At 31.6% G+C, this 60,948-nt stretch overlaps 1 protein-coding gene across 2 annotated transcripts; it reads left to right on the top strand.

The window, feature by feature from the left end:
* Nucleotides 1-4,557: 4,557 nt before the first annotated feature.
* On the top strand, nucleotides 4,558-56,973 carry LOC117927220 (disease resistance protein At4g27190-like). Of its 2 annotated transcripts, XM_034846669.1 has the most exons (4): nucleotides 4,558-4,726; nucleotides 14,685-14,795; nucleotides 32,991-33,166; nucleotides 53,726-56,973. In XM_034846669.1, exon 4 carries the CDS (start codon nucleotides 53,730-53,732, stop codon nucleotides 56,664-56,666), a length of 2,937 nt encoding a protein of 978 aa, XP_034702560.1. In that variant the 5' UTR covers nucleotides 4,558-4,726; nucleotides 14,685-14,795; nucleotides 32,991-33,166; nucleotides 53,726-53,729; the 3' UTR covers nucleotides 56,667-56,973. The 2 variants fall into 2 exon arrangements, with proteins under 2 accessions (XP_034702560.1, XP_034702561.1); XM_034846670.1 differs by lacking the exon at nucleotides 32,991-33,166.
* The last annotated feature ends 3,975 nt before the right edge of the window (nucleotides 56,974-60,948 follow it).

Here is a 60,948-nt window from a genome sequence, read left to right as displayed (position 1 = left end):
AAAAAATCTCAGTCATCAAAGTTAAATTCTAATCTCTGAAAAATCCCATATCCTAATCTAATCTTTCCACAATCTATTTAAATCTCATTTTCATCAAACAAGAATTATTACCATATATTATCTAGCTATTTAAAGTTTAAAGCTTTCAAAGAAATCATGTGTCTTAATTAAATTTTTCAATAATTAGTTCAAATCTCATTATCATCCATTAGAGTTAGTATCCCATATTTATTTACTAATTTAATATCCAACCCTTCAGAAATCCGATGTCCTAACTTAATTTTCAAACCCCTAAAAATTCCACTATTCTTTTTATTCTGTTCTAAATGATTATTTTCGTTAATTAGTATTATCATCCTATATTAGTTTATTTATCCAAAATCCAATCCTTTAAAAAGTTCCAATGTCATAATTTAATTTTCAATCCTAAAATTCCACTATTTGGCTAAATGTTATTTTATTTATTTTGAATTAGCATCCTATGTTCATTTGTCTATTTAAAGACTAATCCCTCGAAAATCTAATTCCCTAACTTAACTTTTCAATTCTAAAAATTCTGAAATTCGCTCAAATCTTATTTTCATTAGAATTATCCTATATTCGTCCATTTATCAAAGTCTAATCCTTCAAAAATCCCATGCTTTAATTTAATTCTTCAAATATTCGTTTAAATCTTATTTTCATCAATCAGGATTATTATCCCATATTCATCTATTTATTTAAAACCTAGTTCTTAAAAAATCTCACGCCTTAATTTAATTTTTCAATCCTAAAAATTCTACAATTCGTCTAAATTTTATCCTCACCCATTAGAATCATTATTCCATATCCATTCAAGGTCCAATCTTTCGAAACCCCCTGTCTTGATTCAACTTTCGATCCCAAAAATTCCATTATTCATCTAAATTTTATTTTTGTTAATTAGGATTCTTGTTCCACATCTATTTATTTATATAAGATCCAATTCTTCAAAAAGACAATTTCTGAATTAAAATTTCAATCCCAAAAATTCTACTATCCATCTTTATTCGCCTAAATATTATTCTCGTTAATTAGTATTATAATCTCATACCTACCTATTTATTCAAAGCCTAATCCTTTATAAATCCAACGCCCTAATTCAAATTTTCAATTAGAAAAATTCCACTATTTTTTATTTTATTTGTTTAAACATTATTTTTGTTAATAAGTATCATTATTCCATATTTGTTTATTTATTTATTTCAATCATTAAAATTCAACTATTCAAAACCGGATTTCCAAATTTAACCCTTAGACTAAAAAAATTCCACGATTCACTTTTATTCATTTAAATATCATCTTTGTTATCATTATTATAAATTCCACGTTTACTTGTTTCTTTCTTCTAAAAATTCCAATAATTAGAGTTCAATTATTCAAAAGCCCGACTTTCAAAATTAACTTTCAAAATCCCACTATTCACTTTCATCCGTTCAAATATCACTTTCATCAAAATCCGATTTTCCAATTTAATCTTTAATCTCACAAATCTCATCATTCACTATTCATCCGTCCAAATATCGTTTTGATTAATTAGTAACATTATTCCATACTTACCCATTTATTTCTCTTAAGAATTTCAATCATTAAAGTCTAATTCTTCAAAATTCCGATTCCTAAATTTAGTTATTTGAAATTCCAATTGTCCTATCTCTGAACTTAATTTTCAGTTTCCTATGCTCCAATTCCTGTATTTATCCTGCTACTTATTATTATCATTATCATTATCATCTTATTCATTATTTCTATAAAGTCTGCCTTCGAATGGTTTCTAAGATCTCCAATTTTTATACATCGACTTTCATAATCTCCACGTCTCAAATAACTTACGATTCTGATCCCTTTCAAAATTTAACTCCCATAATCCCAATTTTCGTAACTTAATTTTCTTAAAAATCCCGAACTTTCAAATAACTCTTCAAAATCCCAATTTTCTTTCAAATTTAATTTCAAAAAATTCCCATTCTTACATTTAATTCCTAAGAATCCAATTTTCGAATAATTTATAAGATTCTGATTCTCAAATGAATTTCAAAAATCCAGTTTTCCTTCGAACAATTTTAATCCCTGTTTAGTGATGTATGTGATATGTTTTGTGCTCTATATGGTGTACTAACCCTCTCTATGGATAGCGCATGGTGGCTCGTTGCCCAGGTATGTACCCATTTTCCCTCTAATCGTTGTCTATGCATGTCTCGATTCTTATGTGTGCATGATCATTCAGGATATTCATTGACTTACTCATCAATTACCACGTCAGCTCCATTTTATTAGTAGAGACCCGACTTTAGGGACTTAAAGGGGTGCTATGGTCTTCACCGTACCTTCCCGATAAGTAACCTAACCTCCAAACCCGATCTAGTTTTTCGTAGATCACCTTTTCCAAAATAAGGAGTCGCACTTAAGGTTTTCTTTCTTATTTTGTTTACCCTTTCAAAAACAAAACAAAAATAAGTGGCGACTCCAAGTTATTATTTTAATAAATAAAATCATTTTCAAATTAAAATTGAGCTTGCCATTAAGTGGGAAACACATGAGCCGAAATGCGGGGTTCACACCACCTTCCCCTATTTTACCTAACCTTCAATAATTAATATTTTTATTTTTGATTGATTATTTTAAAAGACCTCTTTACCTAACCCACCTTCCCTGTTTTGGCCCAACGTGGGTCTTACATATATATATATATATATATATATATATATATATATATATATATATATATATAATAACAATAAAAAATGCACATAGGACTTCAAGGCGTAGTGGCTCTATTTTTCATATACGATTAGTATTTTTTTATTTTTGATTCATTATTTTAAAAGGCCTCTTTACCTAACCCACCTTCCCCTGTTTTGGCCCAACGTAGGTCTTAAAAAAATAAAAAATTACCGATTTGATTTGGATGTTAAAAATATTCTCTGCCCATGCTGCCTTGCCCATGTGCATATCACGTTAACCAAGGTATTTTTAAAATAAAAAATTCAAAAGTGAAAACACAGTTATGAGTTTGGTTATTCTAAATAACTAATCACGCAACTCTACTCGTGATTTCTCCCAATTTGTTTTTAAAAAATACATATTTTTTTAAATTCTTCCCTCTTTGTTAAAATCATTTTTAAAGTCATTTCATCTTCCTATCTCTTTCCATTAAAACTTTTCATTCATTAAAGCATAATAAAACCTCTAATAATTTACATTAACAATAAAATGTTAAATTTAAAAAATTTTAAAATGCAATTTAATATATATATTAGAAATCTGACTACTAATAAATACCTATTGATAATAAGAACAAGAGAAGACAACTTTGTAATCAAGGACCGACATCAGTTGACCACATTGAAAATGCAAGTTAAAGGCTTCATCGAGAAAAACGAATAGAAATCCAAATTCCAAAGTTGGTGGCATGAAATTGTCACACAACTGTTTATTGTGAATTATATGTTAAACAAATGGGGTGGTGGTGTTTGGCTGTAATTGAATAAATATGCCGAAGTTAGTGGCATGGAATTGTCATATGACTGTTCTTTGTGAATTATATGTTAAACAAATGGAGTGGTGTTAGGTTTTATATATATATATATATTTCTAAAGTTGGGTAAGCCTCCCAAGTGTCATATGATAGGTCCCAAGATGGCTCCATAAACTCCCAATCCTCCTATGTATCCCTTTGAGATCAATCATGTGTTTCCTTCCAAAAATATCATAGTGGACCGTGTATCATCTTGAGAAATGGTAAAAATGTAGTTGATCAAGGCAGAATAGTATGAAACGGTGTGATCAAGGTATACTAACTAATCACTCTAGTTAAATTTAATTGTTGAATTTGAATGAACCAAAGTTAACGAAAATTAAAATGAATCACTATGGATAAAAAACCGCTCATGGATTTAAAATTTAGAAAATATCAATCTCCATGTTGTTATGTCTCTCAAAATGATTTATTATTCATCGAGTTAGATCTGACAGATCTTAAAATCTCTTCCAAACCAATTCTAGATTTATCATTAAGTTTAGGTCAAATAAAATTTTCCAATTTGACATCCAATTACTATGATCAATTGATCAAACTCAATTAATCTCTAATCACCTTCCAAGAAGTCTTGTAATCAGTCTCAATCATCTCTTGTGGAACATCAGCTTCCATATATCTCTTCCAAGAAGGATGAAACAGTTAAAGCAAAATTCTGTTTTAAAACTTAAACATAAAAAATAAATTTTCAAATTTATTTTTATGAAGTTAGTGTGTACAATGGAAAAGTTTTCAAAATATTTTTATATTTTTAATCATTCTCAAAGAACAATATATGAAAGACAAATAAAAATAGTACAAATCCATTCTGAAGAATAATCTAGTGTTAGAATAAATTTTACAGGAAGCGGTTTTTACTAAACAAATTAATCTGAACTTGTTTTTTAATTCCAAAAGGAGTTTTGAAAGGAAAAGTTGACTGTGGAAAAGGGCGTGAATGAAAAAAGGGAGGGTATATATAAAACCCACTTTGCCAAAATTTCATTGGGTCCCCCGGTGTACTGTCTAGAGAGTGACAAACAAAGAGAGGGAGAGAGGGGTGTGGGTAAACTTTGCACTTTGGATTTACTTTTGACATTTCTCTCCCACCAAGAGATCAAAACCAGCAGCAGGATATATTTGGATTTCTCAACACCATCTCTCTGCTCCATGCTCCATTCCTTCAATCAGGTTCACTTTGTTCTTTCACTATGAATATTCCTTTTTTTTTTTTCAAAAGCAATATAAAGTATGAATATTTTGCTTTGATTTTAGTGAAGCTTGTTTGATTTCATGGACTCTAGTTTGAGTAGCTGCTTTGGAAATAGCTGTTCCAAGAACCACTGATCTCTCATCAACCGAAAATTGAACCCATTATTGGAGAACACTGAGTGTTGACTTTGGGTTCTTGCCCATTTTTTTGTCTTTAATCTGAAATGCTTATTACAGCTCCATATCTAAGCAAAATTTTGTTGTAGGAACTAAATTTGTTGCAATCATTGTTGATAAAATAGAGTTATTTATCTATTTGGGTCGTTAATTTCTCCATTCAAGTAGTATTTGGTTTGTATACTACTGTTCCTTTTTCATTTATTTTTTGCTGTTTTATAATTAGCATGAGAAGAATTGAGTTTCAAAATGGGCTTACATATAATTAATCAAAATAGGCTTACATATAATTAATCAAAATGCATTATTATTATTGTTGTTGTTTTCTTTCTACCCTGAAATGATTCTATTTCTTCACACATAAGTCTTATTTCATCATCTTAGATTCCATTTCTTATTACCCTGGTCTTATTTGTTCATCCATAGATTTCATTTGTCTACATCTTTCATAATGATCTAGATTTACCCATCATTAGAGGCTCGAATTTCAAGTTCAATATGATACCCTATCGATACTCTAGAAATTTCAAAACGTAGTATATGATTAAGAAAAAATGAGTCTCTTTATGTATATGAGAAAGTGTGTTAAAATTTTAATCTAGGTCAAGTTCCATGAGATCCCTCTTTTGTACGTGTTGTTGTGTAGATTTTGATGTTGATGTTTTTTTGGTTGTTTTGTTCAATAGAAAATTATTTAATGTCATTGAATATTTTTATGTTGAGAGCTTTAAATTTTATAAGGTGTATAATATTTTTATGTAACTGAAATAGAGGTGGGAAACATTTAGTAGATCAAGGAAATATGAGACTATTTCAAAACTCATATTTTCCAAGTAAATTTTTCTTTTTTGTGCTCTCTCTCTCTATTTTTTTTGTTACCCCTTATAATAGTGGATTGATTTATCTCATCTAAAGATATAGACATATTTATTTTTTTGATAAGCAGGCAACAAATATGTTAGTAGCACCCATAAAAAAAGAGCACATTGAAATACATAGGTAATATCATATACACAAGGAAGCAAAAGATGAAAGTGTATATTCAATGTTCTTCCCCTAAATTAACGAGTTCTATTTCTCCATTTAACTCCATTTTTTTTTAAATATTTAATGTTCTTCCCCTTTATATATTCAATTTTTCCTCCTATATATGTTCAATGTTCTCCATTTTTTTTTTCTTAATTCAATTTTATCCCCATTTTTTGTCACAAAATGGCAAAGTAATAAGGATATAAATGAGAGAAAGCACATAAGAGATAAGGAGAGAAATGAACAACATATATATATATATATCACAAAAATGGAAAAGTAACAAGGATGTAATGGCAAGAAAACACTTCAACTGACCCTTGATTTCATAGAGTTGAGTGTCCTGTGAGTCCAACCTCTGAAACACTATAGACATGGGATCCATTTCTTGAGAAGTTGGGTGTGCGGAAGATGATGCTCCATGAGAAGCTCTAGATGATTTGGCATGACCTCGACTGGAGCGAGTCCTCAAAGGAACCTCCGGTATGGGTGCATCTTGCTTCATGGCTCGAATCTCATCTTCCTTGGCAAGTACCTCTTAAGCAGCCTACTGAGCTAGTGCAGTATCTTGGGGGCCATTGGGCCGGAGGGGCTATAAGACCATACACATGGCTATAGTGTTTGGCTTAAGAGCTCTCATCCAACAAGGCATGAGTAGCTTGGACCTTCTATGCAGTAGTAATCTCAAAGCCAATATGCTCCAACAGTTTAGAGATGAGGAACCCAAAAGGGAGTGCGCCACAATGAAAGGAGAAGTCTTGGTAGGGAGTGATGGTGTCAATGATGACTTATCCAATATTGAATTGTTGTCCAAATAGGATGGCATGGATGAAACAAGCAGTCGATTGACGAATCTTAGTACGATGGGACAAGGGATAGAAAGAATATGTAAGGAAAGTAGCAAGAATCCAGAGGAATATACATGGGAAGCTCATGAGGAGCATTATATAACGAAATTAGAAGTGAAAAAAACTCTCCATGTGTGAGAAACTATTCCTCTGGAAGGAAGGAAGGAAGACACGCATGAAGTATAGGTAGGTCGAGTACACACCTAACTGACAAAGAGATGACATGAAAGGACTGACCAAACATGGCCATCCAAAAAGAGCGATCGGGAGAAACAATATGCATGTTCACATAAAACATGTGAACCAAAAGGGGATAGTAAGATCCTTGCAAGGTAAACAAGGACTTCCACCCTCTCTCTTTGAGAATGGCAGTAAGAGGAGTGTATTGGAAGTCATGAGGATTGATAGAACGCTTGACCTTGATACGATGGCTTTGAAAAGAAGCATAAAAATGATCACGAGACTCTTGAGAGTAGAAACACTCCATAAGAAGATTAGAAGGGTCAAAAGGACCTTAAAGAGCGATACCCTGAATGGCCTCAAGTGACCTAAGAGGAGTCATCTCTCATTGATGCCTATGACTAGACATAGCTAAGGGAATGCTAAAGGACATGAAAATTGAGAAAAATATGGAGAAAAACTAAACCATTAGAAATGTTCTAAACAAAGCGTAGAATAATACTATGAAGTCAAAAACACGAAAAATGATGAAGATTGACCTTAAAAGACAAAGAAACAAAGTTCAGAGCATTTGAGAGAATAGGAAAATGTTTGAAATACAAAAGGCGCGCTAGATGGGTTTTTATACTCGAACATACCATTGGATGTAGATTAGCACTTGAGCAAAATGCTCGATGGATGTGCCGCCGGATGCAACTAAGAGTGCTTGAGCGGTAGAGCCGTTGGATGAGGCTTAAGCACTTGAGTGTTAAGGACACTGGATGTTGTGCTCAAGTGGCCATAACCTAATTTCAATTCTAACAAAAGATAGAATACTCAACTAAATTAGAGATAAGGATTGACACCAATTGAAACAAATTTTAATGATAAACTAAAATGAGTAGATAATTAAGTCCATAAACTTTCAACATTAGCTCAATCAGTAATAAATTAAGTTACTTCAGATAGTATACATCAATCCATCAGGAATGAAGTTTCAAGATCAAAGGTCAGAGTTGATTGTAATCTTAGTTTCGAAAACCCAATGCATAACCATCAATGTATAAAAGAGATAACATAGAAACATAAATATTGATTTTCAAGGGAATACAACTTACTATCTAGTTCTATATTTTGAAATTGATCGTTTAGAATAGATCCAGTCATGCCTTTGGTCAAATTAAAGAACACATCCAGTCAATTTGAACTAAAATCATTAGATTTTTGTTTAACATGGCCTTGTTGATCTACATACAACACAACTTGAATCCCCCTTAATTTGATATCATTTTTTTTCTTTTTCTTTTGAAAGTGAAGGCATTGCACACCATGATCAATTGATTTTTTATTTTTATATTGATTCATGGTTGCCTTTGTATCCACTTGGGGGTGTTTCCAAAATGTTGCAAGTGAGCAACATACATTTATGAATATGAATCTTGGAAAGAGTATGAGAGTTATGCTTAACTAAAGATTCAATATTTTGTATTGACTCACCTCAGGAAACAAATAATGATCATAGTCAAACAAAGTATGTGGATAATAAGAATTAAGCATGATAATAGATCATTCTAAAGTAATCAAAGTCTATTTTATTGAGTTCCACTTAAGAAGTCTCACTCTTGATCAAGTACAAGATGTAACTAAAATTTGAATTTCTCATGTACAAAGACATTTAATTATCAGGAATCAAATAATAGTGATTAACAAAAATTTATGATTTCATTCACATAAGATCTTGTAGATATAGTATATTTCTATAAATCACAAACTCAAGGTGTTATGAATCATGCTAATATATCAAGTAAATAAACAAAAATCATATGCCCAAAACAAAATAACGTCAAAGGAAACAAAAAGATATAAACACTAAACTCAACACCTTTGAAACCTAAACCTATGATGATCAATCAATTAGGCAATGCAAAGAGATTTCCCAAGGTATTTAAACCTAAGAGAATCCAGGGTTTGGTAAGAATATCTACTAATTGAAGTTCAGTGGGGACAGACTCTAAAGAAACAACCTTTTCTTCAACAAGATCCCTAATGAAATGATGACGAATTTCAATGTGTTTAGTACACAAATGAAGAACAAGATTCTTTGAGATATTTATAGCACTAGAGTTGTCACAGTGTATGTTCATGGTTCCTTATTCAATTTCACAGTCTTTAAGCATTTGCTTCATCAATGAGAGTTACGTACAATAGCTCTTAACAACAATATACTAAGCTTTAATAGTAGATAAAGATATAGAGTTTTGTTTCTTACTAAGCCAAGCCATAAGACAATCACCAATAAAAAAAAAAACAAGCACTAGATGCATTTTTTCTATCCTCAACATTTCTAGCCCAATCAGTATTAGAATATCCAATAATCACAAGAGTAGAATCATAGGGATACCATAAACCATAGTCAAGAGTCCCATTTATATAACAAATAATTCCTTTAACATACATTAAGTGTGACTCTTTGGGGTTTGCTTGATATCTAGCACAAGCTCCAACATTAAAAGATATGTTAGGATGACTCGTAGTGAGGTAAAGTAAGCTTCCTACCATATGTCTATAAAGCTTTTGCTCAACATCTTTTCCAGATGCATTCTTATTAAGCTTAGTGGTAGTGCTCATAGGTGTCCTAGAGTGTTTAGAGGATTCCAAACGTTATCGAACTCTATCCACCTATCACTCTTAATACCTATAATTTGATTCCCTTTCTCAACTTGAATTCTAGTGCAAAGAACCTTTAAGTGCTCAATAGTTTTAGATTTTTTCTCTTAAGAAGGATACAAAGGAAAACCTAGAGAAATCATCTACTACCACTAGGACATATCTTTTCTTACATTTATTCTCAATGCGCATAGGACCCATGAAATCCATGTGAAAGAGGTCTAAGGGCCTAGTAGTATTAATCCCTTGAATTTTCTTGTTTGAGTTTTTCACTTGCTTACCTTTCATGCACTTACCACAAATAGATTTAGGTGGACCACTCTACTTAGGGATTCCTCCAACTCTATCTTTATTCACAATGTGAACAAAATCCTTATTGTTAATATGACCTAACCTTCTATACCATAGTTTAGTGACATCAAGCTTAACCCTGCTACACGTTAAAGAGGTTTTGGAATTAGAGTTAATTGCATAGCAATTATCCACAGTTTTATGCGGAGTGGAAGTGACTTTTCCTTCTTTGTTGATCACTTCACATAAGTCCTAAGAGAAATTAACCCTAAAGTCATTGGCACAAATTTGGTTAATACTAAGAAGATTAGCCTTGAGTCCATCAACATACAAGATTCCCTCTAATTTTGGGCAACTAGGAATAGAAATACTACTCCTACCTCTCACACAAGATACGTTATCATCCCCAAAGGTGAAATTTTCTCCATTAAAATCCTCAAGAGAGTTGAATAAAGACTTATCACCTGTCATATGCTTAGAGCACCCACTATCAAAGTACCATTCACTAGGGGCTCTAATTCTAAGGGTTGTGAAAACAACATGACACTTAGATTTATTTTTTCTCATTCAAACTTGTTTTACTTTAGGCGGTGACTTAGATGAGTTTTGTGGAGTCTTCGACTTTGGTTAGTTTTATTCTCTTTCCTAGCATTCAGAATATTGTTCATTAGAGAATTAAAATAATTTACAAGCTTATTTAGTTGAGACTCATACCTCTTAAGAAATCTAGTGTTGCATCTATTTTAAGTATGTCTAGACTTTTTATAGTGTGTGCAAAATAAGGGAGTGCTAGAAGTTGCTACTTGGCTAAGGGTTCCTTCATACCCTTAACAAAAACCATGTCTCCACTAGTGGGAGTTTCGGTTCAGTTAATATACCCCAACCCTCTCTTATCTCTATGGGACTTGCATTTCTTAAGAATTTCATCTAACACTTGAGTCTTAGGATGAAAAACCTCATTGATGGAAGAAGAAAAAGATTTTATATTCTCAATTTAATGGGTTATCTAATCAATTTAAAGTAACTATGAGGTTTTCTTTGTATCTTGTAATAGTCATATTTCTTTACATGGAGGTTTTGTTTCTATTTCTTAGATCTCATTTGTTCATAATTAAGTCTTATTTCTTTATATTTTTATCATTTTATTTAACCATCATCAAGGATTCAAATTTCAATTTCAAGATGATGTCAAATTGGTAACTTTAGAAATTTCAAAACTTAGCATATATTCAGGAAGAGATGCATGTCTTATTACGTATATTAGGAAATATCTTAAAATTTTAATTCAATTTGTGTTCCATGAGATCCCCTTTTGCTAGGCCATATTGTGTGCATTATCTTGTTGATGTTTCCTTGTTCCCTTGTTGAATAAAAAATGATCTAGGAATGTATTCTAATATTTTTATGTTGAGATCTTTAAATTTTATAAGGATATGTCTAGTTCCCATAAAATGTTAGGGACAGAAAAAAAATGTTAAGAAAAATAATTTTCTTCTATTTGATTTTATTACGAAAAATACAAAAGATAATCCAATATAATTAAAATTAATGAGAAACTTATGTATTTTCAAATTATTTAACCAGAAGGTGCCCGAGGTATATGGTCCTAACTTACCAATGTGAATGATGGGTGACCCATAAAATAGACTTAATGAACATAGACTTAATGTAACGCCCTAAATGAAAGTATAGGGATAAAATCATAAATTAGAAATAAAAAATAAAATAAATAAATTAATTAGTTAATGGTAAAAAGGTCCTTTTCTTTTAAAAGCCCTAGGTATAAATTAGATGTTTTTGACTTCTTTATAAAAAATGTTTTTTTTTTTTTTTTTGCATAGAGATGAAAGAGATCAGAGAATGTAGGACTGAAGATTTAGAAGCTTAGAGTTTGAAGATTAGTTTTTTCAAGTAAGACTTTAACCCTTAGATTAGTATTTCATGTTCATTAAATAGTTTTGAATGGTTTAAATATGTTTTTGAAGATCTCAATCTAAATTAATGATTTTATTTAATTTTAGATAAAAAAAAAAATTGGAGATATATAAACATAGATTGATTTATTGATGGAAATATGGAAAATCTGAATATTCAAATGAATATATCTAAACAAAAAATTAAAAATTAAAATAAATAGAAGAATCATAGATCTTGGACAAAAAAAACATTAAAAAAAATGGTTATAGGAAAAAGTGTATAGTTATGAATCTAGATATAAAAATATTTGACTTATAAAAAAAAGCCTATGGTACAGGAGATGACATGGTATTGGAGTAGAAAGTATAAAGGATGGCTTGCACATAGTGATTGTCCTTGTGAAAAAAAAAAAAAAGATTATTTGAATGAGTAGATGTATAAAATGAAAAAAAATAGATATAGGAAAATAATAACACATGAAAGAATGTAAGAATTAAATAAATTAGGAGGAAACAAACATATCAAGTTTGTTTATGTAACTTAGTTGTGGAAAAAAAGAATATGTTTATTTGTATAACTTGGTCGTGGGAAAAGAGAGTAAGATTAAGGGAAGAAAGAGTAAAAGAAGTTGCACTATATGTATGTGATGGATGACTGTATATATTAAAAAATAAAAATAAAAATAAAATAAAGAGTGTTATGAAGATGAAATATTATGCTATGGTGGTATTGTGGGAAACAATAAAGTAGATATAATAGTTGTTGTGTGAAGAGATGATATAAATAAATAAATAAAAGTTACAACATAGGTGTTGGAGTGGGATTACTACAATGCCTAGTGTTGGAGCGAGATTCCTACTTGCATAGGATGATTGTTGGTTTAAATTTAATTGAGGAGAAAAATAAAATTTGAATAAAAACTAGTTTAGTTCAAATATTAAGAGGCTTTTAGAAAGTTTATAATTTTAAAAAAAGATAGATTCTTGGGATTGGATCAAGACTAAGAGTTTTAAATTAATGTTGGAAATTAGGAATATTAATATTCACATAGAATATTATTTAGCAATGTCAAATTATAATTTTAGACTAATGGCCAATAATAATAGTTGTTTATTATTATTATTTTAATGTTAGGTGAGGATTAGATTCTTTAACAGTAATCTTTTTAAGGATTTTGAGTGTCTTTTAAAGTAAGAGAAATTAATATAAATTTTTTAAAAGAAAATATTTCCTTTTTATATGTTATTTTGAATTATATAAAATGTTATTTTTGTTTCTTTGCATGGTTCAAAAATATTTTGCATAAAAAATATGTTAAAACATTTTCTTTTGCTTATAATAGAAAATATGGAGATATTTTGTTTTTTTTTTTTGTAAGTTTGAATGAATAAAACAAAGTGTTTGAATCTAGTTTGTTTAACCTTAGTCAATGTAATATAATTGTTCATCTTTTGTCCTAGTCAATGGATCATAATTATTGACCTTTTTAACCTTAGTTAATGGGATATAATTGCTGACCATTTTGACCTTAGTCAATGAGATATAATTGTTATCATTCACATTTCTTCGTGGGGAATGTAATTGCTTTGAACCTTGACCTCTAGGGGTTTGGTTAGAGGTAACTAGTATTAGTAGTGTTTGGTTTGGTCCGCATGAAAAGGAATAAATTTCTAGCTAGCCACCCATTTGTAAAGTCTTACCTAATTGGGAACCATTTGTGATTTGATAATCAGAGTAAAAACGTTTTGAATGCTTTTGATTTGGATTTGATATAAAATTGTTATTGACATAAATGTAAAAATATTTGGTTAAAAAGTTTTGGATGCTTTAAAATGTTTAAACTCAAAAGTTTTTAGAAAAAATATTATACATTGTATCTTCTATTGTAATCATAATTGAAAATGTTTGATTCATGAAACTGTATTAATATTCCTTATTGGGCTTTAAACTCATCCCCTTTTGTTAACATATTTTAGGTATTCTTCATTTGGGCAAGGAGTGATTGGTTAGGTTGGGAATTTCTTCTTATTAGGATTTTTTTTTAAATTCTTATTTTGGACATCGTTCAAATGTTAGAAGTTAATTACTATTTGAATTGTTTAAGTTCAAAGTTTTTGGAAAATAATAATGTGGTTAATATGTAAGTTTTTGAAGTTGAGTTTTGAGGATTACGGTATGTTTTATTACTTTGAACAAGAATTTGCTAATTGGTAGCCTTCCAATTACATGATGATTATTTGAGTCTTTAGGCTTTAGGTGTGAAATGATCGTTACACTCTTGGAGTTTGTCTAAGGGTGTGACATTTGAGGCATGTGAGAATGTGAAAGAGAGGTGGGAAATAATATGTGGATCAAGCAAATATGAGATTGTTCAAGCAAATATGAGATTGTTTCAAACTAATGTTTTCCAAGCAAATGGTTTTTTTTTTTTTTTTTTTGTGTGAAATCTTTCCTAGTCCAAATAGTACCTCTATAAGTACTATACATGAAGATCCTCAATTATTAGATAGATTAATCTTAATAGTTGAATCCCAAAAATTAACCTTAATTAATGTGTGTTAGAGTTTGAATCTTTTTATAAAATCCATTGTTTACATGTGGGTTAAAGAAAAGGGAATGAATAAGTAAATAAGATTATGTGAAATTCAAATTTTGTTTTTGAATTCAATAGGTTAAAAATAGAATGGAGCTAATTTTCCATGTAGTTTGAAATCCTTATCCTTCACCAATTAGCTTTCTAAATAATACAATTATTGGTGAGTCAAATGATCTTTTTTAGAGTGTTTGAGCTTTTATATTTTTGCTATTTTCTATCAATTAAGTTCTTCTTGATGTCTATTTGCATTTAGATACTCGAGGTAGAATTTGGAAGGTGAATTAATAAGAAACTCAAATAGTTTCTTTGAAGGAAACTAGCAGCAATTAGAGATTATAATTCAAGGGGCGCATATTTTTCACAGGTATTTAATTTGAACTATAATTTTATTTTTATCTTACATTGGTATTAGAGTAAGACAAGGCTTGACTTCATATCTTAATTATATTTATTTCTTTGAAATAAATAGAGATTTATTTCCATAAAAATGTTTTTTATTATTTATAGTAAAAATGAAAGATCTGCCTTTTATTTATTTGAAATAAATAGAAAAGTGTTTGATATGTTTTTTAAATTTGAAATAAATATTTTTTTTAAATGTAATGTTCCTTGAAGTTTGTGGGGATTAGACACCACATTAATTAATTTTATTTGTTATAGATTTTTAGTAATTCTTATCATTTAATAATCACATCAATATGGTTGACTTAGGGGAAAAGCTTTGAATACTCTTACTTGAAGGCAAAGGTTCAAGTCTAAACAATTGGATTTTTTTTAATAATATAAAATGCAATCCAAAAGTTCAAGCCGCAAGCAAAAAAATGCAAGCAAGCCTAGGGCAGGTTCATTAAAAAAAATGATAATAGGGTTATTAAATTAATTGATTACATCTCTCTCTCTCTCTCTCTCTCTCTCTCTCTATATATATATATATATATATATATATGATTTTTATTTGCATATAAATTGTTTATGTGGGTTGTTTTGTCCAATATTATTTGAATTGGACTTATGGACACATGGAGCATTTTTTATTATCTCATTGCTATTATGGTTGTTTTTATTTTATTTTTATTTTTTATTAGCTATATAATGTTCTAGTTCATTTAATGAGTTATGATTATAAGCATTGTGAAAATTTCAAATATCATTATGTTAACACAAATATCATAAGCTAATTTGAAATTGAGAAATGTATGCTAATGTCATACTCTATCCAATAAATGTAATGAAATGACCACAAAAAATGTCATTGTTGATTTGACTAAATAAGAAAAATTAGATGATAATAATTATGATATATAGCATATAAAAATCCAATACTTGTTAAATGAACAAGTGGTCTTAGAGACCTTAGCTAATACCTATTCTAGTTCACATTCAATGAGCGACGATTATAAGCATTGCAAAAATTTTAATATCATTATGTTAACAAAAATATCATAGGCTAATTTGAAATTGAGAGTTGTATGCTAATGTCATACTCTATATAATAAATGTAGTGAAATGACTATCAGGAACGTTGTTATTGATTTGACTAAAGGAGAAAAATTAGATGACAATAATTAGGCTATGTGGCATACAAAAACTCCAATACTTGTTAAATGAACAAGAGGTCTTAGAGACATTAATTAGTGCCATGATCCAACCCAAAAAAGGGAATTCAACTAAACACCACTATGATATTGAAGATTATTATTCATAGGTTAAAAAAGATCGATATGCACATTTCACTATGTTAAGTAGCATGCACAATGACTTAATAGGGAAGTTTGAGAATTGCCCCACTGCCTAAGGCATGTAGAATAAGCTCATGATTTCTTATAGCTTGACATTTGCAACTAGGTTGGGAATGCTCACTTTGATGTTCATGCAATATGTCATGAACTCCAAATAAACCATGGCTGAACATTTGAGGATAATGTTAGCCCTAATTTATTACTTAAAGGTGTTTAGAAATAACCTGACTAATGAGTAGCAAGTCATAGTTGTTATTCACTCTTTTCTTAAATCACAGGGGTAAATGAAATTTATGCTCACATATAATGAGAATACAAAAAAGTTTATTGATATTTCTCGCCAGATTGAGTTAGAAGTTAAGTGCTTATGGGTGTAACACACCACATTTATCGCCCATGCAGGGCAATAACAGACTAATAAACCTAAGCATAAGAAATAAGGAATGCGATGGTATAACTAGAAATTTGGGGCAAAAGAAAGGAAATTAAGAAAAAGCCTCAAAGAGGCAAGTAAATTAGAAATAAAGATAAAATGAAATGCTACAATTATAGAATGTTAGGTCACTTTACTTGTAAGTGCATTGAGCCAAAGAAGGTATACCCAAATCCCAACTTTCTCTTTTCATATGTTTGTCAACATGTATTGGTTGATCGTTCTTTTCCTGAATGGATTGCAAACTGATAAGCAACAAAAACTATAGTAAGCAATTGAGTGGGATTTGTAGATTAGAGAAGGATACCAACTAGAAGACAATATATCACTCTAGGTAATGTAACAATAGAGAATGTTTTAGGTATTGAGACATACTTGCTAAAATTACACTTAGGGCATACATTACTATTTCATGATGTGTTATTTGAACTAGGTATCCAATATAATCTATTTCAGTAATAACACTACTTGAATTGGTTTTCAGTTTCATTTTATTGGGTTAATGATTGAATTCTATTTAAATAAGGCCTTATATAGACAAAGTTTTTTATTTTTTATTTTTATTTTTATTTTTATTTTTATCTAATGGGTTATTTATTTTGGATTTATATTCTTCATTTTCTTATGTAGCTTGTGATAATACTACCGATTCTATGAATTTAAATGCTAGATCATGACACATAAGTGGAAAAAGAATTATTAGACTAGCTAATGAAGGCTTTTTAGGGTCTCTTGCTAATGTTAGCATACCTATGTGTGACTCTTGTCAGGTAGGCAATGCCTGTAGGAAACCTTTTAGAAAGGCACCAAGGCCATCTTACTCTTTATAGTTGGTTTATTCAGACATCTGCAAGCCTATGAGTTTGAAGGCATGCCATGATCCCTCTTATTTTCTCACATTCATCGATGATTATTTGTGTTTCAATTATGTAAATTTGATTTCTCATTACTTTGAAGCATTGGATTGTTTCAAGTACTTTTGGGCAGAGATTGAGAATAAGAAAAAGAGAAGAATTTAAAGATTCTTTGAACTAAAAGATGTTGCAAATACTAATTGCATTAATTTTGAAATTATGTGAGGAAAAATGGATACATAGGCAATTAAAATTTCCTACCACTCCACAACAATATGGTGTAGTAGAAAGAAGGAATTGTGTTTTGTTAGACATGGTTAGGTCAATAATGGCTAAGGTTGACCTCATAATTTTTTTTTTTGGGATGTTATTTTAACTATTGCCTACATCCTTAACCGAGTGTCTTCTAAGTTAGTCATTACTGTTAAACTACTAATTTTCTTAAAAGTTGAAGGTTGTAAGATTTGGGTTCACAATGTATATCATGCTCTTTAACACCCCTCTCATGTGCGATCCCATACTTGTATTTGGAGAGATAGACAACCCCATAGGCAAACAACTATAAATTAGGAAACAAATATGCAAATAGGGGAAACAAACATGTGAGAATCAAACATATGACCTCTCTCTAAACAAAGCTCTAATACCATGAGGGAAAATATTATTTTCTGCTATATTAAATTATCCTTATAAAGGGAATACATATACAAATTAGCTATACCCTATTTAAGGAGAGTTTAGCACTCTTATCAATCCCCAAAACTCAAACAGAGCGAGCTTTGATACCATGTTAAACTATAAATTTTCCTAATAGTTTAAGCTTGTAGGATTTAGATTCACAATGTATCTCATGCTCTTGGACATGATACACATTGTGAACCTAAATCTTACAAGCTTAAGCTTTTAGGAAAATGGGTAATTTAACATGGTATCAGAGCTCTCACTCTCTAGGATTCTGTATTGCTGAAAAAAATTTCTAAGAAATTTGACTCTCTGAAAAATCCTTTCTAATTGTCTATCATTCAATCTTATCCATTATTTGACCATGTCCAAAACATGTTAAGTCAACCCCTTTTCTGTGATTACTAAACAATAATTTGGAGAGATGCAACAAAACTTGCCAAAACAAAAGTTGTAGAATATCCAATCGTCATATTGATTAAATTCCATAAACTACTTGTGGTGGTCACAAGTGGTAAAGACTTTTCTGAAAGAAAAAGGGAAATTGAGCCATTTGATGGGAACCAAACCTACTCAAAATGATTTTGCATTTGTTAAATGGAACAAGGAAGATTCCATGATCATGTATTAGTTATGGAATTCGATGTTGCCTGAAGTAAGCATAACTTATATGTTTCTAACAATAACAAGGGAGATTTGGGAAATAGTTCACCAAACCTATTCCAAGATGCAAGATGCAGCCTTAATTTATGAAATTAAGACAAAACAACAACAACCAAACAAGGCTTGAATTGCACTATTATTAAAATTTTAAAATTAAGTGTAGTGAAGACGCTGTCATGTTACTAAAGCTTGTAGAAAGGGAAAAGATTTTTAGTTTTTTTACTGGACTTAATGTTGAGTTTGACCAAGCACGAGTGTAAGTTTTAGGGAAGGAAACTCTACCCTCATTGTAAGGTTTCTTATTAATAATCCAAGTTGAAGAAAATCAAAGAAGTGTCATGCTTGATTCACAACCCATAGAAAAGTCTATTATGCTTTACATAAAAAACAAGTGATAAAGGAATCAAAAAATATATTGAAGGATAAGGAAAAACAATTGAAACCGTAAAGAATGAATCAACAAAGTCATTGAATTGTGATGAAGTATGGTACACCTATTGTAAGAAGCCTTATCACACTAAAGAGACCCTAATGGAAACTCCATGGGAAACTCAAAGGAGTAGATCAAAAGGATGGTCTTAAGGGTGGACAACAGAGAAGATAGTCTCACTTGACTAATGCAAAAGACCATTCTTATAAGCATTCCAATTCGAGTAGGTTAGAGACTAGAGGATTCAATAAGGATCATATAGAGAAATGTTGAGAAATCTTGTTAGTTCTCTTGAAAAAACCAAAGGGATCGTGTTCTTTGCACAAACAGGTTAGTTTCCTACTTTTTATGCCTTTAGTGCCTCAAACACATTCCACAATGATTCTTGGTCATAGACTCAGGAGTAACTAATCATATGACATATTCTTCTTAGTTATTTATCACTTATAATATTTGCCCTAGTAATATGAAAATAAAAATTTTAGATAACTCTTTCACTACTGTTGCGGATTAGGGAACTATTACTTTGTTCCCCTCTCTTTTGTCTATTCATCAAGTCACTAAAGATTTGGATTGTAAAGTAACTTTCTATCCAACCTATTGTGTTTTTTAGGATTAGGTTATGAGGAAGACAATTAGACATGCTAAGGAAAATGATGGACTTTATTTCCTTGAGACAAAGGGTAGCAATTGCGACCAGCCTTAACATTCCTATTTATCCAATAATTTCACCTTCAGTAAAGATGGCATTTGGCTTTAACACTTCCTTCTTAGACATCCACTATTTAGTTTACTCTCCCTTTACTATTAAAAAGATTGATGTTAATAACTTACATTGTGATATTTATGAGTTTGCTAAACAACATCATGTTTCATTTTCTTTGAGTAATATAAGTCCATCTTCTCCATTTCCTTTGATTCACTCTAATATTAAGGAGCTATCTAAAATTCCTAATATTTTGGGTACAAAGTGGTTTATCTTATTTACTGATGATTACACAAGGGCAACATGGGTTTTTCTCTTAAAATAAAAATCTAAAGTAAGTGAAGTTCTTCCGAATTTTTTCAAAATGATCACTTCGTAGAATTTAAGGAGTGATAATGTAAAAGACTATTTCAATCAAACCCTATCACATTTTTTTTTGCTTTAAAAAAGAAGGTATTCTTCATTATTCATCCTGTGTAGATATTCCATAATAAAAAGGGTTGTTGAATGGAAAATCAAACACTTACTTAAGGTTACACTAGCCCTTTTGTTTCAAACACATTTTCCTAAATCTTATTGGGAAGAAGTCGTGTTGATGTCAGCATCTTGATAAACCAAATACCCTCAATGATTCTAGGGTTTAAAAGTCTTATTAGTGTTTTTTCTAACCATTTTCCAGATTTTCATATCACTTGCGAGCTTACTCTTAAAGTTTTTAGGTGTGTTAGCTTTATCCATATTCATTCTCATAATCAGGGGAAAGTTTTACCTATGTGCTTTGAAGTACGTCTTTGTATGTTATTCTACCAAAAAAAAAATAAAAAAATAAAAATGTTATCACCCACCTTTAAGAAATTTCTTTATCTCTATGGATTTTACCTTCATTAAAAAACAATCATTTTTCTCCACTCCTTATCTTCAAGGGGAGAGAACCACTATAGAAGATAAGGATCAGTTTCTTCTTGATCTTTCTCTTCCATTAGGTTCACTAGGTTTTACTTGCCTCAACAACCACTATTTTCCATTGTGTTACCCAAGCCATTTCCTAAAACTCTAAGCAACACTCAACCTGAAACAAAACCTAAAATAAAGCTTAAAATAGAAATTCTAACCTTAGATCCTGTAAATGTTCATCCATTCCAAGTATACTCTAGGAGAAAGGCATCCATTCTTCTACTTATGGAAGTTCAAGAATCTAATTCACAACCACATATGGAAGCACCTCCTACTATAAATAATCTAGATGTTTCCATAACACTTAGGAAGGGAATTAGTGCTATCAACATCCAATATCTCATTTTGTTTCTTTATACAAACTATCTCCTTAGTACAAGAGTTTTTTTTTTTTCACTAAGTGAATTCTATTCAAATTCCTCAAATTTATCGTGAGACACTTAGGGATAAGAATTGGAAAAATGTCATGAATGAGGAAATGAAAGAATTAAATAAAGATTAAACTTGGTAAATAATGTATTTTCCAAAATGGAAAAAAACTTGTATGGTATAAATGGGTGTTTACTATAAAGTATAAAGTTGACGGGTCTTTAGAAAGATATAAGGCAAGATTGATATCCAAGGGCTACATTCAAACTTATGGGGTTGATTATGAAGAAACTTTGGCACCTGTGGCCAAAATGAATATTGTTTGTGTGCTTTTATCTTTAACAGCTAACATTGCCTAGTGTTTATAACAATTTGATGGGAAAATTGAATTTTTAAATGATGATTTGGAAGAACAAGTGTATATGGAGGCTCCATCGGGTTTTGACAAGGTTTTTACATGAATAAACTTTGTAGGTTGAAGAAAGGTTCATATGGGTTGAAGTAATCTCTGAGAGTGTAGTTTGGAAGATTTAATAAGACAATGTCAAAGATGAAATACAAACAAAGTCAAGGAGATCACACATTGTTCATTAAACACTCGACTTTAGGGGGAGTTACTGCTAGGAATTTGGATTACTCTACTTCCTGCCCGTAGATCACATAAGGTGCATGTATCTATCCTTAGGGTTCTCTAGATTTATCACATAAAAAACATATGACATCAAAAACCATTATAGAATAAAGATTTAGAGATAGAAAAACTCAAACTTGCAATCTAAATGTTCTCAGATCGATTTCCATTTTATGAAGACTATAAAACCATGGTTGTCACTATAAAACTCATCTACTCAATGATCTTCTACTTGATATCTCCTTTCATGGGTCTTGGCATGAGAGAAAAGTGAACTTCTTTTTCTTTCTCCTTAGAGGGTGGCTAGGTTTCATTTCTTTGGAATTTTAGAAAACCGAACTACAAGATTGAAGCCCCAACTCCTAAAGGGGTTTATATAGGTCTCCTTATGGGTGTAAGTGACTTGAGCCCAACTTGGGCTTGGGTTACCTATTCCAACCCACTTAGGTCCTAATTAACTAGTTAACCCTAATGGACTTCAATTAATTAAGTATCCCATTCTAGAAAGTTAGTTCATAAGATCTAATGCAACCTTACGTTTTTAACAAAAGGCCCTTATGCACACTTATGAATTACATACCAAAATACCCTCAAAGCTTATGCCACCATGAACTAGAAGCTTGAGTGGAAACCATTGGGACCTATAGGAAAATACTAGTTCTCTCATAATTCAATTTTGAAGTTGAGTCAACACTCTACTAAAGAGATTTACTACATTCTAGTATCTTATGAAATTACAATGAGCAAAATTTCGGGTCCATGTCCTACTATCCATTGCATACAAACTTTCCATGAACTGGTGTCCATAATCTAACAGGGTAGTGCTATCAACTTATCAAGATTACCTCTCCAATCCTTGAGTTATGAATCCTTATATTATATGATCAACTAACATACTCTAGCTCCAAGAAATATATGTCAAATTTCACACAAGGAGTTACTACGACCATAGATTTCATGATCACATGTCCTTGGGATCACCCAAGGGAACACACTATCTAAATCCCATGAGATATCATGGTCTCTTTGTTGAGAATATCTATTGCCACCAACCTATATCCATAATGGCCCAATATGTAGAAATATATGACCACATTATATTCTCACCTATAGATTAAAACCTTCTATTGATTCGACATAGATTCAATATCCTTTTAATATAGTAGCTTGGTATATCATGATAACTCGATAGCCTTATGTCATGATTTACCATAGGTCTTGTCCTATGTGTAACCATACACATTGTTGCACTCACCATGAGAACCCTATTTTTATGGCTAAGACAAGTCATCCCTCTAATTATGAGGTAGTGCACTATAGTCGTTACTAGCTTATCCAAATCTATGAACTGATTGTGAACAACTTATTATCTTGCAAAGAACCTATGACTTGTATCCTTTGTGTAACTCCTAATGCATCCAAGTCATGTACAATACAAGTGATATAGGTTGAATACTTGAATCAATGTTAATACATAAAAAAAAAGGATAGCAAATGGATAGTAAAGTCTAACTTTGTTATATTATGTCTTGGTTTTAGGGGCTTAATCCTAACATTTACAACATTAATTATGTATATTGATGATATAATTATAACGTACAAAGATCCAATGAAAATGTAACTATTTAAAGACTAGTTGGCCAAGGAATTTGAAGTAAAAGAACTTGGAAAGCTCAAGTATTTACTAGGAATTGAACTAGCTCAATCAAAAGAAGTAATATTTCTGTCACAACAAAAGTACATACTTGATCTCCTTAAAGAATCTAGAATATTAGGATACAAGCTTATTGACACACCTATTGAACCAAATCACAAGATAAATGAAGCTAGTGATGATACACCAATGGATCAAGGAAGATATTAGAGGTGGGTTGGCAAGTTAATTTACCTTCGATACACAACTGAATATAGCATATGTGAGGAGTGTGATAAACCAATTCATGCATAATTCAAAGGATGTTTATTTTCAAGCAACTTATAGAGTTCTCTGATATTTTAAGAGTATCCTAAGGAAAGGAATTTTCTTTTAAGAAAGGTGTAGAGCTAAACCTTGAGGCATACAAAATGTTAATTGGGTTAGGTCAGTTGTGGATAGAATGTCAACCTCAGGTTCATGCTACTTGGAGGAAGTTTAGTAACTTGTAGAAGTAAGAATCAGATTGTGGTTGCAAGGTTAAGTGTCAAGGCAAAGTTTAGAGCCATGGCTCATGGTATTTGTGAACTTTTGTGGTTAAAAATCATTCTTAATGATCTTAAAATTAAGTGGAAATGACCAATGAAGTTGTACTATGGCAATAAGTCAATCATCAACATTGCTCATAATCTGGTTCAACATAACTTAACCAAACATGTATAGATAGACACTTCATCAAAGAGAAACTTGAGAGTGGGTTGATATGTACACCATATGTCCCAACACATGGATAATTGATAGATATTTTAACCTAGGGACTAGCCATCTCTTGATTCTAAAAGATTACAAGCAAGTTGGGAATGAATAGTATTTTTTCACCAACTTGAGGGGGAGTGTTTGATAATTTATTTCATTCTCTAACTTTCAAAACTCAATGTGCAATTGTGGAGATTTTTGTAAACTAGAGTAGTTTCCTAGTTGTAAAAATTTCCTAATTTTGTTATGTAATTAACTAGGTTATCCCCTAATTTTTGGGGATTGATAGAAGTGTCAAACTCTCCTTAAATAGGTTATAGTGACTTTGTATATATATTCCCTTTGTAAGGATTAATCAATATAACATAAAATAATGTTTCTTTCACCTATAACTCCACATGAGTTGAGGAATGACGCAAAACCAAATCTGGAGAGTTTGTAGCCTTTGGGTTGTATGAGTTATTTTCATAACACTTCCCATAGATGAGGTGTGGAATGATGCAAAACCAAATTTGGAGAGTCTACGACCTTAGGGTTGTTAAAGTTATTTTCATAACACTTCCCATAGATATGGGAAGTTAGACCCTAGAGCAAATAAGAATGTCTTTATAAGGTATTCTAACTACTCAAAAGGTTATGTAATGTATAGTGAACTTCCCAACAGAGAGTTGACCGAAATAAAGTCACATAATGTTAATTTTATGGAAAATGATTTTCATAATATTGGTGAAGTAAAGAAAAGTCTTAAACACTATGAGCTGCAAATATTTGAGCAAGGGTAGGAGATTACAGACCCATCCTAAAATGGTTAAAGATAGTAGGAGTGATTTACCTCTTAGAGGGAGTATGCCACTAAATAGATTTTCACAAGGTCTTGAGTTATAGAAGCAAACATGGCTAAATTCCTTATCATCGTTTTGAGATTGAAGGGGACTCCTACAAGTGTGTGACTCTTACATGTGTGCTTTACTAGACCTTGATGAACCCGTTTCTTGTGAAGAAGCTTTGAATTCACCTAAATTAGTATATTAGATGGCTACTATAAGGAAATAAATGAGTTCCATGGCAAGGAATCGTGTTTGGGAGTTGGGTGATCTTCCACCTAGGCATAAGACCACTGGGAATAAATGGGTTTTGAAAATTAAACACAAGGAAGATGGTTCAATCAATAGATATAAGGCCTGTCTAGTGGCAAACGAATATACATAAGGAGAAGTTATAGATTATGAATAGACATTCTCCTTAGTGGTGAGATTTGCATTTATTCGCCTTATTCTGACTATTGTCACATATTTAGACTTGAAGCTCTTCTAAATGGATGTAAAGACTGTATTTCTCAATGGAAAACTAGATGAGAAGATTTATATGATCTACCTATTTTTTTTTAGGCTCAAAGACAAGAGTGTTGTCTCAGGCATTCCATTTATGGCCCAAAACAACCATCTAGGCAATGATACTTTAGATTTCATCAAACCATTATTTCTATTGGTTTTGAAATGTTGGAAGAGCACCAATATGTGCATGTTACACAATCAAGGGAAGACTTTCTCATTCTTTGTGTGTTGATTATATTCTATTAGTTATAAATGACATAGACGTGATTGTTGCCACCAAAGGGTGGTTGTCTTCCACTTTTATTATGAAGAACATGAAAGAAAAAAAATTTTGTGCTTAAAGTTATGATCTTGAAGGATTGCTCGAGAAGGTTCTTGGTTTGTCTCAAGAGACTTACATTAAGATGATTCTAAATCAATTTCATATATAAAATTGCAAACCTATTGACATCCCTATCGAGAAGGGTTACACCTTGAGCCTTAATTAACACCTTAGGAATGATGATAAAAGAAAACAAATGGCAAGATTGGAAGTTTGACATATGTTATTTTATGTACTCGACTTGACATATCCTTCATAGTTGGATTGGTTAGCTATTACTAGATTGACCTAAACCTTGTTCATGGGCAAGCAAGTAAGAGGATTTTTCATTGCCTCTAAGGGACTAGATATTTCATCCTTTGCTATCAAGGTGCGGATTTGACGATACTGTGATGAAGATTAGGTTAGTGACAAAGATTAGTGTCAATCCACTATAGGATATGCTTTGTTACTTAATGGTGTTGCTATTACTTGGTGTAATAAGAAACAATCCTATATTGCTCTATCTACTATGGAGTCGAAGGATGACACTTGTTCAATGGCAATATGAGAGGTTTCCTAGTTGAGAAGATTCCTCTAATACCTAATAGTCACAGCTCTAGTTGAAAAACCCATCACTATTTTTAGTGATAGCATAGCTGCTTTAGCATATAGTAAGGATCCTAAATACCATGACAAAACCAATCACATAGATATTCATTTTCGCTACATTCAAGAATTGTTACATAGAAGGAGATAATTCTAATGAAACATATCTCGATCAATAGAATAATAGTTAATATGATTACTAAAGCCAGTGTTAGAGATGTCTTTTAAAGTCGTACGAGGAGTTTAGGAATCTGTAGACTTTGACATGTATTTCATTTTTGGACACCTCTAGTATTGACATTTTATTTATGGGTATCTTATGCATTATTACTCATAAATGTAGGTTCCTTTTTTGTTGGATTGATACCACCATCATACATTATTTGAATGTCTTCTTACTTAGATTGGTCCACTCACATGGGAAATCATCTTAGCACTTAGATAGCAAGAAAGATGAGATGATGATGATTATTTTGGAGCTAAGAAAGTGAGAAAAATAAACTATATTTTGGGAAAAGCCTAAGCTAGGCTAAGATGACACTTATAAGAGTCAAACATGAAATTATTCCATAAAATCGTATAGCTTAAACAAGTCCAATGTGAGATCTTAGGTAGGTGCTTGATTAGTGACTATGCTAAGACACTCAAGTTAGGTGCTTAGGGAGATGACTAAACTAAGATTCTTATGACATTAGAGAGTGACACACCCATTGTAGTGGAAGCTCTCCTATAGCATACATATCATACTATTTGTGATATCTTTGACTATTGGAGGGAGTGGTTGGTTGGATCCTTACCCTAACACTATGTAAGTCCTTATAGACTACTATAAAGCCTATTCTATACCCTTTAACCTTGAACTATGTCATAAAGTAAGGGCTAGATATTATTACTTTAACAGGTAACCTAAGGATCATGGTTGATATAGTCCAATGAAATATGTTAGGGAAGTTGTCAATCCTAAATGAATTGGCATGAGTGGTTAGGAAAGATTGTTGCTAACACACTATTTATAGCTCATGATGTGGACAATTATATCAACTTTGTATTGGATATAATTATGAATAAGAATAGGAATGTAAGTTGGGGTTAAGCATTTTTAATTGAGATGACTCATTATTTAAAAGTGCTTGAATTGGTGTGATTGACAAGTTTAGGGTATAGGTGAAATATTTTTTTCTAGTGATGTGTTATGCAAGGGAGATTGACACTTAGCATAAGCACTCCTATTTTATAACTTCTCATTATGTTACACACTCCATTTTGTATGAAGAAAAGGACTTGATGCAGGACTAAGAGAAAAAGAAGACAAAGATTTTATGATATCCAATGTAGATGAGTGAGTGATGTTAGAATTTAAATGTTTTTATAAAATTCACTATTGACATGTAGAGAAAAGAAAAGGAAATAAATAAGATTCCATGAAATTCAAAATTTGTTTTTGAATTCAACTAGTTTAAAACAAAATGGAATAATTCTCCATTTAGTTTGAAATCCTTATTATTCACCAATAAGCTTGCCTATAAATAGTACAATTACTTACGAGTCGAATGATATTTTTCTAGAGTATTTGAGCTTCTATGTTTGTGCTATTTTCTCCCAATCATGTTCTTCTTGGTGTTCACCTACATCTAGAATTTAGATGATGAAGTAATAAGAAACTATAACAGTTTCTTTGAAGAAGTTATTAGCAATTACAAATTGTACTTCAAGCTACAATTTTATTTGAACTAAATTTTATTTTTATCCTACAATGTCAAATATCCTAACAAAGAAAAAATAAATGTAGATTGAAAAAGGGTACAACAAAAAATAAAACAAAAAGAGATATAACCATTTTTTGTTACCAATCATATTTTGTAAGAAAACTTAGGTATTGTTTGTTTTTTCACTTAAGTCTTATTACAACTTCTTTTCGGATTTATGATATTAAGGCTATGTTTAGGAATTGTTATTAAGAACAATTTTTTGTTTAACACACATCTAATCATCAATTATTCCCAAAATAGGTTTTTGAGAATTGTTTTCAAAATAAGATGAAAACACGTCTTAGAACACATTGCAATTATTTTTAATTGTTTTCACTTATTTTCTAAGGGTAATAATTAAAAATAAAATATTGTAAATAATTTTTCATAAAAAAATACTTTAAAACACAAAACCTGGTTGACAATATTCTAAATTTTCAAACAAATTTTTGTTCTAAAAAATATTAGAAAATTATTATTTTTTTCGAAAATGCTTCTAAACAGGCACTAGGCATTTATTACTTTTTCTTGTTTAAAAAAATTACCTTTTCTTGACTTGAACTTCAACAAATACCAAAACATAAATTCTATTCTCTCTCCACTTTTGTTGCCATTAACCATATCCACTAGCCCCACCCTTCTTGGTGTTGAAATCCAAAAAAAATTCAAAGAGAAAAAGAGAAAAGAAAATCTAGGATTTCTTATTATTAATTCTCTTGAAAAAAGGTACAACATCATTGGAATTTAAATAGACCTAATAAAAGGAAATAAAGGCTAATTTATTCTTACTTATAAGAAAGAAATAAAATAATTCTAATGTAGTAACTAAATATATAATAACTACATAAATATATAGTAACTAAATAAATAATTCTAATATAGTAACTAAATATATTAATAACTTCTAACATCCCCCACAAACCCACGATGCAGTTGTAAGGAACATCAAGAGTTTGTTAACCAAAAACTGAAAATACGGAAGTGGGTGTGACTTGGTAAACAATTTCGCAATCATACTATTGAGAAAATCCCTTAACAACCAATCAAGCTCTATTCCACTTAATCAAAGTACCAAATGCCAACTATCACTCTTATGCAAAGTAGAAAGTTTTTCAATCATAACTTAGAAGATGCTAATAAGAATGTGAGAAAGGAGGTTCCACAATCTTAGAAGGTGTTGGAGTAGCCATGGGAGGAGAGGAAAGAGCATGACAATAAAAAACCTAAGTACCAATATCTGCATGAAAACTATTTGTATCATCTAAGAAATGATTAATGCGTACAAGTCTAGACTGAGACATTATGAGATTCAGTATGAATAGAAAAGAAAGGTATATGTTTAAGGAAGAAAACATGACGAGAAAAGAAGGTATATACTTAAAGAAAAAAAAGTAGTAGAAGACATAAAACTAAAACTATCAAGGAAAGAGAGAAGATGAAGTCAACATAAAACTATCAAGGAATGAGAGATTAAGAAAGAGAGACATAAGAAAACATAAAACCATAACAAAAAGAGAGACAAACAGAATTTGGATTCATATCCAACAAACAGAGACAAACAAAATTTTTTATTCATATCCAACAAACAAATAAGGGAAATGCAAAATTAGAATGCGTATACAATCTTTCCAAATGTTCCTAGATCTCCTTGGTAGGTTCATATTTCATCGATTGTATGCCTATCGAATTATCGACGGAGTTGTTGATCTTAGTGATAGTTTTTAGAATGCTTACTTCCTAAGCATCTAACTGTTCTACATATTTTTCTTTCTTTTCATTCATAGGTTTGTGTAGACTGCCAATAATATAACCCCATACCCTTTTTCCTTTTAGAAAATTTTTCATCACACAACTCTAATATGAATAATTTTTTCCATACAATCTCACACTAATACATTCAAAGGGAATCATCTCATTCACCATCCATGACGAATAAATAACGAATAGTCACTAAACAAAAGAAAGCAGATACAAACCGAAGAAAACAAATACGAAATCAAATTCCAAGATCAAATAGGAAAATAACAATGCAATCACCCATTACACTATTCCACAATCAAACACAAAAAAAAAAAAAAAAAATTCCATGATCAAATATATACAAAAGTAGTGTATGAGATTAAACGCTCTTCTATGAGAACACAAATCAAAAGTCCCATTAAAAATCAATTGTACTTTGATACCATGTTGAAATCCAAAAAAGATTCAAAGAGAAAAAAAGAAAAAATAGGATTTCTTATTATTAATTTTCTTGAAAAAAGGTACAACATCATTGAAATTTAAATAGACCTAATAAAAGGAAATAAAAACTAATTTACCCTTACTTCTAAAAAGAAAGAAAATAATTCTAATACAATAACTAAATAAATAAATAAATATATAATAGCTAAATAAATATATAGTAACTAAATAAATAATTCTAATATAATAACTAAATATATTAATAACTTCTAACACTTGGATAACTAGTCTCTGCTCCATCACAAATGGTCGAACATTTAATATTGTAATGAATATTATAAATTTTTTTCTATTGTTGTAATAAACTTTGGTACTTTGAGGTAATAGAAATATGTTAAGTTATTACTTTTTTTGTTAAATCATTATTTTCCAAATATTCTATTTAAATCTTATAAAATTATAATAATATTTTATAATAGAAATTTAGAGCTCATTTTATTACTAAGATGCTTTTAGCATCTAAAAATAAAAAACTTTAATACTTAACAACATTAATATAAATAAATAAATTATTTAAATTTAAGCATTCGACTTTCCTCAAACTAAATTAAGTTAAACCAAGACCTATTCAAATTTAAGATAAAAAAAAAAAATGCAACCTTAAATTGATTAAAAGGCTTATTTAATTATCTCATATTGTTAGAATAGTTTAAAATAAACAAGCAATCAACTTAAGAGTAAATTTGTTTAACCTAAATTCCAATAACTTGTAATAATAATAAACAATTACTATATTAATTTGAAATAGTAGGGACTCTAGAAAGTTTGTTTTGAGGTAAGTAGATGCACTTTTTTAAAGAGAAATATGTCTTCTATTGCACAGAATTAATTGACATGCTCTCAAAATACAAGGATCTTGAAGGTCAAATTATTGTAGAAAATTGATTATACAAATTAGATTTTCACTCATTGCTTACCAATATTAGAATATATTTTATGGCTAAGTGAGAAAATAGAGTATTTTTTTTAGTTTTTTCTTCTACTTTTATTTATTTATTTATTTATTATTATTGTTTTCTTTTTTTGTATAGAAGTCTATCAACAAACTAATGTATCATAAATAGATCTCCCAAAAATCTTTACCTACTTCACAACTTTCACAATATTATAAAAATAATAGAATCATAAAATTTATGTCTATAAAAAACACAAATAAAAACTAAAAGCAATAAAATAAATATAATAAAAATAAATTTTAGATTACATACATACGATATGATATTGGTCCAATTAAAGCTATATGTTCCAAGAGAATGCTTTATCCTATTTTTTCACCTATATATTCTACTCAATAAGGTAGAACACTATTAGGGTGTTTGATAAGTCAACTTGTTGGCTTATTATGACTTATTAACTTAATTTAAGTCATTAAGTAGATTAAGTATGTTTGATACAAAAATTATTTTAAGTATTAAGTAAAAATAGTTAACTTATTCTTACACTCAAATCCATTTTACCTTATTTGCCCACATTACTAAGAGTATATTTTAGAATTATGATTGTATATCTATGACTCATTTTTTATAATAATTTTTTCAAATAATTATCTTATACATCTACAATACTTTAAATATGGATGTTTTATAAATAAATTTATTGCTTAAAATTAATAAAAATAAATATATGAGTTAAAATTCAATGAGATAAATATTAGTTAAAATTAATAAGGATAAAGGTTCAATTTAATAATTTAAAATTAATTTTAAGTTAATTTTACTAAACAATCTTAATACTTAAAATAAAAAATAAGTAATAAGTTTTAAGTTAATAATAGAAAAAAAAATTAACTTAAAATCAACTTAAATTATTAAGTAATAGGTATTAGATTTTACCAAACATCCACTAATTCAAAGAAAAATGAAGGTGAGATACCAACAATTAATTAAAACAAATTTAGCTCCTAGATTAGCAAGGATATGAATCAAGACTACGAACATTATTCCCTAACTAGTACTCATGGACCCAGAAATGAAAAAAAGTTCTATATACATAGATGTCCACTGTCTTCTTTATACACCCTATTTTCATTTTGCTAATTGAATAAAACTAAATACAATGAATTTGATTTGCATACCATCAATTTCATTTTGAAAAAATAGAATCTTGAGGCTGAAAAAATTGAAAAAAATGATATGGAAAATATGAGAAATCAATAAGTAAAAGATGGATAGAGAACTTATTAAATGGTGAGTCAGATGGTTTTTAATAAGTTCACATACTATTGGATTTGAACCAACTTGAAAAGGCTATTTATGGCTAATGGCATACCATTGAAAGGTACTTGGTATTTTGAGAAACCAAATACAAACAGCAGTAAACTTGTGTTTGATTTCTCGACCACTCTGGGGACAATATTAAAATGGTATAATTATTGTTTTGACACACAAAAATCTAATTCCCCATCCAGCATTTAAAAATTCAAGAGATTCTTGTTATTCTTTGAAGTTAACCAAGACGTACCCTTTTTTTTTTTTTAGTGCGTGTAGTGGTTTTTTATTTGCTGGGATGGGGACTGTGGGCACTTCGGCATTTTTCACCCACCCAGAGATTTAAATCCATAGAAGGGACATTGAGATTTGGTCTGAGTTGGAGGTTCTTTCCTTTGAGTTAGGATTTCTCATCAGCATCTCTCTATTTCCATTTCTTCAATCAGGTTCACTCTTTTCTTCTACTAATTAATTTTTATCATACACCTCTATGAAGTTAAAGTAGTTAATTTACTTGCTTATTTGATTTCATAATATCACTGAAAATATCTGATCCAAAAAACCACTGATCTCTTATCCACAAAAAGTCTAACCCATAACTAAGGAGGCTGAGTTTTGACTTTGGATTCTTGCTTTTTCTTCTTTAATATTCAGGACATGTACCTCCATATAAAAACTACTTTGTTCGAGGATCTGAATTTGATGCAATTAATGTTGATAACTAATAATTAAAATTTAACAAATATATGCTAAGGAAAACATATTACATGTCCCGTTAGGTGTCTTTCGGCTCTTAATAAGCCTCTTTTGGGTAAGTGGAGTTGGGATATGCATTATAAGAAAAGATGTTTTGGAATCATATTATTATGAAAAAGTATGGACAGGAGTAAGGGGGTTGGAGGTCTTGCATATGAAGAGGTGGGTATGAGGTTGGGATTTGGAAAGCTTTTAAGAAAGGGTAGGATCTTTTCATCAGCAATACTTCTTTTGAGTTAGGGAATGGGAGGAGGGATGAAGTTTTGAAATGATAGATAGTGTGGGGAGAAACCCTTATACTTATCTTTTCCCACTCTATATGTCATTGCTTTGGCTAAGGAGGCTTGGATAGCAAATGTTTGAGAAGTGTAAGGGAATGGGGGACACTAAAATCCATGTTAGATATTTGAATGATATTTGGGACTTGGAAATTTTGGTGTCTTTTTTCTTTAGGTTGTCATAGAAAGTTGTGAACACGGGAGAGAAGGATAAGGTGGTGGACAGGATGAAGGAATGATGTATTTTTAGTGAAATTTGTTTGTTCTCTACTAGAGTCGGAGCATTCAGTCCCTTTCTTAGAAGGCATTGTTTGGATTTTGTGGAAAGAAAGAAACTGTAGAACACTTGAAAATGCAGAGCAATCTGCTTAGTCATTGAAGAGCTCATTTGTTAAAACTTTGTTGTTTTGGTTTCAAATGTACATAGTGGAAAGAACAATGTCATTAATCGATTTTGTAGATTAAGTGAGATTTAGATAAGAGAAAGAACACATTTTGTATTTTCCCTCTATTGGGTTATACGTTTTGTTTTCCTTTTACGTTTGTTAGGCCACACCTGGTTAATCCTTCTAGAAAGAAAATAAAATAAATAAATAAATAAATGAATAAAGATGGGAAGAAGGGACAAAACCGAGTCTTGTGATGCCACAATTTCCTTAAAATAGATTTGTTTTCTCCGTTGGTGCTTTGAGAATTGCAAAACATTTGTTTCCTAGGATATAACGGTCTTCGAGTGGCATCAACAACACCTTGCAACCACACCCTATGAATTGAACTGTGTCTGACTTTATCACCATGGAAGGGGGAATGAAGGTTTTTCATGATTTCAATGCTAGAAAATTGGAACTTTTGAAAGAGAGTTAGAGTCTCTTTACATAGAGTTCAAAATGGGGGAAAGAGATTGTTCACTTTTGATAAGCCAAAACGTCTTGGCTTCTTAAGGCTTTTAGGTTTCTGGAAAGGGTTAAATTCATTCACCCTATTCAATGTATTTACTCATTTTTCCAACAATTTCCCACATGAATGAAATTAATGACTAAAGACACAACAGACTTTATGATAGAGTTCAACGGTTGAAACCTGCATAGGAAAGGTAGGTGCACCCTTTGAACCTTCCTTTCTAAAAATATGTTTACTCTACTAACTAAATAGTAGACATGATTTCCATGAACTATTTTTTTATTTGTGTAAACGATGACATATCTTACATAGGAATCTTCCTAACATATTAAGTTCGTACTATTATGTTCATTTTGGCCATGAACATACGTCTGGTTCTATAAGAGTTTAATAAGAATTGTACCCTATTCAATTCCCTTAAAAGCGACCCCACTTCACTTTTACATAGGTGATCTCTTAATTAAGAGTAACCCGCATTACCCTGCTCGAATTTCTGATGCTTAAGGATTAGTAAAAGCATAGCTTACCCTTTCCTCTTACGGGTATCACCGTTTCATCATAGGAATGGACAAGAGAAGATCCCCATAGTGATTTAACACAGTCTTTATAGTTTAGTTGTCCCTTTTGAACCTAGATCTTAGGATCTCTAGTAAATTAGGTTGGGTATCCACTATATCGACTTATTCTTTTATGGGAACTAACTCTCTATTTAATCCTTTGGTTAGTGGATCTGCTATGTTATCCTTAGATTTTACATAGTCCACATTGATAACCCCAATTGAGAGTAGTTGTCTAATGGTATTGTGTTTATGAGGAATATGTCTAGACTGACTATTATACATATTGCTCTGTGCTCTACCAATTGTAGATTGACTACCACAATGTATGCAAATTTGAGGCACAACCTTTGGCCATCTTGGAATATCCTCTAGGAAGCGGCGTAACCATTCAACCTCTTCTTTACATTTATCTAGTACTATAAATTCAAATTCCATTATGGATCTGCTATGTTATCCTTAGATTTTACACAGTCCACATTGATAACCCCAATTGAGAGTAGTTGTCTAATGGTATTATGTTTATGATGAATATGTCTAGACTTACTATTATACATATTGCTCTGTGCTCTACCAATTGCAAATTGACTATCACAATGTATGCAAATTGGAGGCACAACCTTTGGCCATCTTGGAATATCCTCTAGGAAGCAGCGTAACCATTCAACCTCTTCTTTACATTTATCTAGTGCTATAAATTCAGATTCCATTGTGGATCTGCTATGTTATCCTTAGATTTTACATAGTCCACATTGATAACCCCAATTGAGAGTAGTTGTCTAATGGTATTGTGTTTATGATGAATATGTTTAGACTTACTATTATACATATTGCTCTGTGCTCTACCAATTGCAGATTGACTATCACAATGTATGCAAATTGGAGGCACAACTCTTGGCCATCTTGGAATATCCTCTAGGAAGTGGTGTAACCATTCAACCTTTTCTTTACATTTATCTAGTGCTATAAATTCAGATTCCATTGTGGATCTGGCTATAACCGTTTGTTTTGAGGATTTCCACAAGATTGTTGCACCTCTTAGTGTAAACACATAACCCCTAGTGGATTTTGAGTCTTTAACATTAGATATCCAATTTGCATCACTGTATCATTCAAGTACAACTAAATATCTCGTATAGTGCAACCCATAATCACGAGAAAATACTTTAGTACTCTTATAAATCCTTGCCAATGCTTGGCTCTAGGATTACTCGTGTATCTACTCAGTTTACTGCATAGGCTATGTCTGCTATTGTACAACTCATTAAGTACATTAGATTGCCTATTACTGTAGAGTAGTCTATTTGAGAAACACTCTCACCTTTATTCTTTGACAAATGTAGAGTTACATCTATTGGTGTTTTGGCTACTTTAGAATTATCTTTATCAAACTTGCCAAAAATATTATCTACATAATGTGACTGACTTAAGATAAGTCCATCTAATGTTCTTATGATTTTTATTCCCAATATAACATTAGCAAGTCCCATGTCTTTCATATCAAATCTTGAATTCAACATGTTCTTAGTAGATGTGATTATCTTATCATCACTACCAACAATAAGCATGTTGTATACATACAAACGTACTTGTCACATTCATTGATTTTGAAGCCATGTGACATCATAGCATTGTCAAATTTCTCATTCCATTGTTTCAATGCTTGTTTTAAGCCATACATATTTCACTAATTTACAAACTTTCTTTTCTTGTCTTGGAGTAGGAGAACCCTCTGGTTGCTCCATATAGATTTCTTCATCTAAATCTCCATTTAGAAAGGCTATTTTTACATCCATTTGATGCACTTCAAGATTTGCAAGTACCATCCAAATGGAATTTATTCTTGTCACAGGTGAATATGTGTCAAAGTAATCTAGGCCTTCGGTTTGTCTATAGCCTTTGATTACAAGTCTTGCTTTGTACTTGTCAATTGACCAATCCGCTTTCATCTTTCTTTTGAAAATCCACTTAGAACTTAAGGGTTTGCAACTTGGTGGAAGATCCGCTAGTTCCCAAGCATGGTTTTGCAATATGGAATCAATTTCACTCTTAATGGCCTTTTTCCACAAAAGACCTTCTGTAAAGTTCACTACCTCTTTAAAAGTCCAAGGTTTGCCTTCAAGCATATAAGTAAGAAAATCTGGACCAAAAGATTTCTTTCTCCTTGCCCTTTTGCTACGTCTAGGTTCTACCTCAACTTCTTTATTTTGATCTTGACTATTTTCATTAATAGTCTCAAGCATTTATTTTGATGAACTTGACTCCTCTTTAGATTTATATGGAAATACATCTTCAAAGAATGATGCATTCCTTGATTCCATTATTGTGTTCTTGTGAATATCTGGGATATTTGATTCATAAACAAGAAACCGATAAACATTATTGTTATGTGCATAACTAATGAAAATGCAATCAATAGCCTTAGGTCCTATTTTCACATTTTTAGGTGGAAAAACTACCACTTTAGTAAGACATCCCCACATTCGTCAGTATTTGTAGGATGGCTTTCTTCCTTTCCATAACTCATATGGAGTCTTCTCTGCTTTCTTTTTTGGTAGCTTATTTAAAAGGTAATTAGCAGTCAAAATGGCTTTTCCCCACATATTTTGTGATAATCCAAAACTTATTAACGTTTCATTCATCATTTCCTTCAAGGTACGATTCTTTAGCTTTGCCACTCCATTAGACTGAGGCAAATAAGGTGTTGTGGTTTCATGTATATTCCCATGTTGAGCACAAATGTTAACAAATGGTGATTCATAATCACCACCTTGGTCACTTCTTAGCACCTTAATTTTCTTATTGAGTTGATTCTCAACTTCATTTTTATAGAGAACAAATTCTCTATAGCTTCGTCCTTGCTTCTTAACAAATACATGTAACAGTATTTGGTGCTATCATCAACAAAAGTAATAAAATATTTATTGCCACCTCTTGTTTGTACAAATTTCAGGTAAGATATATCACTGTGAATTAAATCAAGGGGTATAGTGTTTCTTTCAACACTTTGAAAATATGACCTTGTTAGTTTTGCCTTAACACAAGTTTCACAGTTATGTTTGGAATTAATTTTGGAATGTTGGTGTATGATTTAAGTTAATTAATCTACAAAATGTATCATAATTAATATGTCATAATCTACCATGCCAGAGATTAGAAGACTCAAGTATGTAAGTAAAAGTACTAGCTTTATTCATATTTGACTTAATGATAGTCATTACATTGAGTTTCCACATTCCATCACTCATATATCCCTTTCCAACATACATTCCACTATTGGACAAAACAAATTTGTTTGACTCAAATACCAATTGAAATCCATGATTATTCAACAATGAACCGGACACAAGTTCTTATGGATTTTGGGTCCATATAAAACATTATTCAGATTCAACTCCTTCCCAGAAGTCATCTTCAAAATTACTTTGCCTTGACCTTTGATCTCAAAGGTGGTAGAGTTCCCCATGAACACCTTTTCCCCGCTCTCAATTGGTTAAAAAATGGAGAATAGTTTCTTATCAGAGCATACATGGCTAGTAACACCAGTATCAATCCACCATTCCTTTGGGTTAGATCCCACCAAGTTCACTTTAGAGACTACGACTATGAGGTCAATGTCAGAAACGTCTTTAATGATGTCATCGATCACATTAGCTTCCTTGGGTTTGTTATTTTTAGGTAGTCTACAATCATCAAATTTGTGACCTTGCTTTCCACAATCGAAGCACTTTCCTTGAAACTTTGACTTCTTGGAGATCCCTCATTTAGGTCTCAACTTAGATCATTTCCATTTGCTGTTGTTCTTCTTTGCCTTGGAACTTTGACCATGTTCCACAAAATTAGCCTTGGCTTCATTTAAAGTGTTTGCCCTTTTCTTTTAGATTCTTTATTTTCTTCTCCAATGAGAAGTCTAATAATAAGATCTTTGACGCTCATTTCCTTTCTTTTGTGCTTGAGGTAATTCTTAAAATCTTTCCAAGCAAGGGGTAGTTTCTTAATTATAGCTGCCACTTGGAAAGTTTTGCTCAAAATCATTCCCTCAGCATGTATCTCATGCAAGATTACTTGAAGTTCCTAGACTTGACTTACCACAGTCATGGAATCTACCATCTTATAGTCAAGGAAGTGATCCACGATGAATTTCTTAGCCCCAACATCCTTAGTTTTATATTTCTGATCTAGAGATGCCTATAGCTCCTTAGTTGTTTTGTTGTTAGAGTAAACATTGTACAGAAAATCAGCTAACCCATTCATGACATAATTTCTACATAGGAAGTCAGAATGTTTCCAAGCATCCACAATATTGAAGACTTGGATATCGAGCTCGTCTTCTCTAAGCTTAGGAGCGTTCTCAGTCAAGAATCTTACAAGATTCATAGTGGTCAGATAGAATAACATCTTTTGCTGCCACCTTTTAAAATTAAGTCTACTAAACTTCTCTAGTTTTTCTCCAGGTGAGACAGATATAGGTACAATGGTAGGTAGTGCTGGCACTTGTGCCACAGTAGGGGTTGCCATTTGGGCCAATTCATCCACAACAACGTTGTTGGATTCAGTTGCCATTTTCCTGAAACACCCAAGAAAATGTGTCAAAAATGTTTTTATTTTTTCAAAAATTAATAAAGCCAATTTTCTGAGAATAACTGAAAATCACTCTACGGAGTATTCACAGGAAAGACTAGTGGGGTGTAATAGCCCATACTAGGACCGAACTTCTTAGACAAAATATTTAGTTCTCAAGAAAAATAGAGGGGTCACAAATGGTCCCACTTAAAAATCTAAATTCCTTAGACATAAATTCCTTAGCAAATTTTTCGAGAATAACTTAAAACCACTCTATAGAGTATTCCCAAGAAAAACTAGTGGGGTGTAAGAGCCCATACTGGGACCGACCTCCTTAGACAAAATATTCAGTTCTCAAGAAATATGGAGGGGTCACAAATGGTCCCGCTTAAAATCTAAATTCCTTAAGACAGTACTTCTTTGTATTGTAGTTTCCAATAAAAATTGGTGTAAACCTCACAGGGAAAATAGAGTAAGTAGGCTTATTTCCCTAGTAGGTCTATTTACATGACTTAGCATAATCATAAGCCATAGCCCAATGGTACAACCAATGCACTGGTTAGGAATGAGGGCACCCATGGTCATGAGAACAACAAATCACTTTGTTTGATTGTTTTCCCGAAAAAACATAGAACGACAAACCTTTTCTTTTCCATTTCTCCGGAAAAAAAAAAAAAAATCTTTCCTTTTTTTTTTTCCAGAAAAAAAAAAACTTGGAGGGCTCCTTCTTGAACAATTTTTTTTCCTCAACCACGTTTTTTTTCTCCATTTTTCCCTTTTTTTTTCCCTAGCCATGATGTATGGTATATTTGAGATATCGTAATAACCATTTTGCTAATGTCCAATGGCGCTTTAGGAGAGTGCATGAATCGAGCCAGTTTGTTGATAGAGGAGAAGATGTCTGGCAGTGTTAGAGAGAGATACTATAAGGCACCAATGATACGTTGATATTTTGTTGCATCTATATGAGTAAGGGGCTATCATGAGGAGGAGATGTTCTGTGGTCGACATAGGAGTGATAACCTCTTTAGCACCATCCATATTTGTTTTTGCCAAGAGTTCTCTCTTATATATTTGTGTTGAGTAAGGAACATGCCTTGGGAAGTTAGCAAGACCTTAATGTTAAGAAAATAGTGGAGATTGCCTAAATCCTTTATAGAGAACTGAGTGAAGAGAGAGTAAATGAACTGTTGTACAAGAGATTGGCTACTACTTGTTACAATGAGATCATCAGCATAGATAAGGAAATAAAATAGTGAACCATTTTGCATTGTGCATGAAGAGAGAGGCACCAGACTTGTAGTTGGTAAAGCCAAAATCATGTAGAAATTCTTTAAGCTCATTGTACCATGAGTTGAGTGCTTGTTTAAGGCCATAAAGAGTCTTATGTAGCCAACACACATAAGTAGGATTAGCTTCATCAACAAAACCATTTTGCATTGTGTCATGTAAACTACTTTATGGAGAGTTCTATGTAAAAAAGGTGTTATTAACATGCATTTGGTGAAGGGATCAGTCACGAATAAGCATAATGGAGAAAACTATTTGAATGGTAGTTGCTTTCATTACCAGGTTGAACGTGTCATGATAATCGATGCCAAGCCATTAGTGAAAGCCTTTGGCAATAGGTCATGCCTTATAATGAGCTAAACTCCCATTTGGATCGCATTTCACTTGAAAAGCCCACTTACAACCAACAATGTTTTTGATGGATGAGGTGGAACAAGTTCCCATATCCCATTTCTAGTAGGGAATTAAGCTCATCAATCATTGTTTCATGCCAATTCGAAACACGAAGGGCAGTTTTGGGATTTGTGGGTTCAAGGGGATCAAGTAAAGGATGCTTGATTGTGGTATGGAATTGTTTAGACTTGAAAATATTATTTTGAGAGTGAATAGTCATGGGGTGAGTGTAGTGAGAGAGGAAGGGCAATCCGGTTGGGTTTGGTAAAGAGGAAGAAAGATCAGCTAGTAAGATGGGATCAAAAGGAGTAGTAGTGTCTCCACAAAAAGCCAAAGTAGAGGACGTACATGATGGTGAGCCATTGAATGGAGGTACTGCTTCAACATTTGATGAGATGACAGGTGGTGGAGACATAGATAGAGAGGAGGGAAGAGGTTGAGAGTGATGAACTAAGGAGGGAGTATCACTTAGAAAGGCAAGGGAAGGAGAACATGATAACCACTTTTGGAAATCAGAAGTAGTAGGTTGCATTGCAATAAAATCTTTAGTAGAGGTTGCTGTTGGATCCAGAGTGGCAGGAGCAAGAAAAGGGCTTCCATTAGCATTAGTGGTTTTAGTGGGCACTCATCCCACAATTGCTTACTCGAGCAAGGGCTATCTTACTAAAAAGTTGAAAGGAGAAGCCAAAACCTGCTCCTAACAAATTAAGTTGTTAGATTAATATTCCTTCAACATTTGATGAGGAAGTAGTCGGTGGTGACATAGATAAAGAGGAGGGGGGAGGTTGAGAGTAATGAACTAAGGAGGGAGTATCACTTAGAGAGGCAAAAGAAGGAGAATAAGATGACCACTTTTGAAAATTGGAGGTAATAGGTTGCATGAAGTTATCCTTAGAGAATGGAAAAACATCCTCCACAAATTGAACATGATGAGAAAGGTACATTTTATTAGTGAAGTGGTCAAGACATTTATATGCACTCTGAGCTATGGAATACCCTAAAAAGACACAAGGTTTAGATCATTGGTCTAACTTGTGTTGAGTATATGGGCACAGCCAAGGGCAAGAGAGACAACCAAAGGTTTTGAGTTTAGTTTAATTTGCTAGAGTATGAAAGAGAGCTTCGAAGGGGATTTGGAGTGAAGGATCAAGGTGGGAATTCTATTGATGAGATATGTAGTTGTTTCAAAAGCAAATGGCAAATAAGAAAGAGGCATAGTGGCCCAATGCAACAAGGTTAAGCCTATCTCAACAATATGTCAATGCCGTTGTTCAGATAAGCCATTGTGCTGAGGTGCATAAGGAGGAGTAGTGAGATGTTGAACACCATTGGTTTGGAGGGACTTGGTGAGTTTTTTACATTTTCTGCCCAAGTTATAGAGTTAAAAGTCACAAGCTCATGAAAATAGCATTCAACATTGGCTTTTGAATTGGAGAAAGAGGGGGCATTATATCAGATTTATTTGGAAAGGATAAAGCCAAGTATACTTAGTAAAGTGATCAACAAAGATAACGTAGTATTTAAAACCATTGACAACAAAAACAGATGATGGGACACAAATATCATAATAAAATAAGTCTAGAGGGCCACGACTTATGAAAGAAGACACACCAAAAGAAAGTTTGTTATCTTATTAAAATGGCATGGATTGTAATTAAAACTGGATGATATTGAGTATAACACAAGTAAAGAGCTAGACTTGACAGTTTGTAAGAGAATTTTTGAAGGAGGGTGACCAAGATGGTTATGACAACTACTTAAAGAAGCCTTAATTCTAAACAGAGAACAAGGAGGGACAAAAGCAGTGCCACCAGACTGGAGCCACTCATTGATGGCCTTGGAGAAGATGTGCCCCTATGATGAGATCCTTGACAACAAAAAAAGAAGGAAAAAATTCAATGGATGTGTTGCTAATTTTGCATAATATAGAAACAAAAGTCAAATTTTGTTGTATAGACGGACGATACACATAGAATATGCGATAAAAAGAAAGAGTTAAGAGTTTGAGGAAATGTGTGTAGAACTAGATGACAAATGGGAAGCACAGATCCATCTCCACTGATGATATGATCAGTGCCCTCATAGCCGTGGTACAGGGCTAGGTTGTTAAGATCACCATTCATGACATGATGACTAGAAATAGAGTCCACGAACCAATGGGGATTATAGTTGTTTATCATGGTTTGGTGGGCAGTAGGCTGAGACATCAATTTGAGCTTTGAGTTTGAAACATTGTAGTGCAAAATGACCATGTTTTCCACATATTTGGCAGGCTATGGTCTGATTAGTGTTGATGCCTTTTTGGTTGTTGTATGATCAATCACGAGCATTAGGATTGTGGTTGGAATAGTTAAACTTGTCACCATTTCTGGTTTGATTCCATTGATTTTAGGTTCTAATTTCTGTTACCATTTTCATGAGTATAATTGATTGTAATACGTGGACTCAGATTGTAATTCGTCTCTTGAGAAAGGTTGAGCAATAACATTAATCGAGATCAGTTGAGTTGAAACCTGAGCAAATGAAGTAGCAGCGTTGATTACAAGAGTTTTCTTCATCCATGATAGTTGATTAAAAAAAAAAAAGAAAACTTGAACAAAGACTGGAACCAAAAATTTGTTATATATTGGTGACGGTAATGGCTAGATTACCAATCAGTGGGTTCTAGAGGCATGGGATAATAGGAAATGGAAACATGATAAGGGATGGTGCAAAGCTTGGAATCAAACAACTGGCGTTAAAAAAGAAAAAAAACTGGAAATGGAACAGCAGAGAAGGATCACTTGTTAGAGTTGGATGACTCTAATACCATGTTAAAATTGAAATGAAAAAAAAGAAAAAAAAAAAAAGTAATGAAGCATTGAATAGGATAGGAATTTTTCTGTGTTACACTAGGTAAGCATACGCTTATACATGCAAATCAATGGAGATATATACAGGAAAGTTAAGTAATTAGGGCCAGATTAATGGAGTTATTTATAGAGTGATATTAGAAGTTTTATAGTCAGATAATTTGGTCTATGATTGTAGGCATAATGTATGTCAAGGATCATTGACTGATATTCTCCTTTATAATGATTACATACGAAGTGTTGGATTGAGCTCTAGGAATGTCTATATAAATAGTGCCATATCATGATGCTCATAATCCCAGTCTCTTATATTACTTGTTGGATAAAGCTCTAATCATCTCATATAAATGTGTTTATATAAATAAAGCTACGTTGTGGTACTCATAATGCTTGGCTCTTATACCACTTGTTAAGATAGGTGGTATTCAATAAAGAAATTAAGCCAAAGGTTTTATTGCATTCAAAGTCATGATATTGTTGTTTCCTGTTGCTAATACCACTTGCCGAATTGATATTTGACGATCTCAGCTAAAAACCACTAGCAAGTGAAAGTTTAATTCAGCCCAAAGCTTAGAAATTTTCATTTATTTTTCATGAATTCTTTAATTAATTAGATTATCATGAAAAATTGTTTTGAGAGTTTTCGGTTGAATGCAAAGAATAATGATTAAAAATTTAGGCATGTCAATTCTAAGGAGAACTCTCTCAAGAGGCATATTAATATTAGAGAAACTCTAGTGGACTTGGACTCAATTTAGAGATCATATTTCAAAAAAGCAATTTAGGAAAGTTAAAGATGGAAAGATTTTCCGTTTTAAATTGGTTTCCAAATTTCTTTCATTATTGGTTTCTATATAAGTCCATTCTATATCTTTTATGCCATTTCCCAATTTCTTTCAATCTTTTATGTTGATTTTATAGCAACCTTAAGTCTCCATATAAAAAGTAAATCATAATAAAGTATGTGGACTCCTAACTAGAATGAATGGAACAAAATTATCAACTTAATCCAAATAAACTAATACACTAACAATCCTCTTTTTGGAAATTTTATGAAAAATAATGATTACATAAACCCTCCAATATTCTCACATGGAGTTTACAAATCACATACTTTCACTCATGTCTCAACCAAACATCCTAATGACTAATATTGAATATCTGCAACACATTTGGAAAATATCTAAAGTCTTAGAATGTATGATTTGCATAAAATCAATAATTACCACGAAAAGTAGTGTAGGGAAAAAGAAAAACCAATATAGTCTAATCATAGTCCATAATCTAATATAAAAAAGAAATCCTGAACCATATATTCAATAATCATGTAATCTAATGAAATAAATCTTGAACCATATATTTAATAATCATGTAATTCGATGCAAAAAGATAAACCAATATAGTCTAATCATAGTCCATAATCTAATGTAAGAAAGAAATCTTGAACCATATATTCAATAATCATGTAATTCGATGCATCTAGCAAAACAAACAGGTATCATTAAAATATTGATCTCAAATCATCAATCATATATCAAAATAATCACATCAATTTCTCCCTCTTTTGTAGTAAAATGACAAAAACAAAGAAAGAAATCAATAAAGACTAGTCTATGCATGAAAAAAAATGAAAATATGTATTCATATTAAGAAAAACCATAGGCTCTTGATGCAGATCTTGAAGTGAATTTTAGAGCGCTTGAGCTATCTTAGTGCTTAATACAATGCTTAAAGTAGTATTTGATACAACACTTGATACAACACTTGATGCAACACTTGATGCAGCTCATGATGTAGCACTTGATACGTTGCTTGATGGGTGCTTGATATAACTTAAGAAAACTCACGTAGATGAATTCAAATCATATAAAATTTTCACAAAAATTATCAAAAAATCAAATTAATGGAAAATTTTAGCCAACATTTAATGAAAAATTAGATTTGAAAACTTTTCAAGCATGAATGAGATATAACAAGAATAATATCAATTGAAGTAGCCAATATGGAAACTATCAACTTATTGTTTGATTAAAGGATCAAATTAATTAACAACTTAAGTTTGTTTATTTGACAATTCTTGACTCAAATCGATTTAAAACTCATTCAATTAGAAAATAGTTCGATCAAATTTCAGTTAAAAATGGCAAGATGTTAATCCTTCAAGAATAACTTTAATTACTCCCTATAAGTTAATTATTTTTTACTTTTCTTGATTTTTAAGGTGGAGGCTTTATACCATAAATACAAAAATTATCTTCCATGCATAGGTAGCTTTTTCACAATGGTGTTTTCCCAATTTGACAAGTGATGACTTTTACTTTTGATTTATATATATATATATATATTGATTTGACCAAACATGATGAAATTTAAATTTTGAACTATATCAAACATGATACTATAAATTAATTTAAAATAATCATGATATTCATGAATTCTCTAAATCCAAAATCTCACACAAAATCAAAATTTAGAAAAATCCTTTTCAATCAAGAATAATAGAGAACTTCACATACCTATCATATCAAATTCTATTTACTTTATCTCAAGATTCTAGAAGGTGATTAAAATGTTCTTAGGGATAACTAATGGAAGAAACACATTTCAAAGAAATAGCATAACTAAAAGATCACTCAATATATTTATAAAGATCAAGTAATCAACAATTATTTATCGAGATATAAACATGTAATATGATGGATAGAACATTCTAAGAAATCTGACCCTCCCAAAATCAACAATCCTTGATCCTAGACTCACAACCACATATACTTCCCCTAAATGCTTGGCCAATATGATAGCACACAAATAATAAATTCTTATGAATGAAATCAAAGAAGAATAAACCGAAGGGATCTTAAGCTCATCATAGCACTAGGGATAAGGATAAGACAATGAAGTAATACTCTAGGCTATGGAACAAGATGTGCTGAGTGGAAGAGGAAGCTCCTAAGATTTCTTAAAGAAAAAGTTTTTGGAGAATCTAAAGGAATGACTTTTGACAGGACTAAACCTTTACTCTGAAGCATAAAAAGGTCATTTTTTCTAACCCAAACTTGCTTGAGCTTAGGTGGTGTGCTTACTTGACTCTTCATAGTCTTAGACCTAGTATGAGATATCTTTTCTTTCTTTTTTTTAAATATTTGATTCCTAAGGAAGTTTGACTTATCCACTAGCCTATTCACATGTGATTGAAACTTATTGAAGAGAACTAAAGCACCCACTTTGTTCATGTTCACATTTGTTGCAAATGATACATTGGGGAGTGGATCTAGTGGAGACTTACAAGAATGAGACACTTCCCTGGGCCTAACTAATGTTTTTTTTGCACTAGAATGGGTCTTTTCTTTATTCACATACCTGATATTTGTCTTGTCTTTACTAAGGTTTTCATTTATTATCTTACTTTGTAGATGAAAATTTTCATTTTTAGAGGCCAAGTGTTTTCCTATTCTCTCAATTTCTAGAGTTAGGGATTTATTTTTCTCAAGTACATGATTATGCTCATTCTCTACAAATTTTACATTTTTAAAGAAGTTTTCTTTTTCATTTTTCAAGGTAGAGATTTCATTAAGTAGATTAATATTATTAGATTTTAGTGAATCATTTATAGCATATATTTTATAAGATCTATTATTCACTTTTAAGCTTTTTTTTTTTTAAAAAAATTTCAAACTCTTATTTAACAGGGCTTGGTGTGCTTCTGCTAAACTATCAAATTCACATTATGAGTTTTCATCAACTCTAATATCATTAAAAGGATCAAAGTCAAAATTAATAGATGCAACAAACATAAGATAATTTTTGTTTTGCCCATACCTATTATCTTTGGAGTTTGAAGATTCATAATCACTTAAGTTTGTGTCACTTCAAGTAACATGCATAGCTTTCTTAATATCCTTGAGACTAGGACAATTAGTAGCCATGTGTCTTAGTCTTGCATAATTAAAGCATTCAATTTTCTTACCCTTGGATGAGGCTTTTTCTTTGTCTTTTAAGTGAAGTGTTGATTCTTTGTCCTTTCTTTGAGTTAGGTTTTTGAAAATTCTTTTTTTGTGCCCTCACAATATTTTAAAAAATTTTAGTTATCAAGGCCAAATCATTAGGAGTCAAAATATTTTGGTTAGATAAATCATATTCCCTTTCTACATTCTTAGAAGCTTTAAAGGCCACTCCTTGTTGCTTTTGAGAACTAGGTTGGGACATGTTATAAGTCTATAAGGATCCAATAAGTTCATCAATCCTTAATGAGTCAATGTCCTTGCTTTCTTCAATACTTATAACTTTGGGTCTAAATCTCTCATGGAGAGACCTTAGTATTTTTAACAACTTTCAAGAATTTTACCTCCATGGTTAAAACTAGAATTGACAATATTAATTAACTTAGCTTAGAACCCAGAAAAAGTTTCATCTTCTTGCATTCAAATGCTTTAAAACTATGGGTAGTAACCATTTGAATTTGGGACAATTTCAATGTCAGAATGTCCTCATGTATGACTGAGAGAATACCCTAAGCCTTTTTAGTACATTTGCATGTGGCTATCTTGTGAAACTCGTCATGACTCACCCCATTAAATATGCTATAAAGAGCCCGAGTATTCACCTCACTATCTTATTGTTCACTTTGTCCCATTCTTTTTTGGGCTTGAGTTCACGAGTTGATTTACCAATTCTATCTAATTTTAATGGCGACCTCTATTTGAATATTCCCATTGAATTCCAATCCTATTTCCCTTGTATTTTCAAAAAGAATTCATACTTGCTTTCCAGTGGGGATGGGTGTTGCCATCAAAATAAGATGGATTGTTCATAGACAATCCAAGTCTTTGTGGTTCACTGATTTAAGATCTTTGTAGGATAAAATTTTTTTTAAAAAAAAATTGTTTTAAAACTTTTCATGCTTTGGTACCAACTGAAAGCTTAAGATCATAGTCATAGAACTACCTTGACAAGGGTGAACATATAATCCTTTTTAATTTAGCCTAAAAGTTTAGAAATTTTTATCTTTTGTGAATTCTTTAATTAGATTGTCAACTATTGATTGATTCAAGAATTCCAATCGCATAAATACATAAGTGGTTTGTGTGGAAAACCACCTACGAAATCTCCCAAAGAATTTGATGATGTAAAAACCATGAGATCAGAAACTGTTGAGCTATAATATCCTAAATATGAAGAATTAGGTACATGGATTTACTAAGCAATTCCTACTCCTTGAAACTTACATTCCAGTACCTGTACTTAACCTCATCTCTATGACTCAACACCTTTGTTCTCCTTAGTAGACTTCCGAAAACCTTGAGAGGGTGTGATTCTCTACCATGAACTCAATAAACAATGGAGAAACCATTTTGAGGGTTAGGTTAAATGAAAAGAATAATGACTTAAAGGTTAGGCATGTCAATGCTAAATAGAACTCTCCTAGGAGATACATTTATATTAGACAAACCAATAGACTATCAGTAAGAGAGGTTAAATATTCCAAACCTTTATGGTATTCAATATTATATATGTTGGAATATCTAGAAAACCCATTCTAAGCCTTGGATCATAAGGGTGCATGCATCTAATCATCATAGGGATCTTGATCTAAGCACAACAGAAGCATTCATATGGAAAGCTTAGATCCCAGCCTAGCTTCGAAATTCTTCCTTATACTTTGATAATAATTTGTTTTGCATTATGTTTCATATTACCTAGATACACTCGGTAGAAACCATGAAACTCTAATCCTTTATTTTGCTATTATCAAAATTTGATTGATTACTTTTGGAAAACCTTAGATTAATAAGCAAAAATTCTCCTCGCTGAAGAAATGACGACTTAAGAAGGTCTGAAACTTGGTGTGCTTAAGATTTGATGTTGTTGTTGGCTTAGAATTTGGTATTTTATGGTTTGAACCACATAAAAAGGATTAACTTGGCCTCACTTATAGACATTTGATAATCTAATGTCTTTTGCATAACACCAAATTTATTAGTATAATAGTCCTCATCTTACCTCTTTAATACCATGGTCAAGTTCATTATATCCCCTATAAAAAGGATGTAAAGGTTGGCTTCTTACACTTTGTTTATTAATATCAAAATAACCCTAAACCTATTAATTAATGTAACAGAATATACTAAGTGGAAAACTAGTTTGCCAAACATTTATTTTAAAGAAAAATAATAGTATATCAATGTTAAATAAGGCTAATGTAACAAAGATAATCACCTAAGAGGGGAGATGGGTGAACTGGGTGTTAAAACTTTTTCAAAAATAAACAATTGCAAGCAAATCATGAAGATAAGAAATGAATAGATGAAGAGCAATATAAAAGAATTGAGAGAAGAAAATCACAAACTCTTTCATAGTGGTTTGGAAAGCCACCTACACCAACTCTTCTAAAGCTCTAAACCAAGTGAGGGTTTCACTATTTTCCAGCCTTGAACCACAAGCCTTTAATGCTTACACTTGGATTCTAAGGTTCTAATGAAACTTTACAATTGCTTCAAAAAATTAACCTGCTTGAATAACTTCTTTCAAAATAGGTAGGGAGGGTGCATTTATGAATGCCATACCTAGTAGTAATTTAGGGTCTCAATACAAGAAGGAACTAGGATAGATTTGAAGGTACAAAATGAAATTTGCAAGTTGAGCATTGAATGCACTTTGGAAGAGCTTCTAATGAGAAGAAATATAACTTGTTAATTGAATGAAGTTATTCTCATATTAATAAATGCTCTAAAACACTTCATTATTTGTTTTCCAACTCAGGAACCCCAAAAGCCACGAATAGGGGTTGATAGGTTGAGTAACCAATTTGACTAGTTCACTAATCATTGTGCATTTAATGCATTGACAGGTGACTGTTAGGGTTCAAACCTTCAACTGATTAAGTAAAGGGTTCAATTAATCCGCCACCAATCGAGGTTCTGCCTCAACTGGGTAAACACATGTTATTGGAAGTGAGAGGGGTGAAAAGTGTAGCTCAACCAATCGAGCCTAATCAATTCAACTAATTCCTCACACCCTCAACCATTTGAGTTATAAAGTGCATAAACAACCCAGTTTGAGATTTGGAGCCTCTAACAACCTATGTTTAGCTTCTTAAAACCTTTTAAGGCAAGTTTAGAAAAGATTTGGCTTAATGTTTTAGTCAAAAACAAAAATCATCCAATTTTAATGAAATTTGATCTAGGGGATGGTACAATAACTCATTTCTTAATAGTAAGGATTCTTGGTAATTCTTGATCCATGGTTATCTAAGTCTTGCCATTGTTATCTACCCTAAGACAAATCTACACAAAGTGGTAAGGACCTAAATCCTAAACCTGAACCCAATTTTCATATGTACCCATTCATCTATTTGGTATTTTAGTAACGAAATAAAATATTAAAAGTTAGGATTCAGATGCAACCTTGAGTTATGGGACTTAGGTTGATCTCGTTTAACCCCACATTCTGAATACCCTAAGACTAACTAAAATTGATACCCTTATTTTGCTTGAGGTCTATACCCAAAGTTGGATTGTGGAACCCCTAACCTTGAATCATTTGAATTAGAAATCAATAATTCTTTTGCAATTTAATTAGGTTTATTTTAGTAAATTCAATTTTATTTAAATCAATTTTGCACATTCTTAGTTAAAGAAAGGTAGCAAAAAGAAATCATTTAGACCTAGTTTAACAAATTCCATAGGTCAATCCTTGAGGACAATACTTAAAATACTATAAAAGTCATAGTCCTCTTTCTCTGATTTTTCTTAGTCAAAGTTGCTATGTAAAAAGACCTTAGTATTTTGGATAATAGAGAATAGTGATCAAATGATAGACTCACTGAGCATGATGAATCTTTATATGAACCCATGATATCAAGAATGAACTGGGCTATATCTATGAGGATGCTCAATCATGACATAATGAATGAAGCAAGAAGCAACTTCGCAAATCTAGGTCTAATGGGAGGAGAAATAGAAGGTATAGCCAAGAAACATATATAGTGAAAATCTAAGCTAACTTTGTAAAGTTAGTGAGAGAGATACATACACAAAGTCTCGTGAAGCAACACAAAGGCTCATAGAAATCTCTTGGAGCTTAGAAGTAGTCAGAGAGAAGGCTTCGGGAGCTTAGAAGCAAGAGGTCTCTCAAATAGAAGATTGTTAAAAGATACAAACTTTAGCAAATGAAGAAGATAATAATAAGAAAAGACTAGTTTATTCAAAAGATTTGGATAAAGAGCATTGTTTTTGTGTAAGTTGTTTGGTTCAAAAATTAGAGAGTGTTTGGTAAATCAACTTAATAACTTAAAGTGATTTAATGACTTAATAACTTAATTTATATCAATCTCAAATCTTTTTTGTAAACATAGTTTTATATTTAAGTAAGAGTAACTTAGCTATTTTAACTTAATACTTAAAGTCATTTTTAATTTAAAGTTGTGATATTAAATTATTTTAACGAACACGTTTAATCTATTTAATAACTTAAATTAAGCTATTAACCTATTTTAAGTCATTGAGTTGATTTAATAAACACCCTCTTAGTATAAGTCAATTAGTTCACAAAGGAATGGGAGACCAGAAAAATCCAAGTTACAAGCTTAGGCATAATGAAACAATTACTTAGGAGCGTATTACTAACACAAACAAGTTGATAATAAGAGTGTTAAAAGATAAGAAAATTAATGGATAAAGAGAAAAATATTGTGAAAAAATATTATTAAGAATCATTGTAGTTGTCAAGAACCTTTCTAAAAATAATTTAGCATGTTATGGGAAAAAAATGAAAACATTGATCAAGGTAATAATGGAATTTTTTAAAGATTAGTTGAAATAATTGAAGAATTTAATCTAATAATGCAAGAACATATTCCAGCATATTTGACATGGTGAAGTTCATAATTCATTATTTCAAAGTTAAAAATATAATTATTAAAAAATTAATTAAGGAAATAAAATATTTTGTTGTCATACTTAATTGTACTTGAGATGCTAACCATCAAGACCAAATGACTCTTACATTAAAATATGTGGACATTTCAACAGCTCTTCTAAAAGTAGATGAATATTTTTAGAATTTTTAAAAGTTGATTCTGCATATACCAAGGGGTTGTCATAACCTCAAACTGAAAATAAATAAATAATTAAATTTTAGATTAAATTATATTTGCATAAGAAATAAAATTTATATAATAATAATACTAAGAAAGCTCTTATTTATATCTTCATTTATTCATTTATCACATTAGGCCACATTTTTTGTTGAGCCTCCCTTTGTCTTTTGTTTTGTTTGCTTCCCTTTATTTTTATTCCCTCCCCCGCCCCCTTCTTTAAGCATTTGATACCCATTATCGTTCATCTAAGTTATTGTTTTGAATTTGAATTCTTTTTTTTTTTTTTTTAATTATATTCTGACTTTGTTGTTGGTACCAGAAGGATGGCCTTAGAAGCAGCAGCTGGAGCAGCGGTGGAAACAGCAGTGACTGAGGTATATAGAGATGGGCGAAGCTTATTAATTTGGTCTGGTCGTAAATTTGGTTATCGGAAGAATCTAAAAAGAAACCATGAAGATTTAATGCAGAAAGCTAGAGAGCTTTGGGAACTGAGAAATGGCATAAGGGAAGGAATAAGCCAAAATAGAATCAGGCCAGACACAACAGAATGGATGGCTAACGTGGAGATGAATGAAAGTGAAGTGATAGAACTAGACACCAAATACAATGATAGAAAAAATCACCCATGGAAATTGTTTCGTTTTGGGAAGGGTGCTAGTCTTAGCAAAGACATGGCTGAGAAGTACAAGCAAGTTCTTAGTCTTTGGGAAGAGGGAAAACGTAAAAGAGGAGTGTTGGATGCGGAACTGCCAAAGCGTGTCGTGGGAATACGTCCAGCCAAAATAGAATATAAATCACCACTGCACAAACATGTAGAAGCAGCAGTGCATTTTCTAGAGGATCCGGAAATAAAAAGAATAGGAATCTGGGGAATGGTGGGAACCGGGAAGACCACAATAATTGAAAACTTGAACACTCATGACAATATTAAAAAAATGTTTGATATTGTCATTCGGGTAACTGTCCCAAAGGAGTGGAGCGAGGTAGGGTTGCAACAGAAAATCATGCGTCGGCTAAATTTGAATATGGGAGGCCCTACTGACATTGAGGAAAATACACAGATAATATTCGAAGAGTTGAAGAAAAAGAAGTGTTTGATTCTTTTAGACGAAGTTTGCCATCCTATTGAGTTAAAAAATGTAATTGGAATCCATGGCATCCAGGACTGCAAGGTGGTGTTGGCAAGTAGAGACCTAGGCATTTGTAGGGAGATGGATGTTGATGAGACAATCAATGTGAAACCATTGTCATCAGATGAAGCTTTCAACATGTTCAAGGAAAAAGTAGGCGAGTTTATTAATAGCATCCCAAGAGTTGTACAAGTGGGCCAGCTGGTGGTTAGAGAGTGTGGGGGTTTGCCACTACTGATAGACAAATTTGCAAAAACCTTCAAAAGAATGGGAGGGAATGTTCAGCATTGGAGGGATGCACAGGGAAGTTTGCGAAATTCGATGAATAAAGAAGGAATGGATGCAGTACTTGAACGTCTCGAGTTTTGCTATAATAGTTTGGATAGTGATGCAAAGAAGGATTGTTTTCTGTATTGTGCATTATTTTCTGAAGAATGTGATATTTATATTCGTTGTTTGGTAGAATATTGGAGAGTAGAAGGTTTTATTGATAATAATGGGCATGAAATATTGAGTCATCTTATCAATGTCTCATTGTTAGAGAGTTGTGGGAACAAGATAAGTGTTAAGATGAACAAAGTGATCCGGGAAATGGCCCTTAAAGTATCACTACAAAGGAAAGATTCCAAATTTTTGGCAAAGCCCTGTGAGGGGTTGCATGAGCTACCAAATCCTGAAGAATGGCAACAAGCAAGTCGCATCTCTTTGATGGATAATGAACTGCACGGTTTACCAGAAACTCCAGACTGTCGTGATCTTTTAACATTGTTACTTCAAAGGAATGAGAACTTGATTGTCATTCCTAAGTTATTCTTTACATCAATGTGTTGTCTTCGAGTTCTGGATTTGCATGGCACTGGCATCGAATCATTACCTTCATCTTTATGCAGATTGATTTGTCTTGGAGGGCTTTATCTGAATTCCTGCATCAATTTGGTAGGACTCCCAACTGACATAGATGCACTTGAGCGGCTTGAGGTGCTTGATATCCGAGGGACTAAACTCAGTTTGTGTCAAATTAGAACTTTAACCTGGTTGAAGTTATTGCGAATATCATTGTCTAATTTTGGCAAGGGAAGCCATACTCAGAATCAATCAGGATATGTTTCAAGCTTTGTTTCCTTGGAAGAGTTCAGTATTGACATTGATTCGTCCTTGCAATGGTGGGCCGGGAACGGAAATATTATTACAGAGGAAGTGGCTACCTTGAAAAAGTTGACTTCTCTTCAATTTTGCTTCCCAACAGTGCAGTGCCTTGAGATCTTTATGAGGAACAGCTCAGCATGGAAAGATTTCTTCAACAGGACCAGCCCAGCAAGGGAAGATCTCTCTTTCACATTCCAATTTGCTGTTGGCTATCATAGCTTAACCTGCTTTCAAATTCTTGAGTCTTTTGATGATCCAAGCTACAACTGTCTGAAATTCATCGATGGCAAAGGTACGGATCATATATTGAAGGTACTTGCAAAAACTCATACATTTGGACTAGTTAAACACAAGGGAGTTTCAAGACTATCGGATTTTGGTATCGAGAACATGAATGATCTCTTTATTTGTTCAATTGAAGAATGCAATGAAATTGAAACCATCATAGATGGTACTGGAATAACACAAAGTGTGTTGAAATGCTTGCGACATCTGCACATAAAGAACGTCCTAAAATTGAAAAGCATTTGGCAGGGGCCTGTTCATGCTGGAAGTTTGACTCGTCTAAGGACACTAACCTTAGTTAAATGTCCACGACTGGAGAATATATTCTCTAATGGCATCATTCAGCAGCTTTCTAAGCTGGAGGACTTGAGAGTTGAAGAATGTGACGAAATTCAAGAGATAATAATGGAATCGGAGAACAATGGGTTAGAATCCAACCAGCTTCCAAGACTGAAGACCCTAACACTCCTTAATCTCAAAACACTGACAAGCGTTTGGGGTGGTGATCCACTGGAGTGGCGATCTTTACAAGTGATTGAAATATCTATGTGTCCCGAGTTGAAGAGATTGCCTTTCAACAATTACAATGCAACCAAATTGAGAAGCATCAAAGGCCAGCGAGCGTGGTGGGAAGCACTAAAATGGAAAGACGATGGTGCCATTAAACAGAGACTAGAGTCTCTTTGCATCTTCAACTAGCTCCTCGGATTTCTGTGCAGCAGTGTCATTTTAAAGCTGATTGCAATGGATGCTGCCTGAGCCAAAGGTTTGTGTGTGGGATTCGAAAACTTGGGCATGTATTTGTTTAATTAATGTATCCTCTCTTGTTTGAACAGATCTGTCCAAAACTTGCTACCTAGGTTTGTATTTGTTTGAGATTTGCTTTCTTGGTTTTTATTTGTTTGAGACTAGTTGTGTGAGATGTGCTACTTTGGGTTGTATTTTTTTCAAGTCTAAGATTTGTTTATATATCCATGCATATTGAGTGTATTTTTAGCTGCCAAAAGGTAAATCTTAGTCGTGGCTACGAAGGGCAGTTTTTCTTCTTATTATTAGGTAGGATTGAGTAGTATGTCAGTTTCTGGAATTTCTGGAAAATTATCCCTTTGGCAGACACATGAGTCTTCTCTCATCTATCACATGTTGTTTCTCATCTTTTATGAAATTAGTAATTTATTTTATTAAAAATTATTTTAAAATTTTTTAACTTAAGGCAGTAAAAACAATTTTATTAGACTGATTGTTTCTTCTGTTGTGGTTGTTGACCATTTTTTAAACTTAATACTTGGGTAAGACGATCGCACCAACTTGTGATCATTCATGTTACGCACAGATTTCTTTGGAAATATGATCATGCTAACTCATGCGTGTAATACTCTAAAGTAGGGACATGTAGACGTAGCTGAACGTTTAGTGCAGGTTGTGTAATCGTTTAGGCTTCAGGTCAGTGGTCCCATTTCACTTTCACGCACTGCCAATCCATTCCGCTTTGTGTGAGCAAACTATTGCCCTGTCCCTTCATTTTGCTTGATTGACGACAATCAAGCATAATGGCCACTTGTGATAGATTTCTCTCCTTTCCACTTGTATGAATAGCTTCCCCAAGAGAAAATGATTGGGTGAAGTAGCCATAGCTTACTTTCTTGGGTGAGTTACTACTCTCCGACTCACTTTGCTCAAGTGCTCTCCATTTTCACTTGCTACTGTGCATAAGCGCCATTCTTCTCCTATGCCATTTTTTTTAAATGCATTCCATTGGACTTTTCAGGCTTTCGATGAGGACTATTTTAACTTGAGACATTTCCAAACTTAAATTTTATTTCGTGACACAGGTTTTGAAAACAATATAAATGTATATGGAAAATAGAGTTTTATTCATGTGAAAAGCAAGTGAAAAAAATGGACAGAATTCAATTGGGAAAAAATGCTATAAAATTGACGTATCCGGTCGAGGTCCTAAAGACATCAAATTGCCCCTGCTTCTGTACATGTAGTTCTTGGACATCTATCTCTCAGGATACCACAGTCAATTATCTTTGATTATGTCTTGCCCTACTTCAGATTGCATTGGTGTCGGCCTTGATTGCAGTATGGATGTTATATTTTCATGTATTCATGGCAGCTACTCAACTGAAATCATAACAGTGCATGGCTAATAACGAGTTTTGTTTTCACAAGGTAGGATTTAACATTGTCTTGTTGCTCGTCTGTGGACAAAAAACATATGTTTGCTTTCCGAACTTTCCGGAAATAGGCCGTTTTGCTCTTTGATGTACATGAGTTTATGTTTCTAGCTTACTTTCTGATTCTGGTAATCCTTTTCTTTGTATTACTTGAAATGGATTTAGTGGTTGTTTGGTAAAATTTAATATTTATTATTTACTAACTTAAGTTGACTTTTAAGTTAAATTGTTCTTAAGTTGTTAACTTAAAAGTTATTACTTAATTATTTCTTCAAGTGTTAAGGTTGTTTAATAAAATTAATTTAAAATTTATTTTAAATCCTTAAATTGATATATTTATTCTTATAAATTATAATTATGGTAAAGGAGGTCGAATAACAATAAAAATCGTAGAGTCGTAAAAGAAATCGTAAATGTAATTAAGGTAAATGAGAATAAAATGGTAAAATGAAGATGTAGACTTACAAAATAAGTTAATTATTTTTACTTATTACTTAAAGTGGTTTTTTACTTTAAATTATATCATTAAGTTATTTTATCAAACATATTTAAATTTTTTAATGACTTAAATTAAGTTATTAAGACACTTTAAGTTATTAAGTTGATTTACCAAATACCTACTTTGTCTACAGATATTGAAAAATGCAATATGAAGTAAGAGTTTTTAAATGCAATATGAATTGGATTTAATCTAATGTTTCTAATTTTTTATTATGTAATATATTTTCAAAGATAATATTAAAACACTTTTTTTTTTTAAATTTAAATTCAATACCTAGTAATTCTCGTTAAAAACATTTATAATAAAAATAATATAAACTAGAAGATTTTTAAATTAAATGACTCTTAAACAAACTCTATATCCTATTTGATTTAGAATATATTTGACAGTAATTTTATAAAGTGTTTTTGATATTTCTAATACTTGAAAGATAAAAATTTTGAAATGTTAAAAATACTATAAATACTTATAATAATCACTATCAAATTGTGGACCCTGCATTTCGGCTCATGCGATTTCCACTCGATGGCGAGCTCGATTTTTATTCTAAAATGATTTTATTTATTAGAAAAAATATGACTTGGAGTCGCCACTTATTTTTGTTTTATTTTTAAAAGGGTAAACAAAATAAGAAAGAAAACCCTAAGTGTGATTCCTTATTTTGGAAAAGGTGGTCTGTGAAAAACTGGATCGCACACGGGGGTCAGGTTACTTATCGGGAAGGTACGGTAAAGACCGTAGCACCCCTTTAAGTCCCTAAAGTCGGGTCTCTACTAATAAAATGAAGCTGACATGGCAATCAATAAGAAAATCAATGGATACTCAAATCGATCATGCACATATGAGAATCAAGACACTCAATAAAGAACGATCGAAGTGGGAGCGGGGCATACCTTGGCATCAAACAATCAATGCGCTATCAAGAGAGCGGGTTAGTGCACAATTAAGAAATAATCCCATGTATCGAATCAATCAATCATAAAATCACATATATCGGGCTCCCACCAAAACCTATTTATTTTGCATGAATTAATATCACAGATACCATTATTGCGGAATTATGAAAAATTCATTCATACCTATTAAAATCAAGAGGAGCAGAAAATTGTTTAAAAACCAGAGTGGAATTAAAACTATTTGAGAGAAAATTGGATTTTTGAAATTTATTTGAAAAATTGGAGTCTCGAAGATTATTTGAAAATTGGAGTTTTAGAGATTATTTGAAAATCAAATTTTAGAAATTAAATGTAAGAATGAGAATTTTAGAAATTAAATTTGAAAGAAATTGGAATTTTGAAAATTATTTGAGAGTTTGGGATTTAAAAAAAAAATTAAATTACGAAAATTGGGACCTTGGAAATTAAATTTTGAAAGAAATCAGAATTGAAAGTTATTTGAGAAATAGAAACTATGGAAATTGAATTATAAAAATTGGAAATCTTGGAAATCATTCGAAGGCGGAGTTTTTAGAAACAAACGAATAAAATGATAATAATCATGATAATAATAATAAATAACGGAATAAATGCGAGAATTGGCATATTAGAAATTGAAAATTAAGTTCAAAAATTGGAAAATTGGAATTTCAAATAACTAAATTTGGAAATCGGAATTAAAAAAAAAATATTTAAAGACGAAATTTTAAATAAATGAATGAGTGAATAAATAACTGAATGGAATAATAATAATGACGAAATAATAATGATCGGATAAATAATTGCGAAAGTTAGAATTTTAGAAGTTGGAAATTGAACTTAGGGATTGGAAATTTAAAGAATTATTTAAAGATGGAATTTTAAATAAACGAACAAATAAATGAATAGAATAACGGAAATAATAACGATTGGATAAATAATTGCAAAAGTTAGAATTTTAGAAATTGGAAATCGAACATAGGGGTTAGAAATTTAAAGAATTATTTAAGGATGAAATTTTGAATAAATGAACACGTGAATAAGTAAATGAATAGAATAATAATAATAACGAAAATAATCGTTAAACGAATGAATTTGAATAGTGAAATTTTTGAGATTGGCAATTAGATTTGGAAGTAATAAAGAAAATAATAGTTAAACGAATGAATGTGAATAGTGAAATATTTTAGATTGAAAATTAAATTTGGAAAACGGAATTTTGAAAAATTAAACTTTAATGATTGGAATTTTTAAAGGAAATAAACAAATAAATAAATGAAATAATGATAATAATAACGAAATAATATTTAAACGAGTGAACGTGAATAGTAGAATTTTTTAGATTGAAAATTAAATTCGAAAATTAGATTTTTGAAAAATTG

Source organism: Vitis riparia, chromosome 12, assembly GCF_004353265.1.
Source record: "Vitis riparia cultivar Riparia Gloire de Montpellier isolate 1030 chromosome 12, EGFV_Vit.rip_1.0, whole genome shotgun sequence".
NCBI classification, from domain to species: Eukaryota; Viridiplantae; Streptophyta; class Magnoliopsida; order Vitales; family Vitaceae; genus Vitis; species Vitis riparia.
Note: the sequence above shows the minus strand (reverse complement) of the source record. Positions and strands in the feature narration are given on the sequence as shown.

Bases quoted from the DNA above. Each gene is read 5' to 3' on its own strand.
- LOC117927220 (XM_034846670.1), top strand. From the start codon at position 53,730: ATGGCCTTAGAAGCAGCAGCTGGAGCAGCGGTGGAAACAGCAGTGACT.